The 72,089-nt window shown below is 39.0% G+C and overlaps 1 protein-coding gene across 4 annotated transcripts; it reads right to left on the bottom strand.

Annotated features, from left to right (window-relative positions):
* Positions 1-38,531: 38,531 nt before the first annotated feature.
* On the bottom strand, positions 38,532-47,066 carry LOC136207182 (pentatricopeptide repeat-containing protein At1g09820). 4 transcript variants are annotated; one of them, XM_065998485.1, is made up of 5 exons: positions 46,905-47,066; positions 43,771-45,826; positions 42,923-43,052; positions 41,089-41,239; positions 39,728-40,416 (listed from the first exon to the last, which is right to left on the bottom strand). In XM_065998485.1, the coding sequence occupies exon 2, from the start codon at positions 45,673-45,675 to the stop codon at positions 43,873-43,875; it is 1,803 nt and encodes a 600-aa protein (XP_065854557.1). In that variant the 5' UTR covers positions 45,676-45,826; positions 46,905-47,066; the 3' UTR covers positions 39,728-40,416; positions 41,089-41,239; positions 42,923-43,052; positions 43,771-43,872. The 4 variants fall into 4 exon arrangements, with proteins under 4 accessions (XP_065854558.1, XP_065854557.1, XP_065854556.1 ...); XM_065998486.1 differs by lacking the exons at positions 39,728-40,416; positions 41,089-41,239 and adding an exon at positions 38,532-39,669; XM_065998484.1 differs by lacking the exons at positions 39,728-40,416; positions 41,089-41,239 and having other exon boundaries at positions 42,804-43,052.
* Positions 47,067-72,089: the final 25,023 nt, after the last annotated feature.

Genomic DNA, 72,089 nt, shown 5'->3' with positions numbered 1-72,089 from the left:
AACTAAGAACTAAAAAGAGAGCATTGAGAGTAACCTTTAGAGAGGGGTTTTGTTGTGTGTTGAGTGTGTGTTTTAGTGTAGGGGAGGGGGTCCATTTATAGTATTTTTAAGTGGCGTTTTGGTAATTAGTTAGTGGTATTAGGGTATTTTGGTCTTTTCATCATCAACTAACTCAACTAACTCCAACTAACACTCCAACTAACTTAACTTCCTCAACTGCCGTTGACTGTTTCTGGAAGAGACGATACGCCCCGCGTATTGTCCTACTACGCCCTGCGTGTTGTGGCTCCTGGGCCTTGTGCGTTTCATTGATGATTTTTACGCGTGGCGTCTCTGGTGTCACGTCCCACGTAAAGGAGTACGCCCTGCGTATTGGCGGATACGCTCTGCGTATCCGTGCTTCTGATCTTGGAACACTCTGCGGATGCGTCTTACGCATGACGTATTGGCAAGTACGTCCCACGTGAGAAAGTACGCCCCGCGTAATGTGAAGGATGCGCTGCGTATTTAAGTCTCTGACGTTGATTTCTCCGGACGCCTTGTTTACGCGCTGTGTATTGAGGACACGCCCCGCGTGGTGCCGGACTCTCTCATGGGTTGAAGGTTAGCTTACACGTGTATTATTTTCTAGAAAGTATAAACTATATCCTAAAAACATAACCCAAGCATTTTATATACATAAAAATAATTATTTTATTTTTTGGGCCAACAATTGCCCCCCTCTTTTGTGCATAAATGAATTAGTAATAATAAAATTTATGTACAAAAGAAGTTTTATTAAATACTTTTTCTTTTTTAAGATAATAGAGAAAAGAATCCTGCAGGATTTTAGAATTTGAATTCCTTGGAACTCTCTATCTTAATCAATCTACAACTCTTCTTTTTTCTTTTTTCTTTTTTTGTTATCTTTGTTTCTGCCATTTTCTTTTCCCCAAGCTCAAGAACATTCAGAATCAAGCTCTCAGTCTCTCAAGCATGGGTATGCAATCTATTCTTCTTCTTTATTTTCTATTTTTTTGATTTTTCTTTTGCTTCTGTGTGTGTAGAATCACATTTTATGAGAAAATAAATTGAACTGGAATAAAACATAAGAATTTTAGAGCTTTTACGTGGAGATGGAATTGTATTGCTGAAATTTTGCCTCTGTCTGTCACAGCTGCGAACTCATATTCTGACACCATTCGTGCTGATTCTCGCCTAGGCATAACCCTTGGCTTGCAGGAGGTAATTTTTGTAATTTCATGATCATGTATTTGAAGGTGGCGTCCATAGGCTTTGATTGATTGTGTCTGTACTTCCAATTTCAGGACAGTGTCTTTACTATTAGCCCTGTCGCTATGAATAACTCGCCTTTGCCCCCTTATCCCATGAGTAGTGCTACCGAATTAGCCCTTCATAGGGAAACTTATCAATTTCCTGCGAATAAGAGAGGTCTGGTTTTCCCTCGTTGTTACACTGGGTGGAATGACCTTGTAGATCGTTTAGAGTTGAGGTATGCAAGTGTTTGGGACCAGGTTGGCATCAGGGATTTTGTTCGTTTGACTCGTCATGCAATTACTCCTTGTGTGAATGTGCTTGAAGGAGTTTTGAATTATTGGTCACCGACATGCAACTCATTGATTCTCCCGCTGGGTCCTATGTCTATCACTTTACGTGATGTGGTTGCTTTGACGGGGTTGCCTATTATTGGAGAGGAAGTCCCAAGTTGTGTAGATACATACGCATTCCCTGGAGTGCAAGCCATCTTATCTAAAGAGGCTGGGACGTATGTCCAAATAATTAAGAAGAAATTGGATAAGGCGGAGTTGGATGATGAGGATCATGTGCATTTCCTGTGGATGATGCTTAGCAATTACATTTTTGAGCCGTTGGGTCTTAGGCCTACCGCTGAAATATTGATTATTGCTAAGGCTTTGGCTTCAGGCCGTCGTTTAGCTCTTGGCACCATGTTGTTGGCTTCAACCTTCCACCGTCTAGCTCTTACGGTTGAGGGGAGACCATTTGTAAAACCTCGAGGTGGCTTGTGGTTGTTACAACTGTGGGTTTTTATCTACTTCCCTCATTTGGCTACTGTTTCATCAGTGGGGGTTTCAGATCATCTTGGTGTAGACCTTTGCTACAGCTCTTCGAGTTTGGCCGTTGGTGTGGTTGTGAGATTTCTTCGTACTTTAGTGCCATCCCCTCACAATGAGCTGTTTCTCTTTTGGAATAAGAGTAATTCCTGTCTACCATCCTGGGCGCTTTCTTACTTGTCTGCTGCCCCCCATGAAGGTACTGAATGGTGGATGACGGTGTGTGCAACACGTCGGTTACACCACGGGGTGAACCGAACTAGAACCTCGAGATCTTCAAATCCTGGTCTGACTTTGTATGCACCTTGTCTTTGGGCACGTCAATTAGGATTTTTCCAAGCTATTCCAGGGCCACTCCCATTTCCTACTTCTTCTCAGTGGTATGGAGCTAGTGACGAAGATATAGCCGCTGCGGTTCTGGGCGCGGGATATGATCAGGGACCACTTCTGCTTGGATCGGATCGACCTTCGTTTGATGCTTGGTGGGATACTATTTTTCAGCAGTGTATTCCACCCGTTGGTAAGCTCTTTTTTTTATTTATTTTGTTTTGTATGTACGTTTTTATATATATACATTCTTTTCATTTTTTTTTTAGATTCGAGCGGTAGCTCGGGAAAGGATAACAATCTGACCCTTCTGGTCCCGAATGCTCTTGAGATAAACGAAACGGGCAAAGGCAAAGGCAAAGCAATCATGTTGGATGGGGGAGGGCAGGTACCTACCACGGCAGGCCCTTCTGTGAGACCAGGAGAGAGAATTGATTCTGACGAAGACCTGTACTTTGGTTTTGAGGATGGAGCGCTGGATCAACTAGGGGCACGTTGGGACGTGACTTCTTCGATTAGAACCCTGTCTCTTGATGATGGCTCGACCGAGGTGGACATGACTCCATTGCAACTTCCAGCACGAACACATCTTCCTTCTGTGTCTTCTTTAAACCGATTGATTGCCGCACCATTGTCTCAGGTTTGTATGATTTTGTGACTTTGTTATTTTATGAACTACGTTTGGGATGCTCGAGTCATATTGTTTGATTGAATTGTCATTTGTGAATATGGTAGGAATCAGCTTTAGTGTGTCCTCCATTAGTTCCTGTCGGTCTTAAGGCTGATAATCCTTTTGCTGGTTTGGATTTTTCATTTTTGAAAGGACCGCCTAACGCCGTAGCTGACTCATCCTTGCCTAGTGATGATTCTTTGAGTGATGCTCGTGCCAATCTCAGTAAACTTGTCGCCTCTCCTCTTGACTCTTGGACTCCGACCCATGTTGAACGAGCTATGATTGATTTTGACCTTATGATGGGTGTGTGTGTTCATCCCTTCAAGACTGAGCCGTTGAAATCCGCCAAGAACCACGTATTATTTTGCTATCAGTCCTATGTTACTGAGAAAAACGTGGCAGCAGGTCTCGCAGCTCGAGTTAGATCAAATATGGCAGAGTTAGAGGCCTACGGCAAGAAGTTTAATGCTCTGGTTGATGCTGAAGAAGCGGATAGGCAACGATTAGCCAAAATTGTAGCTGTAGAGGAGCGGCTTGCGGTATTGGAGAAGGAGGTGGCTGAAGCTCGAGCGTTTAAGGAAGATATGGTTAGAGCTAGCTCCGGGTTTAGGGCTTGTTTCCCGCGGATGGAGGAAGAGTTGGGCCGTGAGAAAGATCGATTGGCCAATCATTATGATGAGATGTTGGCATGGCACCGACAGAGCGAGCAACACAAAAAGGCTGCCTCCAAACTTTGTGAATCTTGGGCGAAATACCCAAAGCCTGATTTTTGTTTGTTTCCGTGAGGTACGTTCACGGGTTGCCCGTACTTTTCATCTTTGTTTTGAGTTTGTACGCTTATTCTTTCATTTATTTATTTGTGTAGCACAAATGGACATTGTTTTGTGAGTTGATTGTCGTTTGAACATTTGCTAAGTCATCTATTTTTGGCCATGGCACACTTATTCTTTTATTGATGAACATTTATAGCACTTGCAAAGACAATATATAAATGTCCAGAAAAATTGTAAATGCCCAGAAAAAGAGCGCATACGCCCTGTGTGTACCTGGTTACGCCCCGCGTATTCTCGCTCCTGGAGTACATCTTCTATGCGCGTCTAGTACACGTCCTGCGTCTTTGGGGCACGCCCCGCGAATGAGAATGCACGCCCCGCGTATTCGTGCTCCTGGAGCTGTCTTTTACACGTCTGGTTTACGCCCCACGTATTGTCAAACACGCCTTGCGTATTTGAGCTTCTGATCTTGGAACATCTAAAGAAGAGATTTACGCGTGGCGTCTTTGGCATTACGCTGAGCGTAAATGAGCCTCTGGGGTGTGACTTTCATGCGTGCCTGAGTCACGCCCTGCGTGAAATAAAGACGCCCCGCGTACTTGGCTTTTTGAGCTGTCCTTCGGGATGTGCTTCCTCTATGCCTTGTTGGCTAGCTACTTCGCACGTTACACATCATGTGTTGTGCGTGACGTTCCCATCGGTTCCTGTGTTAATTACGTCCCACATACTTTGAAAATATTTCTTCAAATATTTACCATTAATGTATCTCCTATGTGGTTCTCCGTCTAAGCTCCTCAACCAATACGCGTTTCCGGGAAGCTCTTTGTGGACTTGAAATGGTCCTTCCCAGTTGGGCGACCATTTCCCAAGCTCACGATCTTTTGTCCCGATTGGTAGAATCAGCTTCCATACTAGCTCGCCTTCTTTAAAGTTTTTCTTTTTTACTTTTTTGTTGTACACGTCTTCGACTTTCTTTTTCTGGATCATCATGCAATCAAGCGCCTTTTGTCTTTCATAATCCAAGTCTTCGAGTTCCATAGTCATGGCTTGCACATAATTATCCGGCTCTAAATCATGTTGACGCATCACTCGGAGTGAAGGAACGATGACTTCCAATGGTATTACCGCATCATGGCCAAAGGTTAGGAAAAATGGACTTACTCCGGTCGCTCGTGTCTTAGATGTTCGCATAGCCCACAGTGTTTCTGAGAGAACTTTGTGTCATTCTCTAGGATTGTCTTCTAGCATCTTTTCCAAGATTTGAATTAGGATTTTGTTGGATGCTTCGGCTTGACCATTTTCTTGTGCGTAAAACGGAGTGGAATGTATTAATTTAATTCCGTACTCTTCTACGAACTCGCTCATATCTTCGCCTGTGAACATGGTCCCTTGATCCGTGGTGAGGGATTCTGGGATTCCGAATCTATGAATCAAGTTCTCTTTGATGAATTGGATCACTTGCGTTTGGCCGACTTGCTTCATTGGTGCTGCTTCTACCCACTTGGAAAAGTAATCTGTGGCAACTATGATGAAACAATGACCTTTTGATGAAGCTGGGAATATTTTCCCTATTAGATCAATAGCCCATCCTCTAAAAGGCCACGGCTTTACCACTGAGTGTAATTCTTCTGAAGGGACTCGTTGGATTTGGCCATACAGTTGACACTTCTTGCAACCCTTCGCATATGTGATGCAATCGCGTAGGATCGTTGGCCAGAAGTATCCATGGCGATTGATAAGCCATCGCATTCTCCTTCCGGATTGGTGAGCTCCGCATATGCCTTCATGGACTTGCTTCATGACTTCCATTTCTTTTGGGAAGCCGAGACATTTGAGTAGCATTCCGTCGTAGCTCTTACGGTACAAATCACCTGCCATCAACATGTAATTTCGAGATTGAATGCTTAGTGAATATTTTACTTTTTTGGAAGGATCATTGAGGTAATCGATGAATGGTTTCCTCCAATCTTGAGCTAAGTTGATGTCGGTGTCGAACGATTCAAACTAGACACCTCTGTCTGCCACGGATGGATGACCTTGTCTTCTGATGATGATGACTTTGTATGCTGTTTCTTTGGAGATCTTCATTCCAGAAGCGATTTGGGCTAACTCGTCAGCTTCCCAGTTGTCATTTCTTGGAATATGCTCCAAACTGACCTCATCAAACATTTCCAGAAGTTGAATTGCAAACGCGAAATAAGGTAGCAAAGATAAACTTGAGCATTTATATTCTCCTATTAGGTGTCGGATAACCAATTGTGAATCACCGAAAATCTTGACCTCTTTCGCTCCTAGGTCTATCAAGATTTCTAAGCCGATGATTAGAGCTTCATACTCAGCCTGGTTGTTTGTGCATTCAAAATCCAAGTTTACCGCTAGTATTGTTTTAGTCCCGGATGGGGCTGTGATGATCACTCCTGCTCCGTTGGAACTGTCTGTGCTTGAACCATCGAACTTTAACTGCCACGGTTCTTTGTGCGTCAGATAAATTGGCAGTTCTGCTTCTTCGGGATATTGAAAGTTGGTTGGGTGGTCGGCCACAAAATCTGCAATTGCTTTCCCTTTTATCGAGGATTGCGGGAGATACACCAAAGTGAACTCGGCCAATGCTAGTGACCATTTTCCTATTCTTCATGAGAGGATAGGCTGGTTTAGCATGTATTTGATCAAGTCGGTGCTAGCAATCACATAAACTCTCGCTTTGAGCAAGTAATGCCTCAACTTCGTGCAAGCAAAATAGAGGGCTAAGCACGTCTTCTCAACTGGGCTGTACCTCGTTTCTGCCGATAGCAATGTTCGACTTAGATAGTAGATGGCTTGTTCATGACGGTTTGCATTGTCTTGGGCAAGCAAGCATCCAATTGACTCGTCGGTTGCTGATATATAGAGCTTGAGTGGAGTATCCTCCCTTGGTGGCATCAACACAGGTGGGTTGCTCAAGTAAGTTTTGATCTCTTCGAACGCCGCTTGATGCTTGTCGTTCCACTTGAAGCTTTCTTCGTCTTTGAGTCTTAACAGATCTGAGAAGGCTCTAGATTTTCCAGCCAAATTTGATATGAATCATCTCAGGTAGTTTACTTGGCCCAAGAACCACTGCAACTCCTTCTTGTTCTTCGGAGGTTGTGCTTCTTTGATTGCTTTTGCCTTATTGTCGTCAATCTCGATCCCTCTTTGATGGACTAAAAATCCGAGGAAGTTTCCTGCTTTGACCCCGAAGGCGCACTTTAGAGGATTGAGTTTCAAATTGTACTTACGCATCCGCTCGAAGCTCTTCCTCAAATGGCCGACGTGTTCTGCCTCTCGCTTGGATTTGACAACGATGTCGTCTACGTATACTTCCATGGAGGTGCCGAGTAAATCGTGAAAAATGGCATTCATCGCTCTTTGGTATGTGGCGCCGGCATTTTTCAAACCGAATGGCATGATGACCCATTCGAACGTACCAATTGACCCTGGGCATCGAAATGCCGTTTTTGCAATGTCTTCTTTGGCAATGGGGATTTGGTTATATCTCGCATAGCAATCGCAAAGAGATATTAATTCATTTTTAGACACGGCATCTACTAGCATATCGGCAATAGGCATCACATAGATGTCTTTTGGCGTAGCTAGATTTAGATCGCGAAAATCTACGCATACGCGTAATTTACCGTTCTTTTTTACTACAGGCACGACGTTAGATAGCCATACTGCGTATTTTGCTGGTCTGATGAATTTAGCCTTGAACAGCTTTTCTATTTCTTCCTTTACCTTGCCTTCAACCTCTTTGCTCATCCTTCTTGTTGGTTGTTTGAAGGGTTTGAACTCCGGTTTGATTGGCAATCTATGTTCCACTACGTCCTTGCTCAACCCGGGCATTTCATCATAATTCCAAGCGAAACAGTCTTTGAACTCCTGGAGCAAAACGATGATAGCTTCCTTTAACGTTGGTCGTAGTAAGCTACTGACGAACGTAACCCGAGGTTCCTCTTCTGTCCCTAGGTTCACTTCGTCTAGAGGGTCGACTGCCATGGAACCTTCATCTTCTAACTTCGGGTTCGCCCTTTTCAGATCTTGTAATTGGATTTCTTCTCCTTGAGGATCTAGTTCTACTATTCCTTTGGGTGCTTCGATTTCTGAGACCCTCATGTCGTTCTCCTGGTATAGTTTCTCCGCTAGTTGTTGTGCATTCAGTTTTGATATAGCGGTTGAAGCCACCGCTTCTTTTCCGGATGTTGTCTTAATCATGGAATCTCTTCAATTATCGGTTCATCACGGAATGGCCTTCGACGGGGCACGATTGCTGTTGGCCTTAGGATATTCTTAATCTCTTCGCCACATGATTGCTCTTTGTAATTGGATCCCACTCGGATTGGGCATATAGATTCCTCGTAGAGTCTAGCCTCGACCATATCTGAGTAGGTTTCCAATGGTTTCTCGTTTGCCCGAATGACTTCCACCTCGTCTCCCTTCCAGAACAGAAGAAGTTGGTGCAAAGACGAAGGGATGCATGAGTTGGAGTGAATCCAATCTCTCCCTAATAGTGCCTGATAGCTCGCGGTTGAATTTACTACGAAGAAAGCGGCCATGGCGGTGTGAGAGCCAACGGTGAGTTCCAATGGTAGGACGCCGTATGTCTTTGCAATTTCTCCCGTGAAGGCTGAAACTGACACCTCTGATGAGATTATATCTTCCTCTGATTTCCCTAAGGCTAGGACCATCTTCATAGGTATGATGTTAACGGCTGATCCATTGTCGATGAGCACTCTGGAGATTGGTTTGCCATCTACATGAGCCTTGACGTATAGAGGTTTGATATGACGAGTCATCCTTGGAGTGGGTTTGTCAAAGTAAACCCTCTTCATGCCCTCTTCACCCGATGCCTTCGGTGCTGCGTCTTCTTGCTCCTTGTACTTGGGCTTGGGGAATTCTTTCTTGATGTCTTCGCTTCTAAAATCCGAAGGTAATATTAAAGAGGTAGCTGCACAATCTACCTGTATGATGAAATCTCCAACCCGGATTTGGAGGTTCTTCTCTTGGTTTTTTCCTCCTCTTTTCGCATCGTTGGAGTTGACGATGGATGACTCCTTTTGACTATTTCTCTTTTCTGCCTCTCTTTTCCTTAATCTTCTCTTTGCATTCCTGGAGAGAGGCTTTGGGAATTTCTTGTGGCTATTCAATTGCCATTGATTGAGGGGTGACGTGCTCGAGGGTGTCACGAAACGTGGCCGTTGTTGTTGCACGTCTCTTATCTTTGTATTCTGTGATTGCCTTGAGCTTTCCTCCAACTTTGATGGCGTCGCTTTTGGTACCCATATCTATCGGGTTCTCATGTCACCCTGTTGCTTTCCTTTGCCCCCCCCCCCACACTAGTGAAGTGGCATTGATCATATTGGCTACCGGGAATGGGTCCTCGTCGATCAGCATGCTTTCCTTCTTTTCTGGGAATTGGAGTATCCCGCGGTTAATCCTATCCTGCACGGCGCTTCTAAAACCAAAACATGCTTGAGTGTTGTGGCTCCAGTTGTCGTGATACTTACAGTAGTTTCGTCCGTGTATTTCTTCTTTGGATGGGATCATATGTCTAGGAGGCAATGTGATGAACTGCTCCTTTAGCAGGTAGTCGAAGATCTCTTCCGTCTTCGAGACGTCAAACGTATATTGAGTGGTTGGGATCCTTTTAACTACCTCGGGTGCTTTGGGATTCTTTACCAACACGGGACATGTTCGAGATCCGGTGTTCGTTAAGTCGGAAATGGCTACCTCATGCGTTTGTACATCCCCTTGGTAGCTTCCTACAGAGTTCTTCTTACGTCGATGATCTTCCCTCATCAACTCCTCGTACTCTGAAACCTTGGCCACCAACTCGTAGTAGTCACGGAAATCTATCCCCTGAAATTTCTTCCGGTTTTCGAATTCCAACCCACGTTGGGCAATCTTCACGAACTCGACCTCGGGGATGTTGATTCGACAATGATGTCGCATCTTTTTGAATCGGTTGATAAAATTTTCAACCGGTTCTCCATGTCGTTGCGTCATTCGGGACAGCTCCGCAAGACAGATCTCGGGCTCCGTTCGATAGAACTGGTTGTGGAACAGTCTTTCCATTTGTTCCCATCCATGAATGGATCCGGATGGTAAGGTGGTGTACCAAGAGAAAGCTGGTCCCGTTAGTGAACCTGGGAATAGCCGCAAGCGTAACATGTCGAAGTTCGTATCCATGCTCAAACCGCTGCACTGAAAGGTGAAGCGTGCCACGTGCTCCACAGTGGATTGCCCTTCTTCTCCTGAAAATAAAGCGAAATCAGGTACTCTAAAATTGTGGGGTAAATGGTATAGCTGATCATAGTGCCGTGGATATGGTTTTTGGAACTCGGGTCGGTATACTTCCCTCACGGCTGGCCCATAGATCTCTTGGACGATGTTTCTTATGCGTTGGGCCTCTCCCAAGTTGTTGGTAGGCTCCATGCGTGTATGCGTCGTCCGTTGTGGGTGAAAGTTGGCTTGTCTCACATTACCCCCCACATTACGAGCATAGCTTTCCTCGTAATGTTCGGCATGGTTACTAGGTCCTGTATGAGATCTAAACTATTGTTGAGGCGGCGGGACCTGAATATGTTCTGGGCTGATCCTGTCACCGCGCTCATTGAACCTGATATTCTCTTCGCGAGCTGGTGGCGGGGTATACCTTTCCCCAGTTCCTGATGTCGGTGCTTTCTTCCCACCGTCTACCGGTCCTTGAGATGTCGACCTTTGTGTGAACAGCTCGGCGCACTTTTCCGGGATTTTGCTGATCTCTCCGGTTAAATCAACGATCCTTTCCTCGAGAGCTGATCCCTTGTTGGAATTGTTCACCGCCTTGTTGTTGGCTTGCATTGCCTTGCACACATCCTCATAACTTTCTCTCATGGATTGCGAAAATCCATGTAGAAATTGTCGATCTGCTTCTCTAGTTTTGCTAAAAATGGTGCCATGTCGAATATGGGTGGGCCTTGAGGTGGTTGTTGGTTTGCACCTCCGCTATTGTTCACGGTCTCAGCCGCACAACCTTCAGGCATGGCGGGTTCGTCGCTCTGATCTCGGTTCTGATTTTGACTCTCTTCGGAGTCCGATGGGATGGGATCTTTCCCCGTGTTCTTCCTAGGAGGCATTCTCCGTGAGTACTTATGGGTGAAAATTATGAAATTATGTTAGTAATCTAGTGTTGAAAAAGAAAGAACAAGGAAATAAATAAATGCTTATTTATGGGATAAAAGCAAGGCATGAAAAACAAGTGGTTTAAAAACTGACTGAAAAAAGAAACGAGTTTTAAATTTTTGGCAAAGCTTAAATAAAAAGTCCCACTGGGCGTGCCAAAAATTGTTAGCGATAGCTAATAAATTTTGGTGAGTGAAGTGGGGCGAAAAAAAACAAGTGAAAAACAGAGTGTTGTGAAAAATTTGGACGTGTTAGAAAAAAAATGTATTGGAATTTTTGGGAAAAGCCTAAAACATAAGTCCCACTGGGCGTGCCAAAAATTGTTAGCGATATTTTACGAATATGCTAATTTCAACCTTGTCACGTGTGGTTAGGGTGCGGGTGTGCCAGAGAAATTATTTCTCAATTATTAAAGTTGGTTAAGTTTACGAATTTGCGCGCCAAAACTTGAATTCTAAACGAAACGATTGGAGAGGGATGCAAGGATTGAAAAAGTCCCTCTTGGGTCTCTAGCGCCGTTATAGAAACTTTGCTAGATAAATTGTTTTATTTAAGCTAATGCGGGTAAATTGAAGACGAGAAAATAAAGGAATTTAAAGTGCGCAAATTGACACGAAATTTGGTGAAAAATCGGTATTTTATTGATGTAAATCAAGGTTTGAATAAATGTGTTTGAGGTAAGCATAAAATTAAAAATGAATTACAATTGAAGAACTTCTATACTAAACATATAGCTAATTCAATTGAAATGGAAGAACAAATCAAATATAAGGAATTGAAATGCAATTAAAATAAATTGGAATTCAACAACAAACTCGGAGCCACAATAGCTATCTCGGATTGATGTTGAATTTTGGTGCCGGCCGGACGTTCTTGGAGAGCTGCAACCGGTCGGGCCCGTACGGTATATGATCTTGGCAATAGCAAACGTTGGTAGGCAAATGGGGCAGATTTAAACTTTGACATTGGGGAGCTTGGTTGGAGTGCTTAAGAACACGGAATTGGGCAAGTAAATAGTGTAAATTGAACTTCGGGAAGTCAGGAACAACTTTCTATAAGGGATCGAAGGCTAAAACGGACTTTAAATAGATGAAATTGGGGATCGAAAATAACTGGACAAATCTGGAAAATTCTGGAAACATAATGTCTAAAAGAATTTGGGCTGGAAAGATCTGCTTGTAAATAGAGTTTCTGGGCACGGAATTGGGAAAGTAAATACACTAGATCGAACTTCAAAACGTTAGGAACAACTTTGTCGAAGGGATTGAAAGCAAAAAATGACTTTAAATGGACAGAATCGAGCTTTGAAAAAGGATGGACGAATCTGGAAAATTACTTTAGAAAGGAAATTCTAATTGAAAACTTGAGCAGAGTAACGACTTGGGAACGCTAATTTGAGTCGAGAAACTTGAAGAGAGGCTACTGGAACTTGAATTAAGGCTAAAGGAGAGCTAAAGAGGGATTAAAACTAAGAAAAATGAAAAACGAAAGGAAGAACTTTGAAGAACTAGGAGCTAAGAGCTAAGAACTAAGAACTAAAGAGAGAGCATTGAGAGTAACCTTTAGAGAGAGGTTTTGTTGTGTGTTGAGTGTGTGTTTTAGTGTAGGGGAGGGGGTCTATTTATAGTATTTTTAAGTGGCGTTTTGGTAATTAGTTAGTGGTATTAGGGTATTTTGGTCTTTTCATCATCAACTAACTCAACTAACTCCAACTAACACTCCAACTAAGTTAACTTCCTCAACTGCCGTTGACTGTTTCCGGAAGAGACGATACGCCCCGCGTAATGCCCTACTACGCCCTGCGTGTTGTGGCTCCTGGGCCTTGTGCGTTTCATTGATGATTTTTACGCGTGACATCTCTGGTGTCACGTCCCACGTAAAGGAGTACGCCCTGCGTATTGGCGGATACGCTCTGCGTATCCGTGCTTCTGATCTTGGAACACTCTGCGGATGCGTCTTACGCATGACGTATTGGCAAGTACGTCCCGCGTGAGAAAGTACGCCCCGTGTAATGTGAAGGACGCGCTGCGTATTTAAGTCTCTGACGTTGATTTCTCCGGACGCCTTGTTTACGCGCTGCGTATTGAGGACACGCCCCGCGTGGTGCCGGACTCTCTCATGGGTTGAAGGTTAGCTTACACGTGTATTATTTTCTAGAAAATATAAACTATATCCTAAAAACATAACCCAAGCATTTTATATACATAAAAATAATTATTTTATTTTTTGGGCCAACAGTTTCTTTGATCGATCCCTTGAAATCTTAACCCCAAGTATGTATGCGGCTTCGCCCATATCTTTCATTTCAAAACTTGAGTTTAGCCAAGCTTTGATTTGGTTTACAAATTCTATGTCATTCCCTGCTATCAGTATGTCATCTACATACAGAGATAAAATGACAAAATTTCTACCCGACCATTTCGTGTAGACACAATGGTCCTCTTCAAGCATCTTGAAGCCATTCGAAATCATTTGATTGTGAAAACGAAGGTACCATTGCCTAGAGGACTGTTTAAGGCCATAAATTGACTTTTTCAATTTGCAGACCTTATGCTCGGAGCCTTTTAGCACGAAGCCCTCTGGCTGTGACATATAGATCTCTTCACTCAATTCTCCATTGAGAAAAGCAGTCTTAACATCCATCTGATGTAGCTCTAGGTCTAAACTTGCTACAATAGCTAAGATTAGTCTAATAGATGTAAACCTTACAACAGGTGAGAATGTCTCCTCGAAGTCTATTCCTTCCTGTTGTGTATAGCCTTTAGCGACAAGGCGAGCTTTGTACCTTTCGATACTATTGTCAGCCCTTCGCTTCACTTTGAGAACCCATCTGCTCCCAACAGCTTTTCTACCCTTTGGCAGATCAACCAGTTCCCAAACATGGTTGGATCTCATAGAATCTAGTTCCTCTTGCATTGCTATAGTCCATTTTGTTGGTCCCGTGTGATTAGTTCCAAAGGGGGGGGTAGGAACTAATATAACTTTTTCGCTAATTAATCTTGCTGACTCAGTTATTTTAATAAGTTGAATAACTCACCTTTGGTCAGCTTGGGTGAGCTTAGCGTAAGACAGCTTTAGTCAGATGCTGACCAAGACTGTTTTACTTGGGAGATGGGAATTGACTCTCTTGTAGTCAGTTTCCAACTCAGCACTTTGATTTACTCAGAGTTAGTTTCTAACAGTTTATACGCTGAGTAAATATAACAATCAACACAAGCACATATATATATATATATATATATATATAGTTGAGAGAGTTAAGAATTACTCAGTATCACTTATCCTGGTTCGGCCTCTCTGCCTACGTCCAGTCCCCAGAGTCCTCCGGGCTTTTAGAATCCAATACTGAGCTCTTTAAAGGTAGAGCACAAACCGTTTACAAGGCAGTTGAATATGCAAGAGTATCGTCTTCTATTCTTCTACTCAACTCCTACTAAGCACCACAACTTGGTGCCTAGATTTCTTTACTACTGAATGTTTATAACTAAACACTCAGCTCAACACTCTCAATATCTCAATTGATACAGTTTGTTCTCTTTCAGAGGGAGAACATCTTAGATGATTACAGAGAATCAAACTAGCATTTACACAGGAATAGAAAATGAGTGTAAGATCTTTTTCTTGTTTTGAAGTGCTTTGAACTTATATTTTTCTCTCTTGTATTTTTCTTTTTGTACTTAGGCAATGATCCAAGAGGTTTGATTGTCTTTATATAGATGAAGACCTGTAGGAGGATCATTTGAAATGATTTAGCCGTTGATTCCAAAACGGCTCTTTTGGGAGACAGATTCTGGTCAGCTTCAGATATTTCAGGCCAATCCTATCCTCTGAATTCTTCAAACGTCAGGCTTGTCTTGTTCCTGCAAACTTCGTCTTTTTGCGACAGTTGTCTTTTATCAATAATCCATTGACCCATACATCTCGAAATGTGTCTATTACGTATTTCCAAGGATTCAATTATTGGTGCAGACGGTTTGCAAAACTTGTCTTCTAGTGAACGGATCTCTTATGTTGTCTTGAGGATTTACTCGTCCTCTACTTTATACATTGTCTTCGTTTGTTGTTAACTCTTATGCTGAGTTCCCTTTTTGGTCAGTTTTGTTTTGCACGACAACTAGTAAGAGAGCTTTTGATGCTGAGTTCCATTCCACTTAGCTTTGTTGAACTTCAGGCTTCTATTCTTTGGTACTGAGTTCAATTCTACGCACATTGTCCTTTGATCTCATGCTGACTTTGTCCTGTCTTTCTTTTTATATCTTTTTGTTTTTAAGTTTATACTCAACATTGAACAAACAGATTAGTACAATTAAATCAAAGCACTTAAATTTAATTGTTCCTTAATCATGGATGATTTTGTCAAATCAAAATCTTGTGGAACGGTGTTTCAACACATTTGTCTTTTTCCGGAGAAGTGAAAGATTTTTTAGCATTTCTAGGTTCCGCTTCATCATTTGGAGTTACTAAAAGAGCTGTGCCTTCGATACCAAATCGTCGACTATCAACTCTTTGCCTTTTAGTACGGCGCGGTTCCGAGTTTTGACAAACTTCTCTCATGTATTCATCATAACCCGGAATCCTATCTCTTAGACTTTGTCCCAAATTCTCACAAGAATCAGGAATCAAACTCCCACTTAAATAAGGATCTGTCACATTCGAAACATTTTGAGGTTCGAAACTTTGACCTTGTTCTTATTCCTGGAAGTGATCGGTATCATTACCTTGATCCTCAAAATTCCTCCCACTCGAATGGAGAGGTCCGTTTGAATCTAGTTCCTCAAACAGAGTGAGATCAGTGTCAACTTCTCCTAGCTTAGGAAACTCATTTTCTAAGAAGACGACGTCTCGTGATTCAAATTCTGTCACTCGGCCTTCACTATTTTCTCCCATTAGGACATATCCCTTTGATACGTCAGGGTATCTTATAAAGACACACTTTCTACCTCTTGGGCCTAATTTCCCAACCTTGCTTGAGGTATCATGGGCAAAAACAGTACAACCCCAAGCATACTCAAATCGGGTTTTCTACCACTCCACAGCTCATAAGGAGTGGAAGTGACAGTCTTAGAGGGCACTCGGCTTAGAACATATGTAGATGTGAGCAAAGCATCTCCCCAATAGGAAATAGGAAAGTTTGCTTCAGCCATCATAGATCGAACCATATCAAGGAGAGTTATATTTCTCCTCTCAGCAACACCATTTTGTTGCGGAGTGTATGGGATAAACAACTGATGCTCTATCCCTTTCTCATCACACAAAGCTTTAAATTCATCTGAAAGATATTCTCAACCTCGGTCAGTTCTCAAAACTTTGATCTTCTTGTCTAGTTGATTTTCAACAAGGTTCATAAACTTTCTGAAACAACTCAAAGCTTCAGACTTGTGAAACATCAAGTAGATATGACCATACCTTGTATAGTCATCTATGAAGGTGATGAAGTAGTTGTTGAAACACATTTCCACATGATTTGGATTTGACAAAATTATTTATGTGAATGATAAAAATATTCTAACACATTAAATTTAAATGCTTTGATTTATTCACACTAATGTGTTTGTTCAATGTTGAGTTAATTGATTTATAAGACATTAAGATAAAAAGCCCAAAGGCCCACAAGAGGAAGTCAAGCCCAAGTCAACAGATCAAGACCTTACGGCCCAGGAAAACAAAACGCAGTCGTTCTAAGCAAAGCGCTAGCTCAGCATGAAGAAGGATCGAGAAGCCTTCTATCAATTGCTTCAAGATGAAGCTGCTGAGTTAAACGACAAGAAGTACAAGTCAGCGGCAGAACAGAACTAACTTAGAGACAAAGTATTTCTACTTTGGGTAAAGCTCAGAAGACGCAGTAAGCTGTCTGGAAGATTTTACTATAAATGTCGAAACATTCTGTTCATCTGCCGAAAAGCTGTTGAGCACTGCTGTAGACAGAAGATACAAGAATCTCATTGGCCAACGACATTGAGCACATCCAGAATGAAAGAGACAGGAAGCGTTAGCCTCCAACGGTTATTTCAAAATTCGAAATCACCGGTGCTTGAAGTGTCACTATAAATAGGCCTCTCAAATGCTTCATTCGATGCAGATCTTCAATCAAGTCGAAACGCTGACCAAATTCATACTTGAAGTTCTGTGAGAAAAGCAAAGCAACCCTTACACCAATTCCAATCTTTGTGTAAAAGTCTAGAGTGAATTCATTCATCTAAAGTGCCTTAGCAATTGTTGTTTAGGACAAACACTTATCATTTCTAGAAGAATAGAAAGGAGAAGCTGAGTACTCGGTTATAGTACTCAGCGGTAGACATAGGAGTGAGTAGAGGAATAGAGGAAGGTACTCTTGTATACTCAGCTTCTGTTGTAAAAGGTTTCGTGCTCTACCTTTAAAGAGCTCAGTAGAGGATTCAAAAAGCTCGGAACGAGTTCCGGGGACTGGACGTAGGCGAAGAGGCCGAACCAGGATATGTCTGCTGAGTAACATATTTCTAACCTTTAAACTCCTTTACATATTGCTTGCTATAAAACTGACTAAGTAACGAACTCACGCTGAGTTGAGTGCACTAAGAAGCTGAGTTCAGGAATAGACTTAAGTGTTATCTCCTGACTCAAGGAAAGAAGCAGACTTAGTCACCAGTTGACTAAGCTTGTGTCTTAAAACTACTTAGCGCCGCTGTGTAAACCTTTTCTTAAAGAAAAGAAGTCAGCCTTAATGGACAAAATTTTAAATAGTTCCTATCCCCCCCCCTAGAACTAACCTTGTCACGTTATACGGGACCAACAAGTGGTATCAGAGCTTAAAAGCTCACTGAGCAAGATATAACTATCTTGAGCTGATCCCCACAATGGCTGAGAACAGCACTCGTTTCCTCCCAGGAAATCAGACAACTCAGATTCTTCCTGAGGGACTGTCCATTACTCGGCCTCCTCTGTTCTTCGGGTCTAACTATACCTTTTGGAAGAACAGAATGAAAAATTTCATTCAGGCAACAAATATAAGTGCATGGCTTTCTATAGTCCAAGGCCCATTTGTTCCTGTTGAAACTATTGACAGCCAAACGGTTGTTAAAGCTGAGACTAAGTGGACAGAAGATGATCTCAAGAAGCTACAAAATCATGCTTCAGCTATAAACATGCTTCACTGTGCGTTAGATGCTGCAGAGTACAACAAGATTTCAGGTTGTGAGTCAGCGCAGGAGATCTGGAAGAAACTGGAGGTCACCTATGAAGGAACCAACAAAGTTAAGGAGTCCAAGGTGAACTAGCACATGAGGTTGTATAAGCTGTTTGAAATGAATGATGATGAAGGAATCTCTGAAATGAACTCAAGATTCACAAACATTATCAACGAGCTCAAAAGACTTGGCAAGATCTTTACTGAGGAAGAGCAAGTCAAGAAGATACTGAGGAGCCTTCCCAAAAGCTGGCAAGCCAAGAAAACTGCTATTAAGGAAGCTCAAGACTTGACCACCTACAAGTATGATGAACTCATTGGATCTCTGCTGACCCATGAGATCTCAATGAAGAATTTTGAGGTTAGGGAGAAGTCTGAGGACAAGAAGCAAAAGTCTCTTGTCATGAAAGCTGACTCCACTGATGGGAGCTCAACAGACGATGAAGAGATGGCCATGTTCACTAGAAAAATGAAAAGGTTGTTCAGAAAGAATGATAAATATTCCAAGAAGCCTTACAAGAAGTTTGACAAGTACAAAGCTGAGTCTAGCGACAGCAAGTACAAGAAGGACAGCTCAAAGCCAATCACATGCTTTGAATGTCATCAAACTGGCCATATCAAATCAAGTTGTCCTACCTTGAGGAAGGAAAAGAAGAACAGCAAGAAGGCAATGGTGGCAACCTGGAGTGATAGTGATGAGTCATCATCATCAGGAGCTGATGCCACTGAGTCAGCAAAGATCTGCTTCATGGCAGATGAGCTTGCTGAGCCTTGTGTTTCTGAGCATGTTGACCCCTCCATTGCATCTGACGATGAGGCACACTCAACTGAGGTAATATCACTACCCTTGCTCAGAAATGAAATGATAAATGCCCTGAGTGACCTCTACACACTTATCAAAAAGTGTAACAAGAAGGTTAGAGCACTCAGCAGGCGATGTGATGAGATTGAAGAGGTCAAACTGAGTGACCTTCGATATCTTCTCCAAGACAACTCAACTTTGCATAGCAACGTAGAAACTATGCATAAGTTTGTCTCTGAGGTCCAATCAGATTCTAAGAAACTGAGAAAGGATGTCACATCTATTCAGAATCAATTCAAGGTTCCGAATGAAAGAAATATTCCTCTGAACACTCAGTACCGAAGTACTAGTCAGCAGAGATGGAATCCTCAGCGGAATGTCCAGTGTGACTTCTGTGGGAAGAAGGGACACACCACAAAGGTGTGCTGGCATGCTCAGCACTGGGGTGCTGACCAGTCAGTGAGATATCCCAAACGGAAGGTCAGGTGTGACTTCTGTGGGAAAAATGGACACACTGTCCAAGTATGTTGTCATAAGATTAAGTATGATGCTTTACCTGTTGAGCCTAACAAATAAGGACCCAAAAAGACTTGGGTACCTAAAGATAACTAGCTATATTGCAGGTAAGCCTGAGATGTGCTGAGAAGTCAAAGATGTGGTACATTGACAGCGCATGCTCGAGGCATATGACTGGTGATGTAACTCAGTTCATCACACTTGTGCGTAAACGAGGTGGAAGCGTAAGTTTCGGAGACAATAAAAAGGGTAAGATAGTAGGGTCAGGAACCGTTGGTGGTAATCCTACTATTGAGTCAGTCTCCCTAGTCAGCGGACTTAAATATAACTTACTCAGCGTAGCTCAGCTATGTGATAATGGGAGAAAAGTTATATTTGATGACACTGGATGTAAAATACTCGAGGGAAATACAAATGAATTGATTTTAACTGCCCCTCGTATTGATAATGTCTTTATGCTGAATTTGGAAAAGAAATTTTCAAAAAATGTATGCTTAGTGTCAAAGGAAGAAAATTCCTGGCTATGGCATATGAGACTTGGTCATGTAAGCATGGACCTCCTGGCCAAATTAGCAAGAAAGCAATTAGTTGAGGGACTGCCAGAACTTAAGTTCGAAAAGGATCAATTATGCTACGCTTGTCAGGCTGGAAAACAAACTAAAACGTCTTTTCATAGTAAAAACATTGTCTCAACCAAGCGTCCACTAGAGTTGCTACACTTGGATCTCTTCGGTCCAGTCCAGCCGCTGAGCTTGGGTGGTAGAAGATTTTCCTTGGTCATTGTAGATGACTTTTCTCGGTACACTTGGATCATCTTGCTGAGTAGCAAGGATGAAACCTTTGATACATTTTAACATTAGTAAGAAAACTTGAAAATGATAAAGACCTAAAGTTAGCTCACATCCGAAGTAATAATGGTGGAGAATTCAAAAACCAACAGTTTGTTGAATTCTGTGAAGCCAACGGCATTGACCATAATTTCTCTGCTCCTAGAACGCCTCAAAAGAATGGGGTTGTTGAAAGGAAAAACAGAACCTTGGTTGAAATAGCCAGGACAATGCTGAGTGAGCATAGGCTTCCAAAGTACTTTTGGGGAGAAGTTGTCAACACAGCTTGCTACATACTTAATAGGGCTCTAGTCAGACCCATATTAAAGAAGACTCCCTACGAACTTTGGAAAGGACGAAAGCCCAACATTGGATACTTTCGTGCTGTAGATACTCATTTTGTCCGAGGTAATTTCTCATTTTTTTACAATTTTTGTCAATTTATTTTATAAGTATCGTGTTGTAAATACTTGTTAAAAGTACTACAATTTTGTGAGTCATTTTATAAGAATTTTGTTGTAAATGCTTGTTAAAAATTATCAAAATACATTTTCTTAAAGGGTAAATTCCAAAAAAAACCCTGTGGTTTGATGTTGTTCCAAAAAAACCCTTGTGGTTTGTTTTTACAAAAAAAAAGGACCGTGGTTTCACCGTTACCCGAAAAACGGAAAATTACTTAACACAGTTAAAAGTGCTGACGTGGCAAGGGGTAGAGTTGGAAAAAAATATATATTTTTTTTAATTTTTCTTTTTTCTTTTTCTTCTTCTTCCTCTCTTCCTCCTTTTCTTCTTCTTCTTCTTCTTCTTCTTCTCCTCCTCCTCCTCCTCCTCCTTCTTCTTCTTCTTCTTCCTTCTTCTTCTTCTTCTTTTTTTCATCTTTTTTTCTTTTTTTTTAATTTCCAGAATTCTGGAAAAATTCCAGAAATTCTATCAAACGTGTGGCTTCCCTTTATAATCTTGAATCACCACATTCTTTTGAGGAAATACCTTCGCAAACTACATCAATATCAAAATTATGAGTAAACTAAATCAAAATCAGAAAACTTTATCAGGAAATTTACACAAATAAAATCCTTTTTTTTACATTGAAAACAACCCGAATAGGATTCCCTTTGCTATCAAACTCCTTCTTGGCAGGATCCATGGAAGATAGCAAAATAGGAATCTACTTTCTTTTTTTTTGATATGGACTCACTCACCTCTCTCTCACAAACGTTTTCTATTTAATATAGCAAGCCAGCCGCTCCTCCGAGGCACTGACTCGGACCTTCAACTCACTCCTACTTTCCATATCTGCATTCTTCCTCTATTTTCCATTCAATTTCGGGTTTCATTCATGGAAAGTCACTGAAAGTCAGAAATTTTTCCGGCCAATCAGGGATTCAATCCCGCCTATGCCCATTACCTCCATTACTCAAAACGCAAAGCTTCATTAATGGGATAACCAACAAATTTTCCAGAAATTCTGGAATTTTTCCAGAATTCTGGAAATTAAAAAAAAAGAAAAAAAAGATGAAAAAAAGAAGAAGAAGAGAAGAAAGAGAAGAAGAAGAAGAAGAAGAAGAAGAAGAAGAAGAAGGAGGAAGAGAGGAAGAAAGGAAGAAGAAGAAAAAGAAAAAATAAAAATTAAAAATAAAATAAATTTTTTTTTCCAACTCTACCCCTTGCCACGTCAGCACTTTTAACGGTGTTAAGTAATTTTCCGTTTTTTGGGTAACGGTGAAACTACGGTCCTTTTTTTTGTAAAAACAAACCACAAGGATTTTTTTGGAACAACATCAAACCACATGGGTTTTTTTGAAATTTACCCTTTCTTAAATTAATGAGGTAAAAATATCAAATGAAGTTTCCTTATCCAAAATAATATATATTAAAAAATTAAATTGAGCATTTCCATGTATTAAGAATTTGAATTTTTAGTTAAAATATTCCTAATTACCATTTTTGTTTGTTTGATGTATTTAGGATTTTTATATCATAAGTCTTACATTGTTTAGAGAAATGACTTGAAATTTTAAATTTTTATCAATGAAAGTGTTTAAGGTTAAATAGCATAAATGTTAATAAATTGATAAATAACAAAAATAAGAAAAAAAACTGCAATTTTCTTATTTTAGTGCTAGAATTTTACAAAATGAGGCCCATCAGTGTGAAGATTAAAGTCACTACAAAATACAAATGATTATACTCCCAAGCCCAGACCCCAAATCAATTACATCCACCTTCTTCTAAAACTAGTTTAGAAGGTTCACATACTAAAAAATCATGATTAGCAAACTAATTGGAGTTTAGTAAGATCTATATATAGTGGTAGGGCCAAGAAGGAAATGACAGGAAGAAAAGGGATTACGAAAGAAGTAACAGAAAGATAACCCCAAAATAATATCTGGATTCTCAAATAAGCTTCTACTGTTCCCCATCATCCTCAACCACAGCTGACACCTTTTGTACTGAAAAAACCAGGTTACAATTAAGTTCCTTTTTGCATTCTTGCCTTTTATATCTAGTGTACTTCTCTGTAAAAAAAACACAGCATTTAAAAGAGAGTTAGAGAGATTCTGGGAGTGCCTATGCTATAGAAACAACTCAGATCTTTTTAACAAACTGAAGAACCTTAAATAAAAGGGAGGATATGGCATATTCATACCTAAATACCTAAGGATCTTCAAAAGCTGTATTTTTTTTTCTCCGTACAAAAATAAAATAAAATAAACAAACAAGTAGCTCATTGTTCCTTCTAATCCTGAGTAAAAAAGGAAATAGAGTATTAGCAGAACATGAGAAATGGTTTATAGAATAGATTTCATAAATAAAACGAACTAGTACCAAAGAAAAATGGAATCAAAATGATAAATAGGAGAAGGATGGGGTGCAAAGAAGGTTGAAGGTCTAAAATAGAATTATTAAGAGGTTCAAGGGAGACATAGGAAAAAGAGGAAATGGGAGGCGGATGCTGGAATATAAAATGAAGGTAAGTAGAAAGATAAGGTTTAGGTTTTTTGAGGAAAAAGATATATAGAAAGAAGTTTGGAAGTTTCCCGAGAAAGGAGTTGGGTAAAGACCATTTAATTGAAAGGGTTTGAATGGAATTTAATCTTATTGATAATCTATGGTAAATAAATTTTTGACATTTTTTAGATTAATGGAAGGAACCATAGAAATATTTAATGGAAATTATCCCATCTTATATTTCAAAAAAAGGACCACCAAGAAATACAATGGTATTTACGCCATTTTTATTTGAAAAAATTTATGAAAAAATGAAAGTTTCTTGTTTTTTTTCAACTTATGCGTATTCGACGTGTTGAAACGCTTCAATTTACACGTCTATATTAAATGGTTAAAAACCGCTAATAAAACTTTAAAACGGACTAATTTATGTGACTACGTCATAGAAACATAAATTAGACGTTACAAATAAAAATAATAAAATTTTGAAACGGGACTAATTTATGTGCCTATGTCATAGAAACATAAATTAGACGTTACAAAGATAAAAATAATAAAATTTTGAAACGGGACTAATTTATGTGCCTATGTCATAGAAACATAAATTAGACGTTACAAAGATAAAATAATAAAATTTTGAAACTGGACTAATTTATGTGCCTATGTCATAGAAACATAAATTAGACGTTACAAAGATAAAATAATAAAATTTTAAAACGGGACTAATTTATGTGCCTATGTCATAGAAACATAACTTAGACGTTACAAAAAATATTGCAAATAAAAAATGAGTTAATTTACGTGCCTATGTCATAGAAAATCTAAGTTAGACGTTACCGAAATTAATAAAGTTATACTCTTACGTTATAAGAATAGATACATAGAAAAGCGTCGATGAGAATCGAGATGAATCAAATAAACTTCACACAAAAAACACATCTTTTAGTACCAACATTTGGGCGGGGTAGGGTGATTAATCAATTTTTCTTCCCTACACGTAACCGACAAACGAACCAAAAATCTCAATTTCGCAGACCTCCTATTCCGTTAAAATTAAACCATTTTCGGTGTCCAATCACGCCTTAATTCTGATTGGTGGCGACTCAAAAAATAGTTTCAATTAGGAAAAACTATTTAACCAATTTAGCCTCCGTCGCCCGAGCCCGGAAAATCCCGGTAGCGACACGTGCCTTCGGCTGTAAATGTTTTATTCTAAATACTAAAGACAGCCTTGCTAAGTTTGATTCAAAAGCTGATGAAGCTATCTTTTTAGGCTACTCAACAAACAACAAAGCATATAGAGTTTTCAATAAACGAACTCAGGTCTTAGAAGAGTCAGTACACGTTGAGTTTGATGAAACTAACCCTGCAGGAAAAGACAAGCAGCTGACTGAGGATGATCCATACTCAGCACCCGCTGACCAAGAAACAGCCGCTGAGTCACTACCTCAAGGGCTGGCCAAAGGTAAAAGCGAAACTCAAATTGTTTTCACTGACCAATCTATACCTGCAGAGATTGAAACACAACCAGCTCAAGACATCACTCTACCAAAAGAGATCAGAATACCAAGAGGACACTCAGAGAGTGTCATTCTTGATGCTGCTGAAAACACGCTGATGACAAGAAATCAACTCAGGAGATACCTCAGCAACGTAGCATTCGTCTCAGTTCAGGAACCAAAGAACTTCGTTGAAGCTGAGCACGATGAGTTCTGGATGAGTGCAATGCAAGAAGAACTTGATCAGTTCAGAAGAAATGAAGTATGGGACTTAGTGCCAAATCCAAGAAGCCAGAAGACTATAGGAACAAGATGGGTCTTCCGCAACAAGCTAGATGAACAAGGGAACGTGGTCAGGAACAAAGCACGACTTGTAGCTCAGGACTATAGTCAGCAAGAAGGTATTGACTACGGTGAGACCTTTGCCCCAGTAGGAAGGCTTGAGGCTATAAGAATCTTATGTGCATATGCAAGTTATATGAACTTTAAATTATTTCAAATGGATGCTAAGAGTGCATTCCTTAATGGAGTTATAAACGAGGAAGTCTATGTTAATCAGCCTCCAGGGTTTGAGGATCCCAAGTTCCCAAACCACGTTTATAAACTCAAAAAGGCTCTGTATGGTCTCAAGCAAGCACCACGTGCTTGGTATGAGAGGCTGACCAGTTTCCTGCTGACTAGAAATTATGTCAGAGGTAAAGCTGATACAACCTTATTCATTAAGAGGAAGGGTAAAGATACCCTACTGGCTCAGATATATGTTGATGACATTATTTTTGGTGCCACTAACGAGTCCACTAGCTGACTAGAATTTAGTAAGCAGATGCAGACTGAGTTTGAAATGTCAATGATGGGAGAACTCAACTTCTTCCTTGGACTTCAAATCAAACAAGGGAAAAATGGCATCTTCATCAGTCAAACTAAGCATGCTAAGGAGATATTGAAGAAGTATGAACTTGAGAACTGCAAGTCAATATCTACCCCTATAGGCACTGACACTATCCTCTGCGCTGACGAAAATGGTAAGTCAGTAGACAACAGATTGTACTGAGGTATGATTGGCTCTCTACTCTACTTAACTGCTAGTAGGCCGGACATTCAGTTCTCAGTATGTTATTGTGCTAGATATCAATCTAACCCTAAGGAATCTCATTACATAGCTGTAAAAAGAATCCTTAGATATTTGCAAGGCTCAATGAATGCAGGTTTATGGTATCCCAATACTCATGATTTCACACTCACTGGATACACTGACGCTGATTACGGACGAGACAAACTTGAACGAAAAAGCACCTCAGGAGGATGTCACTTCCTTGGAAGCTGTCTTGTGTCCTGGTTCAGTAAGAAGCAGGCGTCAGTAGCCCTATTGCTGCTGGAAGCTGTGTTGCTCAAGTCCTCTGGATTAAGCAACAGCTAGAAGATTATGGCGTTCAGAATAAGACAATTGAAGTCAAATGTGACAACAATAGTGCCATTGACCTATCAAAGAACCCAATCCAGCACATCAGAATGAAGCACGTCAGTATAAGACATCACTTCGTCAGAGATCATGTACTCAAGGGAGAGATCAAACTGACCTATGTCCCAACGGATGAGCAGCTTGTTGATATCTTCACAAAGCCACTGGCTCGTGAGCAATTCAACATACTTAGAGAAGCCATTGGTATGTTTAATCCTCTTCAATAAATTCCAAGCATAATATGTGATATATGCATGCTGAGTTGAATACCATGCTGAGTGATTTATGCTAAATCAATGTCTATTACATGCTGAGTAGATATACACGCTGAGTGGTTATCTCAAGCTGAGTTACTAAACACACGAATAATTCCTTTGCGTAGAACTGACTACTCAGAACATTAAATGTTTAGAATTCTTAACACTGAGTAAAGATCCGTTGCACAATTAATGCTACACATGTAAATTAAATATCCACCTAGGATGACGTAAGCGCAATAATTAGAAAATACATGCGCCGATTGTGTCATAAATGCCAGAATCCTTGTCGGTTGAGTATCTCGAGGTCAAACGGCCACCTCAATGCTTCAGATCAACTCAACACCTCTATAAATAGTGGACGAATTCCCACTTGTACCTCTTTACGCTTAGAAATTTCTCGTATTCAAATTCTCTCTTCTCTAAAATCCCAAACTTCTCAAATTTCTTTAAGGATCATGTCTAACGATTCTCAGAATGTCTCCGGTTCCGGTTACGACGACAACCGCTCCGATGAAAATCCTCCATCTCCTGCTCAGCATGAATATAGCGAGACTCCCACCAAGTCTCAAGAAACCAGTCAGCGTGACCACTCTAAGGTCACTACCCCGAGAAAGAAAACCCAGACTGACCAAGCTACCTCTTCGAAAGGGAAACAGAAGCAGGATAAGGGAAAGAAACCGAGGGAACGTACCTACTCTTTGGTTTACGAGAGTGTGAAGGGGTATAAGGTTGACCACTCTCACTGGTTTTCGAAGGGATTTTTCGAAGCTGAGCAACCCTTCTGTGAGTGGATCTTAAAGAACGGCTGGACCGAGCTTTTCTCGACTCGAGAAGCCACCTATCCTGAGTTATTGAAGGAGTTCTACGCTAACCTCAGAGCCGCTGATGATGACCAGGACTACATGGTCACCAAGGTTAAAGGAAAAGATATCTTCATCAACCCTTCTTACCTTGCCTCACTGCTAAAACTGAAAAATGAAGGAGCAAAACTTCGCAAATCAGGTGACCAAGATAAAATTGAGTATCTCGCTGAGTTTTGTAAACCTCCTGGTCATGTATGGGAAATCTCGAGTACCTCCATGGGTCAACATCAAAAGATGGCCCACTACATACTGACCAATTTCCTCTTTCCAAAGGTCAACTCCACCAACTCAGCGTCAAACTTTGAGCAGTGCTTCATCTGGCACATGCTGGCCTATAAGCCGATCAACATGCCAGTCTTTATAATTGGTGGGTTTCAAAGAAGTACTGGAACCCTTAGGTTAGGCTCCATTATCACCAGAATCCTCAAAGATCACCGGGTGAGCTTGGTTGAGGAAATCCACACCTGGGGTACAGAAATTACTGCAGCTGCATTGTTTGGCTTATTCTATGATCAATCAATTGTGCCCAAGAAAGGAAAAGGGGCCGCTGTTCAGGAACCCGAGAGGATGCAGACCAGAGAAGGAAAGAAAAAGAGGAAAGCTCAAGCTGACAAACAGGACACAAAGAGAAAAGATGTTCAGACCTCTTCAAAAGATGTTGTTTCTCCACCGAAGAAGGTTCGGTTTGTATCCAGAGGAACAAAGCCTCAAGTGGCACAAGGACAGGCTGAGCCTAAGTCAGTAGAAAACCTCAAAAGGCAAGCTGAGCCTGAGGAAGAAGAAGAAAAAGAGGACACTCCTGATGAGCAACCACTTAGGAAGAAGAAGAAAATCTCTTCTGGGTTAAGTCCCATCGACGTACCCCCACTTGGAGTTGTCATCTCTGAAGACTCTCATTTTGTGAGAAGTTAGGGCATTGTTCTTGAGAAGAACCCCACTTACCAACATGAAGAAGAACTGGGTGGTCAGTTTGATACTGAGGAGACAATAGATGTTGAGCAACATGAGACAGCAAATGTTGAGCAACATGAACCAATCAACACTGAGCTTGTTGAAGAAGAAGTTGAGCCAACTTCAAATGATCATGCTGATCAAGGGGCACCTTCACCTACTGACTCAATTGAGTCCATTCCTGCTGACCCCTCTCCTCAAAAGACTAAGAGATTAAGGAGACTTAAGAAGAAGGCACATAAATCCCCTGTCATTGATCTTATGGGTGACTCACCACTGCGGGATCTGATCACTGACCTCTCAGATATGCAGTTCAAATTCTTCTCAAATCCCACTGAGTCTCCACCAGAGCAACAGGAAAAGCAAGCCTCTATTTCTCAGCCTAAGGAACATGCCGACTCAATTGATCCTCTAAGCCAAGGTGATATCGAGCACGTGCTCGAAGTTCCTGCTCCTCAACATACTGAGCTAGCTAAGGAAACACCTGCTCAGATCAGTGCTGAAACTCCTCAACCCCCACAAACCAGTCAGCTTCAGCCTGACTCTGAGCAAGTAGATAATTCTTCCAATCATCCTCTTCGACATCCTCAAGTGCAGAATGTCAATCAGTCAGCTCCTGCTGGCAATTTAAACTCAAGTCCAGCCGCTGATCATGTTGGCACTTCAAATTATGAATTGAACCAAACACCTCCTCCATCCGGTTTCATTCATATTCTGGCAACTGGGTCAAACAATGATGGATCCTATGCTTATCTGAATGCCTCTAAGTCTGGTCGAAGAATCATTGACTCAGCTCAAGCTCTACTCCAGGACCTCCATCAAACCAATGCCGACGCCGCTGGGTCAGTTCCTGTTGAGCCAACTCAACTTTCGTCTGTCACTCAGCTTCTCACAGAAATCAAAGGTCTTAAGGATCTTCTGAGTGTCATGACTTCACTCCAGTCTCAACAGCCCAAGCAGGAATCAATAACAAAGCTGGCCGAACTCCAGCTGACAATGGTCAATCACATGAACTGTCACGTCCGTGTCTAAATTTCTAAAATTTATATTTTGATATTGGTATATATGATAATTATTTGGTGTGTGAGGTTAATTCGGTGCTATAGGAAAAGTTTGGAGTTAATTCGATAGTTTTATGTGTAATTAAAAGTTTAGGGTGATTTTTAAAAGATTATAGAAAGATGAAGGATCAAATGTGATATTTGCCGAATTTGGAATATAAATCCCAAATTCATGCGAGCTTCCACCATCTTCTTTCTTTTTCTTTTCTTTTCTGATTCTTTTGTCTTCCTTTGCCTCTTCGTCGTTCTTCGGCCGTTTCTCCACCGTTTCTTTGATTTACGGAGATTCGACTGTCCGAATCACTCGAAATTGGAAATATAGTATCCTTATGTATAGATCTAAGTCCTAACTGAAGAGTTTTTGAGTTTCGGCAGTGGTTGGAGGGAAACGTCTTAGACAGAATTTAGAGGAGAATTGAACGGGTCTGTTTTCTTCAATTAGTAGCCAAGATAAGTAACTATCAACTATATTTTGAGTTTTATGTATATAGATATATATATAATCAAAGAATTTTCAGAAATTGATATTTCAGGGTTTATACGGGTATTTTGTAAAATTGAGGTTTTTCATGATTTTGCTTTTTATTGTGAAATTATAGTTCAAATGAAGCTATTGACTATGCTTCTATATGAATTTCAGATTTTACTTGATTATGTTGATTTAAGGCTTAATTTGGTTGATTTACATATATACATATATGTTTTTGGTTTCAATATATATCTATATTGAACAAAATGAATTTGATGATTTCTTACGAATTGTTTTTGGATTGAGAAATCTGTTGCGGTTATTGTTGTTATTATTTTGGATTGAAGTCCAAATATGATTTTTATGATACAAAAGGGCTAATTGAAGCCAAATGATTTATGGTTATGAAATAGTTTGGAATTTGGTTGTGAAAGGATATTTGAACACATTATGATTTTATATACATCGAGAGTTATCCGGATCGGTGGTTTTATATTTGAAGACCATGTTCAGTGAGGGACATGGCCTGTGTACACAGTCTGAAGACCTATTAGGTATGGCAGCGAAGTGTTGGGTAAGACCATATGGGATAGGCAATGTTAAGAGACGTCTCGATTATATATGTGGTTATGTATTGATACTTAAGGGGAGAAACTCGAGGATGGATTCAATGTTTTAAGTTCATTTGGATTATGTTTTCGGTTATGATTAATTTTGATATAAAGTTTTATGTTTGATTGAATACGAGTTGGTTTGATAAAACACTTATTTGATTACAAGTTGGTTTGATAAAACATTTAAAGTTTTCAGTATATTTTATAAGGTTTTGATTAAAAGTATATATGTAGCTATGTTAAGTAAAGTTGGTTTTTATAGCTGATAGTTTCTTACTGAGATTTTTGTCTCACGTTTTTAAATGTTTTAATGTTTTTAGGTGATAAGTACAGGATATAGAGAAGGTTACCGACCGCTTAGGCGAGATTTGGAAGTTGGCTTAGAACTTTGGTATTGCAATTGTAATATAATGATATTGGGTTAAATTGGAGACTCCTAAGTATTGCTTATGATCTTTCTATTTCACGCCCGATGCCGATTGAGGTCGTTTAGGGTCGGGTCTGACATGAACTCTCTTCAGGGTCAACTTCAAAACCTGTCAGCTGCGAACTCCTTGTATGCAACTTCTGCTGAAGTTCATCAACTCTTCAACCAGCTTCAATCTCAGCAAGCAAGAACCAACGAGCAACTCTCTTCCTCCTCCCAATGTTCCATTGAGCAAATTAGTGAGGCTGTCCGTCTACTCAACTTGAGTAAGGAAGAGATGGAAACTGACCAACTCAAGACGAATGAAATTTTGAAGTATTCTCAAGTCACTTTCAACCATGTGCGCCACTCGAATGCTCAACGTCAGTATTATGACTCGGCTCTGCTTAAGATGTTTCATCAAGCTTTTGCCATGCTGACTGACAGTATTACCTGGGTTGGGAAGTCTCAAGAATACATCCTGAGTATGCTCAGTGCCTCGGCTATCAGGGTTCCCCGTGAAATCTTGGATGATGGTATTCCTGTTTTTGATGGTATAAATAAAAGCACGTGCAAGCTTAAGGCATTCTCTGTACGGTTAACTCGTGCTGCCCTTAATGATACCTTCATTCCTCCTCCTCCCGATGGTGGCAAAACGGGGGAGAAAGAACAAGCTCAAAGAACTCAGCATACAGGAGAAGCATCTGGAAGTCAGCAGAAATCAAAGGGAAAAGCCAAAGAGCATTCTGCTCAAGTCAGCAAGAAAAAATAGCTTGACTAGGATGGCTAGATTTAGCTTTTCATGATGTATTTTGTTGTGCTGGCCATTAATTCAAAACTATGCATGCATCTACCTTTTTCAAATTGACTAAACTTATGTGATGCTTACTTATGTTTTGTGCTAAATATTTAACGTATCTTCATTAAATCAACTGTGATATGTGCTTATTTTGCTTCATGATTGTCTGCTGTGTTGATCTATAAGTTGACCTCTTTTATATGTCTTCTTAACTAAAACTCACTGAACAAAGATATACTCAGCGTACTCTGATATCTAAATCTTCTGCTCATCCTAACTGAGTTAAATAGAATATGTTCCATGAGCTGACCTATTTCTGAAAACTGACCTTAGACTTAATTGATTAAACCTTGAAATGTTTAAAGTAAAACTAAGTCAGTAGCTCAACCCTTACGGGGGGAGTATCTTGAGTAAAACAAGGTCAACTATCATGGGGGAGCTCAACACTGAGTTCCTTACTAAATATTTTTGCCAACATCAAAATGGGGGAGTTTGTTGAAACACCTTTCCACATGATTTTGATTTGACAAAATTATTTATGTGAATGATAAAAATATTCTAACACATTAAATTTAAATGCTTTGATTTATTCACACTAATGTGTTTGTTCAATGTTGAGTTAATTGATTTATAAGACATTAAGATAAAAAGCCCAAAGGCCCACAAGAGTAAGTCAAGCCCAAGTCAACAGATCAAGACCTCATGGCCCAGGAAAACAAAACGCAGTCGTTCTAAGCAAAGCGCTAGCTCAGCATGAAAAAGGATCGAGAAGCCTTCTATCAATTGCTTCAAGATGAAGCTGCTGAGTTAAACGACAAGAAGTACAAGTCAGCGGCAGAACAGAACTAACTTAGTAACAAAGTATTTCTACTTTGGGTAAAGCTCAGAAGATGCAGTAAGCTGTTTGGAAGACTTTACTATAAATGTCGAAATATTCTGTTCATCTGCCGAAAAGCTGCTGAGCACTGTCGTAGATAGAAGATACAAGAATCTCATTGGCCAACAACACTGAGCACGTCCAGAATGAAAGCGACAGGAAGCCGTTAGCCTCCAATGGTTATTTCGAAATTCGAAATCACCGGTGCTTGAAGTGTCACTATAAATAGGCCTCTCAAATGCTTCATTCGATGCAGATCTTCAATCAAGTCGAAACGCTGACCAAATTCATACTTGAAGTTCTGTGAGAAAAGCAAAGCAACCCTTACACCAATTCCAATCTTTGTGTAAAAGTCTAGAGTGAATTCATTCATCCAAAGTGTCTTAGCAATTGTTGTTTAGGACAAACACTTATCATTTCTAGAAGAATAGAAAGGAGAAGCTGAGTACTCGGTTATAGTACTCAGTGGTAGACATAGGAGTGAGTAGAGGAATAGAGGAAGGTACTCTTGTATACTCAGCTTCTGTTGTAAAAGGTTTCGTGCTCTACCTTTAAAGAGCTCAGTAGAGGATTCAAAAAGCTCGGAACGAGTTCCGGGGACTGGACGTAGGCGGAGAGGCCGAACCAGGATATGTCTGCTGAGTAACATATTTCTAACCTTTAAACTCCTTTATATATTGCTTGCTATAAAACTGACTAAGTAACGAACTCACGCTGAGTTGAGTGCACTAAGAAGCTGAGTTCAGGAATAGACTTAAGTGCTATCTCCTGACTCAAGGAAAGAAGCAGACTTAGTCACCAGTTGACTAAGCTTGTGTCTTAAAACTACTTAGCGCCGCTGTGTAAACCTTTTCTTAAAGAAAAGAAGTCAGCCTTAACGGACAAAATTTTAAATAGTTCATATCCCCCCCTTGGAACTAACCTTGTCACGTTATACGGGACCAATAGTAGTAGGCCACATGCCTAGCCCTCACATTCATTGGACCACAGACATCAGAATGAATTAATTGTAGAGGAAATTCTGCCCTAGTACCCTTCTCGAATGGTTTTCTATGCATTTTTCCTTTAAGACATGGTTCGCATGGAGGTAATTCAACTTTTCTTAAATTACCTAGTAATCCCTCTTTGGCTAAACGATTCATGCGATCTTGGCCAATGTGATTTAACCTAGCATGCCATAAACTAACATCTTTATCCACAGAAGAAGAAGTAGTAACAGAAAAATTATTGGATTCATATAATTCAACATCCAAAATAGTCAAACCATTCAGTACATATCCTGAACCATAAAATTCATTATCCAAACTTAAATGCAAACTGTTATTAGCAAAAAGAAAGACAAATCCAATTCTTAACAAAGAGTTCACAAAATTAAGGTTTCTCCGAATATTCGGAGCATAGATAACATCTTGTAGGAGGAGAGTTTGACCGCCACGTAGACTCAATCTACATGTGTCAATCCCTTCGACTGCAACTCTCGAGTTGTCTCTCACATAGATTCATCTTGAACCGACTGGAATTCGTCGGAACTCGACAAAGGTCTCTCTTTCCTTCGTCACATGGTTCTGTTGCACCTGAATCAACAACCCACAAAGGATCATGTTCAGCTATAAGAACAGTGTTAGATACATTTATTTCACTCACACATGAGTTAGTGTAGTGTATTAGGAACTTTGCAATCATTTGCATAGTGTCCTTTTTCTTGGCAGTTGAAACATTTCACACGTGAAAGCTTCGGTTTCTTTCTGTTCTTTGTTCTCTTTCCCTTTCTATTTTCTGTATTCACAGGCTCTTTGGCTTGCTCTTTTCCCTGGCCATAGAAGCACTTACGCTTTTGCCTTGGAGGATTGGAACGCCTCCCACTTGAGTGGGCTCCCATATAATGGGCTTCAGCATTGATCTTAATCGATGCCAGGCGATCCTCCTCTAGCTCAAGGTGGCGACAAACAGCATCGAAGGTTTGAATTGCTTCGGTGTGGGTTAGGTGCACCTTCATGTGCTCCCAACTGTTTGGCAAAGAGTGGATAACAGCTTGCACTTTCTGCTCATTTGTCAACTGATGACCTGCTTCATTCAGCTCACTGATCATGTTGGACATTTCTCTTAAATGCTTTTTCATTGTATGATCAGGCCTCTTCTTGTAAGTGTCAAACTTAATTGTCAATGAGCGGAGCCTAGTCAGAGACACACCTCCGAATTTCTCCTTCAAGGCATCCCATAGGCCCTTGGCTGGCTCAATCTTACAGAATTGCCTAGTGAACTCATCATCCATGGAACTCAGCATGATGATGCAGGTAGTGGAATCATTTTTCTTCCATGTCGTATAATCTGGGTGAAGCTGAGCAGTTGCACCATCCTCAGGTTCGGCCATAACCGTATCCAAGTGAGCAAACACATCTTTCTCTTCAAGCACATACTTTATTTTTATTGACCAAACCTCATAGTTATCCCCATTTAATTTCAGGTCTTTGTTGAGTTCAGCAACTATAGACTTTCTAGCTGCTGCCATTGATGACTGATCTACAATGGTATTGCACGACTTAGTAAGAAGTTATTAAAGGTTCAATACACGCATTAATTCTCTAGACAACTTATATCTAATCAATCAAATTTTCATTCTAAATTTCGATTCGAAAATGAGACCGAAGTGGCTCAAATTACCCTTTACACTTTAGTATTAGATCCAACTAATTAGATATATTAATGCTTAGAGAATTTTGTTACTCGCAAGTAACGATTTTGCAACTTATTACAAAGATATGGTTGTTGTAAGGAATTAAGATGACTTTTGATTTATTATTTCGATCTTAATGTTGACTAATCTTAACTACTAAGGTCGAAGATAATCATTAAATCAATAATAACTAATCACTGATTTAATAAATCGCAATTAAATGTTCACATAAAAATTTTCAAACTCATCAATTCCAATCCAACATACCAAAAATTATCCAATCAAAATCGAATAATAATTAAATTAGGATCCCAATGGTTATCCAAACATATTTGAATAATCACACCATAAATAAATAAAAAAATACCCAAACATATTTGAAATTTTTTTTTATTAAAAATCCATTAGAAAACAAAATTCCAATAGAAATCCTAACAAATTATAACACTGGAATAATAAACCCCAAAGAAAAAAAAAATTGTTCCAAAAATTAAATCCACAACCACACCAAAAACAAAAATGGTTCATTTAACCAACAAAAAAATCTTCCATCTCTTCCATGTAGGGAATTTCTCCTACACGGAACGGGCGAGGGAAGGAACGAATCACATCATCTCCCCGAAAACCCTCCTGTATTGGACAGACCTAAGTTGTCTCCCGGACCTCAGTCTCACTCCATCGTCACTTAAAGGTAAGGTGACATTCAGCTCATCTAGCTCATTTAAGAACAATAACACGGAATGTTCATAATTCAAGCCAGAACTGTTAAAGCTATGCAAATATAGCCTATGGAGTCTTGGAGAGGACTTTAGGGTTTCAAGAAGGCCGGAGAATAATATTATTTGATCATGACCTCCGTCAAAATCTCCCATAAGGATGAGGCACTGCATAAGGTCATGTATCTCGATCAGGTGACGCACAATAGCATCTGCATCATCCCATCGCACTTCCTTAGACATTCTGCATTTCAAAAGTCTAATGCGAAATATCTCCCTGATAGCCACTTGATTGTCCGTTACAGGCTCCACTAGGGTGAATCTAATGATTGCATGACTATCCAAAAACAAAGAAACACCAGAAAAGGTTAGTGCCACATGCATAGACCTTTTTCCAATCAAAACATATCTCGATTGTTATAGTGGTAGGGACCTCCTTAAATCTGATTTAAAATCATTTATATTTTTTTTTTGATAAAAAAATCATTTATAACACAAACAATTTTATAAAATATTTTTAGAGACTTTATAAAACATTTATAACACATTTAAAAATATTTAATATACCCTAATTAAAAGAGATTGTATAAACTGCTCATCCAAAATTTTTGAAAAAATACCCAAAAAATCAGAAAAATTCAGAAACGCGTCTCTGTGAAAAACGGAAAAAAATTGGTCACGGAAAGAGGCCCCACGCGCCCACACGCGCCTGGCGCGTGTGGAGGGGCCTCTGCCACATGGCGTGCGCTGGTTGGTCCAGCTAGCGCCAGCGCGGCACCGGCTGGCCAACCAGCGCCTGCCGCATGGCGGGCTGGGGGGAGACACGCGTTTTCTCCCCACCAGGTGGCGCGTGAAGGCCACGCGCCGCCTTCCCGGCCGATTCCGGCAACGAAAAATATATGGAACCTAGGGTTTTCGAGGTCTCTGGACTCGATGGTGTGGTCGGTTTTTCAATTTGACGAGCGGAACGAAAAATCAGAAGGTAATAGAAACCTAAAACGGGTTTAATTGAGTAAAAAACGTTTAAATCGAACCCTAATTCAATTTAATCACGCAATCAATCAATTCCAGTGTATAATCATAAAAATAATAAGAATGAATTATTTTTAATCTTTCAAAAAAGATTCAAACGCAAACGGATTCGCGGTAAAGACGGAATACTAGATCCAATGGCTCTGATACCAATGTTGGGATAAGTATATATTCACAACATATATATTTATCCGAATAAGTAAACGGATTTACGGGTTACCTCTTGTAGCGCAGATCCCGTTCTTGATTTGCAGCGAAAGGATTTCGGATCAATCACCCGATCTAGTATCACCGGTCAAGCCTTCAACCATACCAATAGAATTGGGAGAGGAAGACAATTGGTTCACAAACTAAAGCGACGACGAATCCCAAAAATAGAGAGAGGGGCGACGGCTTAGGGAAAAAGAGGAGAGAAAAAATTCTTTGGAGATCCTGTATCTCTAAAATCTAATTCCTTATTCTCTTAGAATTAGTGTTGGTTAGGGTTTCTATTTATACTGAATAAATAGTTAACCTAATCCTAATTCTTATTGGGTTTGGGCCCGTTCCATTTCGGGCGGGCCTAATTGGATCCATATCCAATTAATTCCAACATATATCAAGAGTCTGTTTGGTTTGCATTTTTTTGTTTGTTGTTTCTAATAGTTAGTACATGTTAGTTGTTTTTTTTTTATCTAAAATTAGTTATTTCGAAATTTTACCAAACACTTTTATCTTCTATTTAGAATTAAAAAAAGTAAAAAACAATTTCTGAAAAATGGAAACAAACGGACATTGAATATATATTGGGAAATTTGTGAGTAATTGCATTGTTAATAGGACTGTCATGAATATACAACACAAGCTGGGAAACAATATTTGTAAAAATAGTATTCTCTCCATTTTTTTTATACAAATCATTCTAACAAATTAGTTTTTTTTCCTAAATATAAATTATTTTAGTTTTTTAAGAACTTTTTAATTTAGTTTTTTTGGTCCAAACATTAAATTTTGTCTTGATTCATATGTTTCTTTAACATCTAAAACTTATTGTCTGATATAAATTCGACTAAGGCTTTGTTGTTGTTGTATCTAATATAAATTCATTAAATTGATGATTTCTCAATTTGTGTGAATAATCTTGACTTATACAATAGAATGAATAGACTACTATTTATCTATAATTATAATTTTTTTTCTTTTAAAAAAAACTATAATTTTTTTTGAAAGATATATCTATAATGTTTTAAAATTAAAAAGAACATATATTGAATTCTTTTATATATACATTAAAAAAACAGAAACAGTATAAAAAAAACATATAATCTTTTTCTTTTATATTTTTTTTTATAATACTTAGTTTTTTTTTCTTGCTAATAGTGTAAAACACATACACTATTTTATATATATAAAAAAATATATCACATTCCTCTATTTACAAATTAATAGATTAAATGCACTGATTGTCACTGAAATTTTATTTAGTTTCAAAAATATCACCAAACTTCATTTTGTTTCAAATACGAGTATTTTATTTCAAATACGAGTGGAATAACTCATTGTGAAGGAAGTCATTGAATTTTCATTTTTATTTCAATAAAATCATTCCCGTCATTACAAATAGAAAAAATCACATATATCCACGTTGAAAATAATTGACTTTACATATATCATGAAAGTCAGACTATCCCTCTTTCGGACACTTGGAAATCCATTTGGGCTCTGAAAATCCCTTACCGAATGAGGAGCTTCCTGTGGCTTGGAGTCAAGGACAGGTTGCTGACTAATTCGGATAGACATAGACGTCACTTGACGGATTCAGGTGCTTGCAGTAGATGCAGAGGCCAAGTTGAATCTTTGTGCCATGCCCTTAGGGACTGCCCTAAGAGTAAGGAGGTTTGGCAGAAAGTTCTTCCGCACCACATTCTCCCCTCCTTCTTTGCCTACCCTGAGAATGACTGGTTCTCCAATGGGGTTAAAGGTAAGTTAATGGCTAGCATGGAGCAGAGAGACATTTTATTTGCTATTATCTGCCACCACCTTTGGAAGTGGAGAAGCGAGGAGATCTTTGGTGAGAATATTGTTTTTATTCAGAACTTACCCGAGTTCTTCTCTAAAAAGCTCCTTACCATTACGGGGAGCTTCAAAGGGGACCCCCTTGCCAATTCTACCCAGAATAAAGAGGTTCAACTCGTTGGATGGTGTAGGCCGAAGGATGGGGTGGTTAAGTTGAACACGGATGGCTCCTGTCTCAACAATGGAAAGATCGCGGCTGGAGGCGTGCTCAGGGACGCGGGAGGTGCCTGGTTGTCTGGATTCACCCATAACCTGAGTTTGGGCTCATCCTTTTCAGCGGAACTTTGGGGTATTCTTTCTGGAGTCAAGCTTGCCAGAAATCTGGGTATTAAAAGGCTTGCTGTGATATGGAGGCTATTAGTATGATCTCTAATAATCATGCTTTTTGTCTTAGTAGCCAGAACCTTATCAAAGCAATAAGAAGTCTTGGCTCCTCCTTTGAGTCCTTAAAGTTCAGCCACATCTACAGAGAACAAAATCGAATTGCGAATCGCTTGGCGGCGGCTGGGCACGAGGGGATGTTAGGTGTTTCCACCCTTTCTGATCCTCATATCTATCTTTCTTCTCTCCTTTTAGAAGACAGAGTTGGGGTTAGCTTTCCTAGGCTGATCCCAGGTTAGCTTTTGTCTCAGTGTTGGTTTGTTTTCTTTCCTGTTTCTACCAAAAAAAAATGAAAGTCAGACTATAACAAAAAATAATAATAATTATATTTATTTACTTCATTTAATTGTTTTAAATTGTCACATGGAAGAGAAAAATATATATTTATTAGTTTTTTCAGCTATTACGTGGCTGCCATGTTATACGTAGTAGATGTCATATTATACATGGTAGAGTTCTTTCCAACGTTGTTATCACATTACTATTTCAATGTTTTTTCTGTCTAAATTGGTGAGGATATCTTTATTGGAATAAAAAGTAAAGTTCAATGACTATTGAAACAAAATAAAGTTCAGTAAAAATATTTAAACCAACTTCAAACTTCAGTGACCACTGGTGCAATTTACCCTATGATTAGGATTCATCCACTTCTGAAAGCACATTACATTGCACTTGAAGAAACGAGTTTCCAAATTTCATAATTGACGACAAATGTGATTCGAAACTTCCCGTACAAGATTACGAGAGTATCACTTTCTAAAACATTTCCCGGAATGTAAAACACTTTAGAATCAATGTAGAGCATATGTTCAAGCAATACAGAATATCTAACACTCTCTCCTCACACCTACAACCATATGGAGCATAAAGCAAATATTCATGAGTCACCCAACAATGAATACAAAACCCTAATAACATATTAAGGAACCATTTGACCTAAAAACTTAAGTTAATATGTAATAAGGTATTGGGACTAGAAAGTGGTGAATCTCGTGAGCTCGGTCAACCTGCGCCGAAAACAGTCTGTGTAAACACCAATGATCAAGTTAGTGGGGATAATCAGAGTATTTAGAGAGATAAAGTAGAAAGAGAAGATAGAAGAGAGATCCCTTTAAAGATGTTAAAAGTGCCCTTTATATAGGCTTTGGGTCAGCTTAAAGTCCATAATGTCCCTAAGCTTCATTTAGCAGACCAAATCGGGTCCCTCAAGGTGGTTCGACTTGGCCTTGCAAGGTGGCCCAGGCTTGGCTCTTAATTTGTTCCTGGGCTCTAGTCGTGTTGGCCCCTGGATGGGCCATGGGCGTGTTCGTTGGACTCAAAGCACAAATGTCTTATCAACAGTTAACACCCAAGAATAGTTTTTATTATCATTCTACCATGTGTTCAAATTCCACTACCAAATGGATGTCAGAATTTGAACCTCAACCACTTGATCTAAGAGGCTATAATGAGCATTGTAAACAAATGCCTAACTCACACCAAAATTACCTTAAAGGAAGAGCATTGTCTCACATATACAAAGAGCCGTATAGCTCATTGATTAAGGAATATGCAATATCTAACAAGTATAGAATTTATGAAACCAGCAAAGGGGATTTTTGAAGTTCTACTGCAAATCATCATATAAGTGTGGCCTTTATTGATTCATCAGAAACATAGATAAAAAGGCATGCATCCGGACCAAGTTAAAATTACCAGAAATGAACTTTTGTCTATCAGATTGCCTTTTGTGACAGATTCAATATTGTGAGGTGGAAAACATCTTTCATATTCCTCACCCCAGCTGCCCAGCATCAGTTAAACTTAATTCTCCTCCAGACCTCAAGGAACTGGAGATGCTTGAAGTCTGCATGATATGTACACATTTGGGAGTATAGTCTATTTAATAAGGGATAAGTTAGAAATGTGAAAGTATCGGAAGTGCAGATTTAACACTAACATACAAAGTGAAAAATTTAACATAAAAAATAGTAAAATTTTACCTATAACGTTTCCAAACAAACAAGATCAATTTTAGCCATACCTAACAGAAAATTTAAACATACTGATTTACTGTTATTTAACTGTCACATGGGGCCTTCTAAACATCAATTCTGTCTAAAATGTTTAATGTGTTACTAGCAAAGTTATAAATAATCTGTCAAAATGTTAACAACTAAGTCTGCCACATATAAGTTTGATCACAAAAAAATGACTAAAATGATAGCTAATTTATTAATACAGTAACAAATAACCTGCCAAAATGCACGAAACTGTTTCAGTTCATCGATAAACTTGTTTGGAAGATCCGAATTCCGATATACGGTCATATGACTGTCAAACCAGCCCGTTCAAATTTTCTGTTAGAAGGTGATAAAATTGATTTGTTTGGAAATGTTAGAGGTAGAATTTTACCATTTCGTAGGTTAGGTAAATCTGCACTTCCCCAAAAACGATAGGGACAAATTTGGACCTTATCCCATTTAATAACAATATAATGAGAAACACAAACAACCTCTAAAACAATTAACGCATCCAAGAAGCTCGAACACAAACAGTATGAAGACATGGAAGTTGCCTATTACCAACTTTAACACATTATAGAGTAAGGAACTAATGTAAACAAATCAAGAAATCACAAGACAGATACTTCCGAAGCCTGGCACATTTTAGCAAATTTTAGCTTCAAGAATCTCAAACCTTATAGACATCAAACAAATCTCAAAAACTAAAGTAACCAAGAAGACAGAGGGGGGCAAAAATTCAGAATTAATCACTTCGCAAATTTGAAGTTAAGAATTTGTACATTAACAAGTTTTAGAGTTGCAGAGACATGTAAAGGGCACACATGACAAGTAGATTGGCTATAATGTGACGGAGTAGATACAATAAATAGGCTAAAAACAAAATCACATTTCAACTCTCATGATGCTGCTTGCTAACCACAATTAAACGAAGAGACAGTAGATGATTTTAAAGGACTGCTCAGACTCTCAATTTGTTGAAAACAGAGATATAAACAATATAAATATTGTCATGGAACCGTTTGAACTAAAAGCTCGAGCTGATACTTAAAGGTCCACTTCGTATTACAAATGGGACTGTCAGAAATCGAACCCTAGACCACTTGGCCAAACTGGCTCTGATACCATGTCATGGAACCGTTTGAACTAAAAGCTCGAGCTGATAGTTAAAGGTCCACTTCATATTAATATCTGACAAATATCATAAATTAGATACTTGGTAATGTGGATTATGAAATCATAGCTATCCATATTGCAAACTTGGAGACAAATTTCCCTTTATGAACTTGTAATTAACCCAATAAAATTTTATTCCATCCGATTTCCTGTATAGTCCCTTTCCATAAACATGATGAAGCAAACTTCCCAATTTCATTGACCTCTAAACTGATTCTCAGAAAACCCCAATTAGAAATGCATTGGAACTGATTAACTAACCCCAAGAAGGAATGCAAAAATCAAAATGAACAAAAGAACACAAGAACAAGAACAAACAATAGTAAGATTTAGGCAAAGAGAGATTTTACTGGGAAGACTGATCAAATAAAGATTGATCTTCTGGCAGAGAGAAATTGAGAAAAATGAAGATCGATAGGCTCGGCAATGAATTAGAGGGATTACAACAGGATCAGTAGTTCATTGTTGAGAGTTGAACTCCTGCACAGAAGATAAACAAAGGAGGAGTGTCACGTGTCTTCGTAGAAGCTATTCAGGAAATATGCTATGGCATGAGACATGGAATACATATTTCTTTAGTTTTACAAAGAATATGTATTCCGTAAGTTAAGGAATAACAATTACATGATCAGTATTCTGTAAAATCCAACCAAATAATGGAATTATAGTCCATGTGAAATAGCTTTTCTGTTCAATCCCTATTCCACGAACCAAACACACCCTTAAACTAAAAAAACAGAGCCAAATTATAACACTTGCCAAAGTAATAGTTTTGATGATCATGCATCATCATTTATCATACAAATAGATTCAATTAGCAATAAACTAGATAGAAATAACTTAGTTGACTTGTGCCATGTATGCACTTCAAAAATTAAACATATAATTAGTCCTTTTTTTATTCCTCCTACCATGAAAAAAACATGAATATTAACTTCTTATTCTATTTTTCTTTCAACATGTGTTTTCCTCTACAATTTTCAAATACTAATTTCCTTTTCATGTCAAGTCCACCATATAGGCCTACATTTTTGTTTCTTGCTACAATTTTTGTTATTTCATTCCATTTTTAAACTTCCATGAATACTTAAGATTGACAAGTTCTAAAAACTAGCCAAACATCAGCTCAATTTCTTGCAAGAAGTATAATGCTGCAGCACTGCAGCAGGATTTAAGATGCCATATTCATTGATTCTACCTGGATAAATTAGCAGTCAGATGCGTGAAGTCGCGTGCAGGTCCATTCAGTATGAAATAGCTTAGGCAGCCATCATGACAGCAAGCTGGCTCTTAGCAAAGTCTAGCGGATTGAAACGTTATACAGATGCCCTTCTATGTCTGGAATAAAGCCTTTCTCCATCATTTCCTCTTTAACAACCTCAAACGTTATTCGATTCGGAATCAAACCCTTTTCCAACATCTCATTTAGGAGCCCATTTGCATCTTCCATCTTACCTTTCTTACAAAACCCCTTTAACAGCACATTGTATGTGACAATGTTTGCTTTTCTCCCTTGTCTCTCCATTTGTGTCCTCACATTTAGTGCTGCCCTAAGATTTCCTTCCTTGCAATAGCCATCAATCAGAGTATTATATGTCACATGACTTGGGTTCAGTCCTTTCCTTGACATGTCATCCAAGATTCGCATTGCCTTAGGCGATTCCCCTCTATTGCATAATGCATCTATCAATATATTGTATGTAACAAGATCAGCTCTTAAATTGTTATCAGACAATTCATGCACAAGATTTTTGGCTGCTTCGAGATCCCCCTTTCTGCAGAAACCACCTATTAAGCAATTGTAAGTCGAAATATCAGGGAAAAGACCTTTGCTTGGCATCATATCGCGTAATGCACATGCATCCTCCATCCTACCAACCTTGGAGTAAGCATCAATCAATGTGTTGTAGCTTCTGACATTCGGAGCTATTCCTTTCCTTGACATATCTTCAAATGACTCGACTGCATCCTTAACCATCTCATTCTTGCAGAACCCGTTCATAAGTGAATTATAAGAAACAACATTTGGCTTCAGACCTGAATCAATCATTTGACTCCATAAATTGACAGCCTCATTGACCTTTCCACCACTACATAACCCATTAATCAATGAATTGTACGTAATCAGACTTGGTTCTATGCCTTGCCTTTGCATTTCGGCGAACTCCTTCATTGCAGCAGGTATATTCTCATCCTTGCAAAATCCATCAATCAAAATATTGAAAGTAACCACATTTGGAGGAATCCCATTTGCCACCATCTCCTCTAAAACTGCATTAGCTTTATACATCTTCCCATTCTTGCCCATCTTGCAATATCCATCAATGAGCGTATTATAAGTAATCACACTTGGTGACAACCCCCATAGCTTCATATCCTCAATAACATCAGCAGCCTTTATCAATTTCCCAACTTTACACAATCCATTAATCACAATATTAAAACTAAACAAATCAGGTTTAGTCCTTCTCTTTATCATCTCCTTATACACAAACTCCATATGCCCAATTTTACGCTGCTGGACCAAAGCACTCAACAATGGATTACAAGAAACAACAGACAACTTAAAACCATAATCACCAGCTCTGTTAAACGCCTCATATGCCAAATCAGCTTTCGAATTCTTTGCATATGCCAATACCAGCATATCAGCTAGTATTGAATTAGCACAAAACGAATCCCCACTCACTGAAATTGCATGAAAAATTGAAGAAACTAAATACTTCTTCTCGTTCTTCACAAAATTATCCAAAAAAGACATGATCTTTGAATACTTCTTGGCAAAGGCAAGTGACTGCAATATTTTAAAAGTGAGTTCTAAAGGTGGTGAAAGCTTAAACTCGCTTTTCGACCAAGTAAAGTACCTGAGGGTGAGCTCTGGGTCAGCTCCTGAAGTGAGGAGTTGGTTGAGGACTGTGTTGGGGCTTTTGTTTAAAAGATGAGTTTTAAGCTCTGACCAGTGTTGCTTCGCAATTAGGTCTGAAATGGTAGGAATATCTACGCACGAAGAACTGAATTGCATGAGGGCTTGTTTACTTCCCTGAAAAATGAACGAGAATGGAAGTGTCCCCAGGCAAACACCACACCTAAGAGTCAAGTACATGGTTTTCTTTCACAAAATGGAGAAAGAAGAGATCTTTGAGTATAGACTGGCTGTAGAGTAGTAGAACATGGTACTCAAAACTATGTAATCTATATCAAAACTACTACATAATTACTGATGGGCTTCATACAAGACAATCGACATCTCCATTCTGGACAAAAACAGAACTTGAATTTGTTAAAGCTCAGCCTCAGAAAAACCATACAAAATAGAGAAATGAAAAGGTCAAAGGAAACACTTAATTGGCAAAAACAAAGTCATAGATGACAATGGATGACTTGCAGAGAGCAAAATGACTAAGGCCTTGTAATTTGGATTTCATGAGCTTTTAAGGTCCATATAATAGAGCCTTTCTATGATCTAGTATTGTGGAATTTATATATTGCTTAATAGTGTAAACCATATGACATAAAAGTATATAAATAAACATCATTAAAATGAGTTATAATTAAAATTTTATGAATTTCACTTTCAATTGCTTCATTCTGATAAACTCATAAATCCATATTTATACTGTTAATATAAATTCCATACATAAATTTACGAATTTTATATTTCAGATATGCTCTCATAAATCCATATTTATACTGTTAATATAAATTCCATACATAAATTTACGAATTTTATATTTCAGATATGCTCATTCACTATGAAAGAAACCCACTAAGTTCTGCTGTCCCAAAATCCTAATCCAAACAAATTTTCCTACTTTTTCAGAAACAAGAATGCAATCCTCTATCAAAAATATTGAACTTACATATAAAAAATTGCATGGTGAACTGATTGAAGAAATTGAAAACCCTAAAATCACAACTAAAAATCAAAGCCAGAAGCCCAAACCAGTGGCGGAACCAGAGTACCGGATAAACCGGGGCTCAAATATTTAACAACAAAATTCTAAGGCAGACACCAAAGCCACATAAAACTAGATTTTCAAATAGCAGAACACTTTAAACTGAAGATTAGACTTGGACAAATAAAGATTCATGCAAAATGGGTTTAGATGTTCATCGGCAAGGGCTTGGTAACAATGAGGAAAAATTCCAACACCATAACTTGTTCATCTGATTAATCAATTAAAATTAGGGAAGAAGTAGAGTATTCAGTTGAAATTCCAATTCCAGTTTAGTTTTAGCAGAGTCTTCATTTGAAATTAGGGGAGGACAGAGTCTTCAATTGAAATTCCGATTTTCAAAGCTAGGTTATAAACTTGAATTGAAATTACTAACCTGGCTGGCTGGAGAGCATTCCAATTTCCGACCAAGAACATAGAAGGTTGTGGTGGGAGGAGCAGCGAAAGTGGAGGCTGGCTGAAGAGAAACTATTTTCCTAAAACGAGCAGCAATGAGATGAGGGATGTCCCTTGCAAACTTCTTAAAAAAAAAAAAATTCGATTCTTAAAGGGGCCAAATACGTGCTCTACAAACTCTTTACATGTGAAAACACATTGTAGTGTACAACTAACAAATTTCATACTAACGTGTACAATTTCGGTGACCTCTCTAAATTGTAAACTAGATAAAAATGACCAATCAACACAGTCAATATGTCAAATCATCAATTTTTAATAAAACCTTATATCTTTATTTTTATTTTCTCTCTCCTCAGTTTTTATCAAATATCATTTCTCTCTCTAACTCTCGTCTCTCTCATTTTTACTTTCTCTCTCTAATTCTCCCTTTCTCTCTCCCTCTAACTCTCGTTTCTCTCTCATTTTTACTTTCTCCCTCTAACTCTCCATTCAATTCTGCAATAAAAAGTTGCAGTCTCATTGGAGACCTAAATCAAATAGTCACAGTCGGCGGTCGAATGATTCTGAACAAACTGGTGACATAAACTCTCGTTCAAACTCAAATGGCCATCGTACACCTGTTCAGTTACCACCTACCCCTCCACAATCTCGATCTTCAGGTTACAGATTTTAACCGAGGGTTGAACGAGTTTGGCAGATTATTCATACTTGAAAATGCAACAAATTTTTTTATGGTTGATATTCTGTGAAGCCCACTAAGGACCTGATCATTCTGATGATTCCAAATTCTATTTTAGGATCTTTAGGTGAGAAAAAAAAGTGTTTTATGTATATAAGGATGACAGTTCCTCAATATCAGATTTTTGTGCGGCGTGCCTGGTTAGAAAAATGGAATCAATGTGTTCTTGAAATCCATTTATTATATTTTATATACTTGATATTCATTTTCTTCTATCATTTTAGAGTTGCCAAATTTTTTTCTTAAATTTATACCCTTCACCTCAGTTTTTGATGCCTACACTCGTACCTTTTTTGTTACTCTAAACTTTTACTAATTTTTCTAATTATTTTCCTCATTAGATTTAAATTGTTCTTTATTTCTTAATTTTGGTAGCCGTAATTAGTTAATTTTGGTTGTAAAGGGAGAGAGAAAGAAGAGTTAGAGGGAGAAAGTAAAAATGAGAGAGATGAGAGTTAGAGAGAGAAATGATATTTGATAAAAACTGAGAAGATAAAAAATAAAGATAATGATATAAGGTTGAAGATGATGTGTAGGTCTCATTTTCATTAAAATATGTGTTAAAAAATTGATGATTTGGCATGTTGACTAGGTTGACTGGTCATTTTTACCTGGTATACACTTTAGTGGGAGGTCACCAGAAGGTTGTACACTTTAGTGTGAAAAAAATTTAGGTGTACACCAAAGTGTGAAAACAGATAAAGGTTGTATACCACATATGTAATTTACTCAATTGGAGGAGAAAAGATATAGTGACTGTTAATCACCATCAGATAAGAAGTAGATTTATAATCCTAAGAAAGAAAATTACCGTGCAATTTTCAAACTGATAGGGTATGAGAGTGAGATGTTCCTTCAACATGCAATTTCCCCTTTGATTTCGATCCTTACCCAAGGATTTAGGGCTTGATTGGATGGGGGGTTTAGAGTAGTTAATAAGGGAAGAGTTAATAATGGTTGATAGAAACTCTTGTTTGGGAGGGGGAATGGTTAGTAAGGGTTTTTACAAACTCATGTTTGGAACACAAAAAATTAGAAGGGTAAGGATAATGGAGGGGTTTTGAAGGGTTTTTTTTAAGAAAATTCCATCCAATTTTCAACCCACCAATTTGGTGGGTTTTGAAGGGTTAGAAATTACCCTTTCTTCCCTTCTTTACCTTTCTCTATCCTTCTCTACCCCTTCTTTAATTACTCTTCCCTACCCTTCATCCAATCGTCGAGTAAAAGGGTAAGAGAGAGGGTGAATTGTGAGAGTAGGGGTAGGTAAATGCGGTTAGCTAATAACAGAATTTTACCCGTTTATTTTTTAATTATTCGTATTAAATGGTTTATGGTATTATTAAATGATTAAAGAATAAAAGGTTGGGGTTTGAATCCAACATTTTACGTCTAAAAAACAATAATATTTTTTAATATATAAGATATTTATGACGGGTAATGTGTACTCTTGAGGTATTCTCATACGTGTCATGGGTGATGGTTTTGATCTCATATCCGTCTCATACCCTTTTATACAGGTACAACTAATTTCATTAAAGTCAGATAGTATCGAGTACCCGCAGATACAATATATGTTGTCTTCTCTACACATGAGTGAGTGAGGAGATAGGTCAACAGTATCAAATTAATAAAGTGAGGATAATTTAGTAATTTACAATGCTTTAATTGTTGAAAAGCTATAAAATATTCAGCATATAAAATAATTAACGGTGATAAAAGGATATGGACGTTAAAATACAAGGATTAAACATTGTGGTAAATAAAATTGTAATAACTAATAAACTATTTACCTTAACTTTTATCATGTTCCTTTGCATACAAAAAGTATCATGTTTTATATTCCCTCCGTTTCATATTAGAAGTCGTTTTAGAGAGTTTTTTTTGTTTCATAATAGATGTCATCTTGATTTAATGATACAAATTTACTCAAAATTTTCCAAATATACCCTTATTTAAATTGGTTTTATATAAATGGGTGATTAATTAAAAAATAAATTAATCTCCCACATTTCATCCATTTCCACAATTTTAGCACCCCATATCTCAACTTAATGTTTTTTCAGCGTATTTGTTCCATATCCACGTTGAGCAGCATCTGAAAACTATTTTCAGCCTTTTTTTTTCATTGCAATAATTTCCCTCCCATTTCAAATTCTCTTTTCTCTACACAAATAATGGTTGGAGAAATTGAAAAGAAAGTAATTCATGCTTTTGACTTGAATCTCCCTGCGGATGGATTTTTCGATCTGAATAAGTTTCCAGCGGAAGGATGTGAAGTTTTTGAAGATGAAGAACTGCAAAAAACTTTCATTTTGATGTTGAGAATTTATCTTCCCTAAAATTAGTATTGTTTTTTTTTCTTTTCTTTTTGGTTAATATAGTATGATTTTTCTTTTGTTCGTCGTTTATTTTTCGCTAGAACAAAACCCTTCAAAGTAGGGGGAATGTGTCTTCCTTTGAAGTTGTAGTTTTATATGCTACTATAAAATCTGTGAACTTTTTTCTGAATTGTCAGGGATTCACATTCGGTGGCATTGAAGAAGGATAGGATTATTCATAATATTTCTTGCTTTGTTCTCTAATTTGGTGTACATATATGGTGATGCCTATGGAAATTGTATTATGTTGAATCATTTTACTTTCTTGTTCAGATTTTGTAAAGTATGCATTTGGGTGCTTTAATGAAGGCCAATTACTCTACTCATTTATTGTATCTCAATTTCATTACTTAGAGATCACATGGTTTCTGGCATAACTTATTGTCTTCCTTCATAATGTAAATATGATGAAAAAAGCAAATATAAACTTAAAATGGTTGTAGAATCTCAACAAGTAAAGTAGTAACAATGTATAGTTCCAAGTATAAAATATGAGATTTTATAGCATATTTACAAGAAATCTCGGCTCCACGGAAAATGGGCGAGTTCGGTTCATAAACATTATAATCAAATTTGTTTTGATCTTGTTATTAAACCTGCTCACGAACTTTTGAGCTTAGCTTTACCATGCTCTGTTGAAACACCTTTCCACATAATTTTGATTTGACAAAATTATTTAAGTATAATTAAAAACATATTCTAAACACACTAAGTTTAAGTGCTTTGATTTATACTACTAATGTGTTTGTTCAATGTTGAGTTAAATTGTTTATAAGATACAATGTCTAAAAGGCCCAAAGTCCAATACGGAAGTCAAAGCCCAAGTCAAACAGATTAAGGCAACTCGGCCCGCGTATGTCAAAACGTTGTCGTTATGGACAAAACGCAACTCAGCAGAAGAAGGATCTAGAAGGCCTTCAGGGAACAACTTCGGGACGAAGCTGCTGAGTTGATTCGACAAACTGTACAAGACAGCAGCTGGCTAAAGAAAACTTCCAGACAAAGTGTTTCTACTTTGGGTAAAGTTCAGACGACACAGTATGCTGTCTAGTTGACATTACCATAAATGGAGAGACACTCTGCCGAGCTGACCAAAAGCTGACCGAGGACAGAAGATACTCAAATCTGATTGGCCAAGAGCTCTGAGCAAGTCAGGATGACAACGACAGGAAGTCGTTTCCCTCCAACGGTTATTTCAAAATTCGAAATGAACCGATGCCTCAGACGTCTCTATAAATAGTGCCATCAGTTGCTTCATTCAATAGAGAACTTGATCAAGCCATTACGCTGACCAAATTTCTACGCAAAGTTCTCCAAGCAAAAGCAAAGCAATCTTACACTATATTTCATATCTTTTGTGTAAAAGTCTAGAGTGATTATTCAATCATCTAAGGTGTCTTAGCAATCATTGTTTAGGACAAACACTTATCATTTCTAGAGATTAGAAAGGAGAGGCTGAGTACTCGGTTATAGTACTCAGCGAGAGATTAGGATTGAGTAGAGGTATAGAGGAAGGTACTCTTGTTATACTCAGTTGCTAAGATTGTAAAAGGTTTGATGCTCTACCATTAAAGAGCTCAGTAGAGAATTCGAAATCTCAGAACGTGTTCCGGGGACAGGATGTAGGCTTGGAGGCCGAACCTGGATAAATCTGCTGAGTAACATATTTCTAACCTTTAACTCCTTTATATATTTATTGCTTGCTTAAACAAAAACTGACCAAGTAAAGAGGTCAAGCTGAGTTGTGCACGTTGAATATCCGAGCTCAGGAATAGACTCTAAGTGCTATCTCCTAACTCAAGTAAAGAAACTGACCTAGTCACTAGTTGACTAAGCCAGTATCTTGCTATTCACTCAGCGCCGCTGTCCAAACCTTTTTCTCACGAAAAAGAAGTCTGCCCTAAGCTTAAATTTTTTGAATAGTTCTTAACCCCCCTTGGAACTATACTTGTAACGTTATAAGGGACCAACAAGTGGTATCAGAGCTTAAAAGCTCACTATAAAAGATTTAACCACCTTGAGCTGATCCCCACTATGGGTGAAAACAGCACTCGGTTTCTCCCAGGAAACCAAACAACTCAGATCTTACCTGAGGGGCTGTCCATTACTCGGCCTCCCCTATTCTTCGGGTCTAACTATACCTTCTGGAAGAATAGGATGAAAAATTTCATTCAGGCTACAAACATGAGTGCCTGGCTATCCATAGTCCAAGGCCCATTTGTACCTGTCGAAGTTGTGGCTGGCCAAACAGTTGTTAAAGCTGAGGCCAAATGGACAGATGATGATCTCAATAAGCTACAAAATCATGCTTCGGCTATAAATATGCTTCACTGTGCGCTCGATGCTACAGAATATAATAAAATCTCAGGTTGTGAGTCGGCGCAAGAGATCTGGAATAAGCTGGAGGTCACCTACGAGGGAACTAATAAAGTAAAGGAGTCCAAGGTGAACCAGCAGATGAGACTGTACGAGCTGTTCGAAATGAACAATGATGAGGGTATATCTGACATGAATGCAAGGTTTACCAACATCATCAATGAGCTCAAGAGACTTGGGAAGATCTTCACTGAGGAAGAACAAGTCAAAAAGATACCCAGGAGTCTTCCTAAAGACTGGCAAGCAAAGAAGACCGTTGTTGAGGAAGCTCAGGACTTAACCACCTACAAATATGACGAACTCATCGGCTCGTTGCTGACCTATGAAATATCAATGAAAAACTTCGAGGTGAAGGAAAAGTCTGAAGACAAGAAGCAGAAATCTCTTGTCATGAAAGCTGACTCCACTGATGGGAGCTCAACAGATGATGAAGAGATGGCTATGTTCACAAGGAAGATGAAAAGGCTGTTCAGGAAAAATGACAAATATTCTAAGAAGCCTTACAGAAAGTTTGATAAGTATAAAGCTGAGTCCAGCGACAGCAAATACAAGAAAGACAACTCAAAGCCCATTACATGCTTTGAATGTCATCAAACTGGCCATATAAAGTCAAGCTGCCCCACGCTGAGGAAAGATAAGAAGAACTGCAAAAAGGCAATGGTGGCTACATGGAGCGACAGTGATGAGTCTTCATCAACAGAAGCTGAGGCCACCGAGTCAGCAAAGATATGCTTCATGGCTGATGAACTTGCTGAGCCGTGCGTCTCTGAGCATGCTGACCCCTCTGTTGCATCTGACGATGAGGAGCAATCAAATGAGGTAATATCACTTTCCCAGCTCAGAAACGAAATGGGTAATGCCCTGAGTGATCTCTATACACTTGTCAAAAAGTGTAATAAGAAAATTAGAGCACTCAACAGGCGTTGTGACGAGGTTGAAGAGGTCAACCTAAGTGACCTCAGATACCTTCTTCAGGACAACTCAACTTTGCATGATAACATGAAAATCATACATGAGTCTGTCTCTGAAGTCCAATCAGATTCAAAGAAACTGAGAAAGGACGTCACAAATATCCAGAACCAACTAAAGGTTCAAAACAAAAGGAATATTCCTCTGAATGCTCAGTACAGAAGTACTGGTCAGCAGAGATGGAATCCCCAGCGGAATGTCCAGTGTGACTTCTGTGGGAAGAAAGGAACACACCACTAAGGTGTGCTGGCACGCTCAGCACTGGGGTGCTGACCAGTCAGTGAAAAATCCTAAACGGAAGGTCAGCTGTGACTTCTGTGGAAAGAATGGCCATACTATCCATGTATGCCGCCATAAAATAAAATATGATGTTTTACCTGTTGAACCTAACAAGCAAGGACCCAAAAAGAATTGGGTACCTAAAAGTAACTAGTTACAATGCAGGTAAGCCTGAGGTGTGCTGAGAAGTCAAAGATGTGGTATATTGACAGCGCATGCTCGAGGCACATGACTGGTGATGAAACTCAGTTCATCACATTTGAGCGTAAATGAGGAGGAAGCGTAAGTTTTGGAGACAACAAAAAGGGTAAGATAGTAGGGTCAGGAACCATCGGAGGTAATCCTACTATTGAGTCAGTCTCCCTAGTCAGCGGACTCAAATATAACTTACTCAGCGTAGCTCAGCTATGTGATAATGGGAGAAAAGTTATATTTAATGCTACTGGATGTAAAATATACGAGGGTAAAACAAATGAGTTAATTTTAACTGCCCCTTTGATTGATAATGTATTTATGCTAGACTTAGAGAAAAAGTTTTCAAAAACTGTATGCTTAGTTTCAAAGGAAGAAAATTGCTGGCTATGGCACAGGAGACTTGGTCATGTAAGCATGGACCTCCTGGCCAAATTAGCAAGAAAGCAATTGGTTGAGGGACTACCTGAACTTAGATTTGAAAAAGATCAATTATGCCACGCTTGCCAAGCTGGAAAACAAACCAAACAATCTTTTCATAGCAAAAACATTGTCTCGACTAAGCGTCCGTTAGAATTACTACACTTGGATCTCTTCGGTCCAGTCCAGCCGCTAAGTCTGGGTGGAAGAAGATTTTCCTTGGTCATTGTAGATGACTTCTCTCGGTACACTTGGGTCATCTTGCTGAGTAGCAAATATGAGACCTTTGAGACATTTTCAAATTTGGTTAGAAAACTTGAAAATGATAAAGACCTAAAACTAGCTCACATCCGAAGTGATAATGGTGGAGAATTCAAAAACCAACAGTTTGTTGAATTCTATGAAGCCAGCGGCATTGACCATAACTTTTTTGCTCCTAGAACGCCTCAACAAAATGGGGTTATTGAAAGGAAGAACAGAACACTGGTTGAAATAGCCAGGACAATGCTGAGTGAGCATAGGCTTCCAAAGTATTTTTGGGGAGAAGCTGTTAACACAGCATGCTATATTCTTAATAGGGCTCTTGTTAGACCTATACTAAAGAAAACCCCCTATGAGCTTTGGAAAGGACGAAAGCCCAACATTGGATACTTTCGTGCCTTTGGCTGTAAATGTTTTATTTTAAACACTAAAGATAGCCTAGCTAAATTTGACTCAAAAGCTGATGAAGCTATCTTTTTAGGCTACTCAACAAACAGCAAAGCATATAGAGTTTTCAATAAACGAACTCAAGTTTTAGAAGAGTCAGTACATGTTGAGTTCGACGAAACTAACCCTGCAGGAAGATATTTGCCACTGACCGAGGATGATCCACACTCAGCACCCACTGATCAAGATACAGCCGCTGAGTCATTTCCTCAAGAGCTGACTAAAGGTAAAAGTGAACCAAATATTGTTTTCACTGACCAATCTTCACCTGCAGAGATTGTTGAAACACAGGCAGCACAAGATATCAATCTACCCAAAGAGATAAGGATTCCAAGAGGGCACTCAGAGAGTGCAATCCTTGATGCTGCTGAGAATACCCTGATGACAAGAAACCAACTCAGGAGGTACCTCAGCAATGTAGCCTTCGTCTCAGTTCAGGAACCTAAGAACTTCGCTGATGCTGAGGAAGATGAATTCTGGATGAGCGCAATGCAAGAGGAACTTGACCAATTCAGAAGAAACGATGTATGAGAGCTAGTGCCACATCCAAGAAGTCAGAAGACCATTGGAACAAGATGGGTCTTCCGCAACAAGCTGGATGAGCAAGGAAATGTAGTCAGGAACAAAGCAAGGCTGGTAGCTCAGGGCTACAGTCAGCAAGAAGGTATTGATTATGGTGAGACCTTTTCCCCAGTGGCAAGGCTAGAGGCTATTAGGATTTTATGTGCATATGCATCTTACATGAACTTTAAACTGTTTCAAATGGGTGTTAAGAGTGCATTTCTTAATGGAGTTATAAACGAGGAAGTTTATGTTAATCAACCTCCAGGGTTTGAGGATCCTAAATTCCCAAACCACGTTTATAAGCTCAAAAAGGCTCTGTACGGCCTCAAGCAAGCACCACGTGCTTGGTATGAGAGGCTAACCAGTTTCCTGCTGACTAGAAACTATGTCAGGGGCAAAGCTGATACAACCTTATTCATTAAGAGAAAGGGTAAAGATACCCTGCTGGCTCAAATATATGTTGATGATATTATTTTTGGTGCTACTAATGAGTCAATGTGCAAGGAATTTAGTAAGCAAATGCAGACTGAGTTTGAAATGTCTATGATGGGAGAACTCAACTTCTTCCTTGGACTTCAAATCAAACAAGGAAAGAATGGCATCTTCATCAGTTAAGCTAAATATGCCAAGGAGATATTGAAGAAATATGATCTTGAAAATTGCAAGCCAATATCCACTCCTATGGGCACTGACACTGTCCTCTGCGCTGACGAGAATGGTAAGTCAGTAGACAGCAAATTGTATCGAGGTATGATAGGCTCTCTACTTTACTTAACAGCCAGTAGACCGGACATTCAGTTCTCAATATGCTACTGTGCTAGATATCAATCTAACCCTAAGGAATCTTATTACATAGCTGTAAAAAGAATCATTAGATATTTGCAAAGCTCAGTGAACGCAGGTTTATGGTATCCCAACACTCATGGATTTACACTCGTTGGATACACTGACGCTGACTATGGTAGAGACAAGTTAGAACGAAAAAGCACCTTTGGAGGATGTCATTTCTTAGGAAGCTGTCTTGTATCCTGGTTCAGCAAGAAGCAGGCATCAGTAGCCTTATCTACCACTGAAGCTGAGTACATTGCTGCTAGTCACTGTGTTGCTCAAGTCCTATGAATTAAGCAACATCTTGAAGACTATGGTGTTCAAACAAAGACAATTGAGGTCAAATGCGACAACAAAAGTGCAATTGATCTATCAAAGAACCCAATTCAACACAGCAGAATGAAGCATGTCAGCATAAGGCATCACTTCATTAGAGACCATGTACTCAATGGTGAGATAAAGCTGACCTACGTCCCAACGGATGAGCAGCTTGCGGATATCTTCACAAAGCCACTGGCTCGTGAACAGTTCAGCATACTGAGAGAAGCCATTGGTATGTTTAATCCTCTTCAGTAAATTCCTATTCTAAAATGTAAATTTATGCTGAGTGAATTACTATACTGAATGAGTTATGCATGCTGAGTGATTGTTATGCTGAGTACTTAACATATCAATACTGAGTAAATACGCACACCGAGTAGTAATTTTCAAACTGAGAAATCATCCTTTCATATACTACTAACCACTCAGAATATAAAACGCTTAGTATTCTAAACGCTGAGTGTTAGATCCGTTGCATTAAATGCAAAAGCACGCGAATAGCCACCTAGGATGACGTATGCGCCGAATGTGTCATAAAAGCCAGGATCTTTATCGGTTGACAATCCCAAGGCAAAACTGACACATGGATTCGATAAGATCCACACTCCACCGCTATAAATAATGGGTAAATCCCCATTTTTATTTTCTTTACACTTATCGAATTCTTTGGCAAAGCATTCTCTCTCTAAGAGTCTCAAAGCTTCCTAATCCTCTTTCTGATATAATGACTAGAGTTTCCGTCAACATCTCCGGTGCCGGTCACCCTAAGACCAGCTCCGATGAACCCTCCAGGCAAACTTCTGTAGCTGAAACCACCAAGGTCACTACGCCGAGCAAAAGCAAAACTGGGCAAGCTACCTCCTCCAAAGGAAAACCGACCAAGGCCAGAACCTATACCAAGGTATTTGAAGACATTAGCGAATGGAAGGTAGACTTCTCACGGTGGGTTTTTGAGACCTTTGTGACATCCGAGCAACCCTTCTGCGAATGGACATCGCAAAATGGCTGGACTGAGCTGTTCTCCATTAGGGATCACACCTATCCTGACCTTGTAATGGAGTTCTACCACAATCTCCGAGTTGCTGATGATAACCAGGACTATCTGGTAACTGTGGTAAAAGAAAAGACCATTTTCATAAACCCTACTTACCTCGCTAACTTGCTGAAGTTGAAGAATGAGGGAACAAAGCTGAGGCGATCTGGAGATCATGAAGGTACTGGGTACGATACCACCTTCTGTAAGCCCGCTGGCCACTCAGGAGAAGTCTCGAGTACCTCAATGGGTCAGCACCAAAAGATGGCTCACTATTTGCTGACCTACTTTATTTATCCCAAGATTAACTGCACCACCTCAGCAACGAATTTTGAGCAATGCTTCATATGGCATATGATGACGTACAAGCCGATCAATATGCCAGTATTCTTGATTGCTGGGTTCATAAGGAGCACTGGAACGCTCAGGCTGGGATCACTCATCACCAGGATCCTCATTGATCATCAAATAGACCTATCTGAGGAAACTAAGGCTAGAGGATCTGAAATAACAGCCGCTTTGCTGAAGGCTTTGAAGTTCAATCAGCCACTAAAGAAAGGAAAAGTTGCTGCTGAACAACAAGCTGAGGAAACAGCTCCAAAGCAAAGCAAAAGGACAAAGCCTCCAGCTGCCCGCAAGAGGAAAGCTATTAGGACTCCTTCAAAGAAGGTTGAGCCTCAGGCCAAGAAGCCTAAGTCAGCTGCTGAATCAGGTCAGGAGAGACCTAAGTCAGCTGAGAAAAGAAGCAGGCAAGATGAGCCTGAAACTGAGGAAAGAACAGATGCTGATGTGCAACCTCAAAAGAAGCAGAAGTCTTCTACACTGACTCCTATTGATGCTATTCCTACTGATGTAGTTGTCCCTAGTGATTCTCACTACACACAGTGTCTAGGAACTGTAGCTGAGCATCAAGAAGATGAGGTGCATCTGGACGATCAGTTCATTGCACAAGTTGAGGAAGAGTTAGATGGCGATAATGAAGAAGATGAAGAACAAGAAGAAGCCAGCGGTCAGGATGACGCTGAGGATACTGAGGAAACAACTAGTGAGGTTGATGCTGAGCCAACCAATACTGGGTTGGCTGCTGGAGATGAACAAGAACCTGACCAACACAATGCTGATCAAGAGGAAACTTCTCCCTCTCACTCAGGAGAGTCTATTCAAGCTGATACTCCTCCTCATCACAGAAGAAGACTAGTTAAGGCAAGTCAGAAGTCAGTAATTGACATTCCTGTTCAACCACCAACTGTCCCTGACTTTGTCATTCAGAAGCCGACCCAAGACCCTTCTAAACTGAAGCTGAAATTTTTCAGAAAACAACCAACCACTACTCCATCGGCTTCCCTTGAAAAGCAAGCCTCTGTTTCTTCACCAAAGGAACATGCCGACTTGAATGCTTCTGCCAACTCAACAAGTCAAGTTGAGTCAATTCCTGTAAATGCTGTCAATGCGAGCATTGTGCTGACTCACAACATTCCTGCACCAGTCAGCACAGACAGCATTAGAATTACCTCTTCTCCAATCAACACCTATGCCGATCAATCAGTTCTACCTGAAACTCAAGTGCAGATTGGAAACACACTTCCAGTCACTGACCATATCATTTCTCTAACTCCTCTCCCAACCGGTCATACTGAGGAAACAAGACAAGTTAATGAAGGCTCTCTTAGCTACTTGCATGCCACCGAGTCTGGAAAAAGAATCATCGACTCGGTGCAAACATTGATCAAAGACCTTCATCAATCCACTCAACCTGCTGCTGGGTCTTCTACTGTCGAGACAACTCAGCTCTCCCATGTAACTCAGCTTCTCAACGAAGTTAATGGATTCAAGGACTTGTTGAGTGTCATCGTTACCTTTCAAGCACAGCAAGCTAAGCAGGATTTCATCGCAAAGCTGGCTGAGATCCAGCTGACAATAGTTCCACATCTCAACGCTCTTCTGTTGAAACACCTTTCCACATAATTTTGATTTGACAAAATTGTTTAAGTATAATTAAAAACATATTCTAAACACACTAAGTTTAAATGCTTTGATTTATACTACTAATGTGTTTGTTCAATGTTGAGTTAAATTGTTTATAAGATACAATGTCTAAAAGGCCCAAAGCCCAATACGGAAGTCAAAGCCCAAGTCAAACAGATTAAGGCAACTCGGCCCGCGTATGTCAAAACATTGTCGTTATGGACAAAACGCAACTTAGCAGAAGAAGGATCTAGAAGACCTTCAGGGAACAACTTCGGGACGAAGCTGCTGAGTTGATTCGACAAACTGTACAAGACAGCAGCTGGCTAAGGAAAACTTCCAGACAAAGTGTTTCTACTTTGGGTAAAGTTCAGACGACACAGTATGCTATCTAGTTGACATTACCATAAATGGAGAGACACTCTGCCGAGCTGACCAAAAGCTGACCGAGGACAGAAGATACTCAAATCTGATTGGCCAAGAGCTCTGAGTAAGTCAGGATGACAATGACAGGAAGCTGGTTCCCTCCAACGGTTATTTCGAAATTCGAAATGAACCGATGCCTCAGACGTCTCTATAAATAGTGCCATCAGTTGCTTTATTCAATAGAGAACTTGATCAAGCCATTACGCTGACCAAATTTCTACGCAAAGTTCTCCAAGAAAAAGCAAAGCAATCTTACACTATATTTCATATCTTTTGTGTAAAAGTCTAGAGTGATTATTCAATCATCTAAGGTGTCTTAGCAATCATTGTTTAGGACAAACACTTATCATTTCTAGAGATTAGAAAGGAGAGGCTGAGTACTCGGTTATAGTACTCAGCGAGAGATTAGGATTGAGTAGAGGTATAGAGGAAGGTACTCTTGTTATACTCAGTTGTTAAGATTGTAAAAGGTTTGATGCTCTACCGTTAAAGAGCTCAGTAGAGAATTCGAAATCTCGGAACGTGTTCCGGGGACAGGACGTAGGCTTGGAGGCCGAACCTGGATAAATCTGCTGAGTAACATATTTCTAACCTTTAACTCCTTTATATATTTATTGCTTGCTTAAACAAAAACTGACCAAGTAAAGAGGTCAAGCTGAGTTGTGCGCGTTGAATATCCGAGCTCAGGAATAGACTCTAAGTGCTATCTCCTGACTCAAGTAAAGAAACTGACCTAGTCACTAGTTAACTAAGCCAGTATCTTGCTATTCACTCAGCGCCACTGTCCAAACCTTTTTCTCACGAAAAAGAAGTCTGCCCTAAGCTTAATTTTTTTGAATAGTTCCTAACCCCCCCTTGGAACTATACTTGTAACGTTATAAGGGACCAACATCTTCAAGAACAAGTTCAGACTTTATCAGCTGCGAACACGCGCTATGCAACTTCTGATGAAGTCAAAATGCTTTTTGCTCAGCTTCACACCGAGCAAATCAAAACCAACGAGCAAATGGTCTCCTATTCTCAGTGCTCAGTAGAGCAAATTGGTGAGGCCGTTCGATTGCTGAACTTGAACAAGCAAGAGATGGATACTGACGCTATGAAGCAAAATGAAATGCTGTCTATCACCAGACAAACCTTCAACCACATACGTCACACAAATATTCAGCGTCAATACTACAACACATCCTTACTCAAGACATTCTATCAAGTCGTTGCTGGTTTGACCGATGCCCTTACCTGGATAGGTAAATCCCAAGCTTTCATAGTAAGCATGATCAACGCTGCTGAACTCAATATACCTACCGAGGTATCAGATGATGGAGTTGCAATTTTTGATGGTGTCAATGAAAGCGCCGATAGACTTAAGGCGCTGTCCACAGAGCTGACAAAAGCCGTCCTTACCGACGCCTTTAGGATACCTCCTCGCAATGCTGACAAAACGGGGGAGAAAGAAGTAGCTAGAACACAGCATGAGCTTAGTCAGTCTAAGCAAAAGAAAAAGAAATAGAAGTAGGCTAAGAAGTAGCTAGAACACAGCATGAGCTTAGTCTATGTTTTATTTTTGATCTTTTGTCTTTTATTGTACACGCTGACTACTTTTAGTAATATCAATACTTGCATCTTTTTATCCAAACAAAACTGAGTTATGAGTTATTATCTATGATGCTAAGTATTAAGTTATTATGTATCTTCAATTACATTAACTATGTTTAATGCTTATAAAACTTGTTGATTGTACCCAATGCTGATAACATGTTTGACATTGACTTGTATGTTTATATAACATTGACTTATAAAACTCATTGAACAACAAATTACTCAGCGCCCTCTGAATGCTATAACTTCCGCTTAAACACTGAGTAAAATAGAATATGTTCCATAAGCTGAACTATATCTGAAAACTGACCTTAGACTTACTCGATTAAACCCTCAAATGTTTAGAGTAAAACTAAGTCAGTAGCTCAACCCTTACGTGGGAGTTTGCTAAGTTATATTAGGTCAACTATCATGGGGGAGCTCAATACTAAGTTCTTCGCTGAATAGTTTTGCCAACATCAAAATGGGGGAGTTTGTTGAAACACCTTTCCACATAATTTTGATTTGACAAAATTGTTTAAGTATAATTAAAAACATATTCTAAACACACTAAGTTTAAATGCTTTGATTTATACTACTAATGTGTTTGTTCAATGTTGAGTTAAATTGTTTATAAGATACAATGTCTAAAAGGCCCAAAGCCCAATACGGAAGTCAAAGCCCAAGTCAAACAGATTAAGGCAACTCGGCCCGCGTATGTCAAAACATTGTCGTTATGGACAAAACGCAACTCAGCAGAAGAAGGATCTAGAAGACCTTCAGGGAACAACTTCGGGACGAAGCTTCTGAGTTGATTCGACAAACTGTACAAGACAGCAGCTGGCTAAGGAAAACTTCCAGACAAAGTGTTTCTACTTTGGGTAAAGTTCAGATGACACAGTATGCTGTCTAGTTAACATTACCATAAATTGAGAGACACTCTGCCGAGCTGACCAAAAGCTGACCGAGGATAAAAGATACTCAAATCTGATTGGCCAAGAGCTCTGAGCAAGTCAGGATGAAAACGATAGGAAGCCGTTTCCCTCCAACGGCTATTTCGAAATTCGAAATGAACCGATGCCTCAGACGTCTCTATAAATAGTGCCATCAGTTGCTTCATTCAATAGAGAACTTGATCAAGCCATTACGCTGACCAAATTTCTACGCAAAGTTCTCCAAGCAAAAGCAAAGCAATCTTACACTATATTTCATATCTTTTGTGTAAAAGTCTAGAGTGATTATTCAATCATCTAAGGTGTCTTAGCAATCATTGTTTAGGACAAACACTTATCATTTCTAGAGATTAGAAATGAGAGGCTGAGTACTCGGTTATAGTACTCAGCGAGAGATTAGGATTGAGTAGAGGTATAGAGGAAGGTACTCTTGTTATACTCAGTTGCTAAGATTGTAAAAGGTTTGATGCTCTACCGTTAAAGAGCTCAGTAGAGAATTTGAAATCTCGGAACGTGTTCCGGGGACAGGACGTAGGCTTGGAGGCCGAACCTGGATAAATCTGCTGAGTAACATATTTCTAACCTTTAACTCCTTTATATATTTATTGCTTGCTTAAACAAAAACTGACCAAGTAAAGAGGTCAAGCTGAGTTGTGCGCGTTGAATATCCGAGCTCAGGAATAGACTCTAAGTGCTATCTCCTGACTCAAGTAAAGAAACTGACCTAGTCACTAGTTGACTAAGCCAGTATCTTGCTATTCACTCAGCGCCGCTGTCCAAACCTTTTTCTCACGAAAAATAAGTCTGCCCTAAGCTTAAAATTTTTGAATAGTTCCTAACCCCCCCTTGGAACTATACTTGTAACGTTATAAGGGACCAATATGCTCAAGTTCGGTCTAGGACCCCTACTGTAACCTGTTCTAAGATCTTTCTCCGAGATAAGGAGACCCACCTCTCTTACTTTGCTCGACTGCTCTGGGTGAATCTTTACTCTAGAAGCCGAGTGTTGGAAATAGGGCTAAGGTATAGCAGTGGAAATATAAAAATTTTAGCCTACTTCCTTTTAACCATAAGATCCGTTAATCGTTATTTCATATAAAGAGGGATAAGAAGATATACCTTTCGATGATCAATCTACCGTTGCAAACGAAGTGCCCACAACTTCAAAGGAGATGTAAACTGTTTACCAATCTGCCCCTATTCGAAATAGACCTTCCAAACATCCGAACGACGATCCCTTCGGTGGAAACGTGGAAGAATGTGTCTAGAAGCTACTGTCCAAAAATCGCGACGATCCGACGGTTCAATCTCCGGGAATCCTCGAAATAGTGAACTGACCTGATGTAGGCGAAGAAAAACGAAATTTCTCCATTTTGATTGTTTTTCTTCTTTCGTGAACACGGTGAGGTTAAATTAGAATCAACCCTTATGAGATGTAACCAAAATAGATTACCTCTAATTAACCAACACAAGATCAAGGAGAAAGAGGGATGAATTAGATTAATCAATCGATGGAATGCCGAATGAATTCTTGTCCACGAACTTGGGGATGGAATTCACTTTCTCTCTTTAGCTAGTAGATTTCGAAAATCACAAGGGGTGGGGCTAGAGTGTGTGTCGAAATTCACTAGGTAAGGGGTATATATATTATCTTGTCTCTAAACCCTAGTTAGATAGGATTAGGTTACTTAATAGCAATCCAATTCGGAATAGGATTTCTAATTATTATCTTACTATATATCTAATATAATTAGGATAATAATAAGTAACCTAGTTAGATAATAATAGGAGGACATTAATCCAATTAATAACTCCTAACTTGATTATCTCTTAATTAATTTAATTTCACAATCCTAATCCAATTAGGAAGAGTGGAATAAATTAATTCCCTTCCTTTAATACATATAATTTCGACCCCCCTTATCCATGGGCCTTACTGGGCTCAACTGGGCTTCCATCTATTAATCAGATCCATCTCTCTTTTGTTTCCAAGTCTTATGTGTGATCCATTAGGTCCTTACTACTTCTGGTCGTATGCAACTATTAAATTAATTTCTCCAAGAATTATATTTAATCCTTGCATAACGGAATGATGAACAGAGCATGTTATCGGCATGTCCGTAATCATTCCCCCAGAGTCCGTTAAGAAGACAGGTTGATTCTGCCGTTAACCCTTCCGTATTAGTTACAGTATAATTCGATCCTTTATCAACTACATCCTTGAACTGAATCTTATGACTATGGATGATGTCAAGTCATATATAGCGAGACGTTCGTTTTACTTGTACAGGCCGAGTCAACTCAAATAGATAGGTTAAGTGAAATCTGTATTTCTACTCTTAAGCTATCACCTTGCAAGGATTTAGAGTCGAGTCTTCCACAAGCGATCCTTGGATGTATCTCCCATTCGTCGGGAGTGATAAATGCTCAATCCAATGTATAACTACCCTGACATTACCTCTTGTGACACCCAACCTTTGCAGTTCACACCCCAGAGTCATCTTTGTTAAGGATCGTGGGACCACGCGATCAAAGTCTCACATTCAGTAATTCAGGATGACCAATTAACATTCCTTTGAGTCTGAGGATTATTTATACCTATTAATACCAATGAGATGAACAGGTGACAAGGACGAATCTACCCATCCTGTTATCTCAAATCGGATCCCCAATCCTAATGAACGACGTTTCATCGGATCTATGTAACTGTCCAGATATCTATATATGTGAAGCTTGTGAGATCAGCTTTCTGTCGGATAGAAGACATTGTTACATACAAGTCTCAACAGTGATATGTCAATCCTAAACATCTCACTTGACTTGGGGTGGTTTTAAGTTTATTAGTTTATTATAAAGTCTTGTCTCACTTCATGCTTGTATGAACACTTTATAATCACTTTAAACAAACTTACGGATTTCCTTTTATTAGACTTTATTTAGTGTTGTAAAAGGGTTTGTCTTTATATAGTTATTAAACATATATCTTATTAAAACAAATGATATAAAGAACAATTTATTTACAATAAGTTTGTATCCTGCAACAATTGTCTATAGGAGACTAAACCCCAACATACTCCCACTTGGACTAAAGCCAATTGTTTCTAAAACTTATCCCAGTAGAAGTCAAATGACGATCATGTACTTTTTGGGCTAACGGCTTTGTCAACGGATCTGCAACGTTGTCCTCGGTAGGTACTCTTTCTATTCTCACATCTCCTCTAGCCACAATCTCTCTGATGATGTGGTATCGCTTTAGGTAGTGTTTGGATGCATTATGAGACCGTGGTTCCTTTGCTTACGCAATGGCTCCATTGTTATCACAGTACAGAGTAATGGGATTGACAATGTCAGGCACCACTCCTATTTCTGTAATGAACTTTCTAATCCAAACCGCTTCCTTTGCCGCTTCCGCAGCAGTGATGTACTCTGACTCGGTCGTAGAGAAAGCCACGCTTCCCTGCTTGGAACTCTTCCAACTGACCGCGCCCCCATTCAAGATAAACAGGTATCCTGATTGGGATTTAAAATCATTCTCATCTGTGAGATGACTAGCATCTGAAAATCCTTCAATTTTCAGATCTCCTTCTCCGTACACTAGGAACATATCTTTAGTCCTTCTCAAGTACTTAAGAATGTTCTTGACGGCAATCCAATGCTCGTCTCCCGGATTCCCTTGGTAACGAATCGTTACTGATAACGCGAACGCTACGTCAGGTCTAGTGCATAGCATAGCATACATAATCGAACCGATCGTGCTGGCATACGGGACTACAGCCATGCATCATTTGTCATCATCAGTTTTAGGACATTGATGATTGTTTAACTTCACTCCATGTACCATGGGTAAGTTACCTCGTTTCGATTCAAGCATGCTAAACCGATTTAGCACCTTTTCAATGTATGTAGCCTGTGAAAGACCAAGCAGTCTACGCGATCTATCTCTATAGATCTTTATACCAAGTATATAGGCTGCTTCACCAAGGTCTTTCATTGAGAAGTTACCGGATAACCATACATTTACCGATTTTAATAGAGCAATGTCATTTCCCATTAATAATATATCGTCCACATATAGTATGAGAAATGCTATAGAGCTCCCACTTGCTTTCTTGTAAATGCAAGCTTCCTCGCAATTTTGTTCGAAACCAAATTGTTTTATGGTTTCGTCAAAACGCTTATTCCAGCTTCTAGATGCTTGCTTGAGTCCATAAATGGATCTCTGAAGTTTGCAAACTTTATTTGCATCCTTTGATATGAAACCTTCAGGTTGCATCATGTATACATCCTCAAGCAGGTTTCCGTTTAGGAAAGCTGTTTTCACATCCATTTGCCAAATCTCATAATCAAAATGAGCGGCAATTGCAAGCATGATTCTGATTGATTTGGACATAGCAACTGGAGAGAAGGTTTCGTCATAATCAACACCTTATTTTTGACGATATCCTTTCGCTACCAACCTAACCTTGTAGGTGCTAACCTTTCCATCCATGTCAGTCTTCCTTTTGAAGATCCACCTGCACCCGATGGGTTTTATTCCTTCGGGTGGATCAACCAAAGTCCACACTTGGTTAGTATACATGGAATCCATTTCAGAATCCATGGCCTCAAGCCATGCTTTAGAATCTGGACTAGTAAGAGCCTCTTCGTAGTTTTCGGGTTCGTCGTCTAGCACGGGAACCTCGTCATCATCTCCCACTAGAAAACCATATCTAACTGGGAGTTCACGAACTCTTCGTGATCTACGAATAGGTGCCACTGGAGTCTCATCTAATGGGACTTCTTCGGGTACTTCAACCGCTTCTGTTGTTTCAGCCGGCGTCTCTTCCTCTTGAACTTCGTCGAGTTCAATCACGCTTCCCTTTTATGTTTCTTCGAGAAACTCTTTCTCTAAGAAGGTTGCGTATCTGGATACTATTACTTTCTGATCATCTGGATGATAGAAGTAATACCCTACGGTCTCTTTGGGATATCCAATGAAGAAACATTTATCAGATTTAGAATCTAATTTGTCGGACGCAATGCGTTTGACATATGCCGAACAACCCCATACTCTCATAAATGAGAACACAGGTTTCCTACCAACGAACAATTCATACGGTGTGGAACTAGCGGATTTAGTTGGTACTCGATTTAGGGTGAAGAGGGCAGTTTCTAAGGCATAGCCCCAGAACATCTTTGGAAGTAAGGCCATGCTCATCATGGACCGTACCATATCTAATAGGGTACGGTTTCTCCTCTCGGATACACCATTGTGTTGTGATGTATAGGGAGGTGTCCATTGCGAGCATATCCCACATTCAGTTAGATAATTCAGAAAATTATCAGAAAGATATTCGCCACCTCGATCGGATCGAAGCGTCTTTATTTTCTTTCCTAATTGATTTTCTACTTCATTCTTGAAGCATTTGAACTTGTCAAAAGCTTCTGATTTGTGCCTCATCAAGTAGATATAACCATAGCGAGTATGGTCATCTATGAAGCTAATGAAGTATCTGAATCCTCCTCTTGCTTGGACTGACATAGGACCGCATACATCTGAATGAATGAGTCCTAGAGTGTCTGATACACGCTCACCTTTATTGCTAAAGGGTGCCTTTGTCATTTTACCTTTTAAACATGATTCGCATGTTTCCAATGATTCTGAATCAATTGAATCTATAAGCCCATCTGAATGTAGCTTTAGCATGCGTCTCTCGTTTATATGACAATGCCACAAGTAAGTTGAATTATCTAGCTTATGTCTTTTGGTATCAATTGCGAAAACAGAAATCTAACACATAAATCCCATTTTGTGATATTCCTGAAAAATTAGAAAATCCCATCTCTATAAAAATCACAATGTTTGTTCTTTATCGAAATATAGAACATACCAGATGTTTGGAGTACCGGCTTTTCCCTTCTGGAGGGTAGCTCGGTACAAAGAACAATTTCTCTTCCAATGCCCCATGTCACCACAATAGTGGTACTTTCTTTTAGGCTTCTTAACTTCTTTTCCCTTGGACATATCTTTCTTACCTTTCTTGGGATGTTTAGAATTGGGAAATTTCCCTTTTCTTTTCTATGGTCCCTCTATGACAATAGCCGGTATTGCCTTGTCTTTCTGAATATTGGGCTCAACTAACTTGAGCATATTTGCAAGCTCTTCAAGAGAGGTTTGCAAGTCATTCATCTGATAGTTCATGATGAACTATGAATAACTCTTTGGGAGGGATTGAAGAATTAAGTCTACACTTAGTTCGTTATCCATCGCGAATCCAATACTAGAAAGTTTGGTAATATAGCCAATCATCTTGACATAATGTGTCATGATTGATGTGCCCTCTTGCATCCTGCAACGATATAACCATTTGGATATCTCGTAGCGTTTGCACCTGGTTTGTTTCCCAAACAATTCCTTTAGGCGCATGATGATGGAACAGGCATAGTTGCCTTTGTAATTCCGATGTCATCGATGCAAGTATGATGCATCCGGCATGATCGCCATCAGCCTTGTGCTTCTTGTAAGCATCGATTTCCTCGATTTGGAGCATCATAATTAGGGATAGGGGGTATCGATGTATCAAATACATACCCTATTTTATCGAACTTCAAAACAATTTTGAGGTTGCGATACCAGTCGATGAAGTTTGAACTATTCAACTTGTTATCGGTAAGAATGTTTTGCAGATTGGTTTTAGTCATGATTTTAAGAGTATATGTTTAAACAAAAACCTGAGAGTGAGAAAGAGTAAACGTATGTTATTCATTTGTTTTAAAGTGTAATAATCTAAAATTATAGGCCTTTTAATTTATTTCAGATTGCTCCCACTATTTTGCCAAATTAATAACCCTCCATATTAATTCGAAGAATTTCACAAATCCTTTAGTGAGCTAGGATCCTAACTCCTGAGATTTCGCCTTAACTTTAGCCAACAAACTAGTCTCATTCATTAGGTAGATTCATTCAATCAATCACATCTCGAATGTGACTCCTAGGTTATTGGGTTACTAACCACATTAGTAACTAATATGTCATTCATATTAATCCCAACCATTTTGCCCATTAGTGTATGAACAACATGACTTTTGCCAACCAATTGTCATACTCTAATTTAAGTATTACCCCATATTCATGAAAGAACTATTTTCGATAATCCAGGTGTTACCATAAGACCCCGAGCTTGACTTTTGCCAACAACCCAAAGGCCCCCAGTACTGCCGGCTGAATTATAATATTAGGGAGGGGCAACCGATTTTAATAACTTATTTATTTACTTAACTTTTTAATGAGGGATTTTTATTTAAGTCTCATAATCTAACTTAGTCTTGATTTGCTTTAACATACATCAGACATACATTCACACATACATTAGCGTTATGGACATATCATCTAAATTATTCCGTCGAGCCAGAGACGGAATAAAAGGGCAAACCTAAGGAAATACTAATTATTACATATTTCTCTTTAGGTCCTCCGTCTTCTCCATGGCGCCTTGAAAATTACACATTAATTTTCTATACTACTAAAGAAAACATCAATTGAAAATTGAACGGAATAGATGAGAAGAGAAATTACAATAGATAGTAGAAAGGCAGGACGCGCAGGCCCTATTTTAAAAATACCAAAAGAATAAAAGAGGGTCCAAATATGTCCATAACTCCAAACATGCAAAGACTCAATTAAATAAATTTAATTGGTTGATTACATAACTTATTTATGTAATATTTATGTTAATCAAATTAACTCATCAAATTAATTCCCATCTAATTTTACTTCTAACCGTTTTGCATCTTTATATTAATTCTTAGATTAATATAACCATACAAAACTTCAATTATGCATGTGCCAATTATTTTGATTTCAATTCATTTAACGCTTTGATTTACAACTTGGTAAAAACAAACTTTTAAACGAATTTTCATTCGATAATCAAAACAGAAAACTATTAATTTCCGAAACATGTATATATATATTTTATATTCAAAACTAATTTTAAATTTCATATATATATCAGATTTTCAATACGGTTGAAAAGCGATTTTCAGAAATAGGAAAAACTACAATAGCTTTCCATTTTATCTTTAGAATCAATAAAACTAATTTTATTAATCTAACCATAAAACTAATAGATTTTGTTATAATGATTATCAACCGAAATAATTAGGAACATACGCATAATCTATTTCACTTATTTATCTTTAGAATTAATTAACCAAACAATTTGTTAATTAATCCTAACCATAAATATTCATTCAATCCTATTGAAAGCTTCTAAATTTCATATATGAAATAACGGATTTAACGATGGCTCTGATACCACTGTTGGAAATAGGGCTAAGGTATAGCAGCGGAAATATAAAAATTTTAGCCTACTTCCTTTTAACCATAGGATCCGTTAATCGTTATTTCATATAAAGAGGGATAAGAAGATATACCTTTCGATGATCAATCTACCGTTGCAAACGAAGTGCCCACAACTTCAAAGGAGATGTAAACTGTTTACCAATCTGCCCCTATTCGAAATAGACCTTCCAGACCTCCGAACGACGATCCCTTCGGTGGAAACGTGGAAGAATGTGTCTAGAAGCTACTGTCCAAAAATCGCGACCATCCGACGGTTCAATCTCCGGGAATCCTCGAAATAGTGAACTGACCTGATGTAGGCGAAGAAAAACGAAATTTCTCCCTTTTGATTGTTTTTCTTCTTTCGTGAACACGGTGAGGTTAAATTAGAATCAACCCTTATGAGATGTAACCAAAATAGATTACCTCTAATTAACCAACACAAGATCAAGGAGAAAGAGGGATGAATTAGATTAATCAATCGATGGAATGCCGAATGAATTCTTGTCCACGAACTTGGGGATGGAATTCACTTTCTCTCTTTAGCTAGTAGATTTCGAAAATCACAAGGGGTGGGGCTAGAGTGTGTGTCGAAATTCACTAGGTAAGGGGTATATATATTATCTTGTCTCTAAACCCTAGTTAGATAGGATTAGGTTACTTAATAGCAATCCAATTCGGAATAGGATTTCTAATTATTATCTTACTATATATCTAATATAATTAGGATAATAATAAGTAACCTAGTTAGATAATAATAGGAGGACATTAATCCAATTAATAACTCCTAACTTGATTATCTCTTAATTAATTTAATTTCACAATCCTAATCCAATTAGGAAGAGTGGAATAAATTAATTCCCTTCCTTTAATACATATAATTTCGACCCCCCTTATCCATGGGCCTTACTGGGCTCAACTGGGCTTCCATCTATTAATCAGATCCATCTCTCTTTTGTTTCCAAGTCTTATGTGTGATCCATTAGGTCCTTACTACTTCTGGTCGTATGCAACTATTAAATTAATTTCTCCAAGAATTATATTTAATCCTTGCATAACGGAATGATGAACAGAGCATGTTATCGGCATGTCCGTAATCATTCCCCCAGAGTC

The sequence above is a fragment of the Euphorbia lathyris genome, chromosome 9, assembly GCF_963576675.1.
Source record: "Euphorbia lathyris chromosome 9, ddEupLath1.1, whole genome shotgun sequence".
NCBI classification, from domain to species: domain Eukaryota; kingdom Viridiplantae; phylum Streptophyta; class Magnoliopsida; order Malpighiales; family Euphorbiaceae; genus Euphorbia; species Euphorbia lathyris.
This window is presented reverse-complemented; position numbering and strand designations above follow the sequence as displayed.

Coding starts and splice junctions, on each gene's coding strand:
- LOC136207182 (XM_065998486.1), bottom strand. CDS start 45,675: ATGTACTTGACTCTTAGGTGTGGTGTTTGCCTGGGGACACTTCCATTC.